General features: G+C 37.1%; 1 protein-coding gene across 1 annotated transcript; it reads left to right on the top strand.

Moving 5' to 3' along the window:
- The first annotated feature begins 4,052 nt into the window (after positions 1 to 4,052).
- Positions 4,053 to 41,803, top strand: LOC107187780 (GTPase-activating Rap/Ran-GAP domain-like protein 3). Its single transcript, XM_015575955.1, is given in 19 exon segments — positions 4,053 to 4,460; positions 16,856 to 16,922; positions 22,718 to 22,801; positions 26,737 to 26,818; positions 28,241 to 28,359; positions 28,441 to 28,505; positions 30,069 to 30,135; positions 30,781 to 30,883; positions 30,965 to 31,063; positions 31,696 to 31,908; positions 31,969 to 32,152; positions 32,154 to 32,205; positions 33,529 to 33,814; positions 34,588 to 35,033; positions 35,875 to 36,211; positions 36,299 to 36,385; positions 36,483 to 36,752; positions 38,875 to 39,183; positions 41,212 to 41,803. Coding segments are annotated over 18 exon segments (3,123 nt in total). The 5' UTR covers positions 4,053 to 4,152; the 3' UTR covers positions 39,129 to 39,183; positions 41,212 to 41,803.
- Positions 41,804 to 64,757: the final 22,954 nt, after the last annotated feature.

Below are 64,757 nucleotides of genomic sequence, written 5' to 3'. Positions count from 1 at the left end.
AAGAGTGGCAACGACTTTTGCTATTGCCCTCTCCCTCTTGTCAACTTCAACTCCTCTCATGGAGCGCGTAGTCTATTATACAGAGTGGACCACGAAACATGTTTAGCCTTTATTGCTAGCTGTTTAATCGAAAATTTTCTTAGCTAGTATAATATGATTCCAGAAGAGCTTTAAGATGAACGTACCAAAGTTTTTATAAACCCTTCTTTTCCAGAGTTTTCAAGGTCACCTTCAGTTTTTTATAAATAAATCTATAATTTTTTGCGCCATAACAAATATTGTGTTCCCTTCTAAACCAAAGAAACATTTCAAGAATATTATTTACTTTAATTACAACGATGTTCAAAATGTGGTCCATCAGCTGCTATACACTCGCGTAAACGTTTACAAAACGATTGCTTAGTTTTATTCATGACATCTACGCTGATGGTTGAGCATCCCAAAAAAATTTTGATCGATCAGCTAGCAGTAGAATAATCAAAGCTGATCACGTTTCGTGGTACACGTTGTATAATATATGCCTATATTTCCAATATGTCCGAAAGTAGCGTCCTCGCGCGTTTACAGTAATCGTCGATTAGCACCGCAGACAGTTCAAATTAATATTCAGCTTGATGATCGCGGTTGACCGACAATTATTCAAACATCGGTAATTCCATGCGGTTACGACCAAATGGAATGTCGTTTGTGGGCCTAACCGCTCTACCCAAATCCGATAACACAATTGAACACGAATTTTGAACTGCAATATCCACAGGGTGCCCCTTGTAAAGTTTCTCATCCGAAACTCGAACCCAGAAGCAGAAGTGTCATTACAGGGTGATACAGTAAATCCTCGATGTGTGCTCGAAGACTCTTTGGCATTGAACATTAATTATTTCATAAACATAGTCATATGCGACTGGAACAAATATTATTGGCTTCAAAATTCAGAGCTCTACCACTAAACCTCATTAAAAAGTCAACGTAACACCTGAGGGCTCTCGTTATCGGTGCCAAGGTGCCTTTAAACACTCATTGAGGATTTCTAATAAAGAGTGATAGATCAAGTCTGTTTCCGAATTCGTGTTTGGGACGAATAGAACCTACAAGAATCACACAATGGATATTGTAAATCAGGAAAAAAGTTTTAATTTTGTTGGACAGTGTACAGCAGATGATCTAAATAGTGGCTAGGGCCTAAATATGGGCTAGCCGCAAGTATAAGGTTATGTTAGAAGGGGAATAGTATGAAACTACGACTAAAGAAAACAAGAAGCTTATTTTAACTCTACGTCATAAAGCAAACATGTTTTAGATATATTAAAGTGTTATAGCGTAAAAGTCTTCCACAGGTTTGGCAATAAGTCTTCAAATAAAAGTAGCTATCCCATATACAGACCACCTCCTCTAATTGGCCCGGTTAAATCTCATCTCGCGAAAGCTATCCCTTCTCAATGAGTCAATTTTTCGAATTAACCATGTCCTATCCGGTGAACCATAGTCGTTTCTCGGTTGATCTGGTCCGTAGAAAAAAGGTTGAGGCCACGAAAAGCGATTCGCGTCTCGAAAGTACCCTCGGAGCAGCGACACCCAAAGAATGAAATCAGTACATTCCACGTGATACGACCTAACAGAATGTCGTTCAAGGGCCTAAACATTATCCAGGTCCAATAACACTGGTCTACAAAATTTTACGTTTTTTTTGTCACATAAGGTTCAATATGCGATTTTAATAGTACTTTTTATGCTGAATTCATACATGCAATTCGTTTGTTTCCATCATGCAGAATTTTTGGATGACCCTTATACACTGAGCGTCAAAATTAAGGAACCACTAAAATTTGCCGAAAATATGGTTCATTTTTAAATGACTATATCTCTGCGAAAAATAGTTATAAAAAATATTGTATACGACCATTTTGTAGCCTGAAGTTTCTAGTTTTTGAATAGGGAATTAAAAAATTATTTTCATGCCGTTTGTTCCTTTTTTTTTAAGATGAAACGCATCAAGCGAATGTTAAAAAATGTTGGTCAACTTTGAGAGAATGCGTGGGCCAAATAAAATTTTTTCTGGTAATCCCAATGGAATACTTTTAGAGAACAAACTTTTCTCCTTAATTTCGTTTGTTTAATTTTGTTGTACAATTTTTATTGGCTGAGTTATTCGTCATCATATGAGAAAAGGCACTTTCCACTTTGAGCTCCTGTAACTTGCGAACGCATGATCGTATAGAAAATTCCGAAAGAATTTTTGAAAGCAGTGAGATTTCTCTTTAAAGATCTTCAGTTGCCAATTTGTTGAAAGTTTCCTTCGTCCTATACGGTCCATTTCAAAATAACGTAAAATATTGCATAATTACCATTTTTCACAAAACACGATGCCATTTTAACCAAAATCGTGGAATCTTCCATGTGTCCACGTTTTTTTTAAGTTAAAAGTACACGTAATCCCTGTGCCAAAGGCCGAACTGATCACATTTGTTTTACCCTATTCCCTCGATAGTCAAACTTGCAATATGGTCTGAAAAATTGGTGAATGACTCTTTTGCGGTACATTTCCTCTTTAAAACGATTGCGCAGCGTTTTTTTTTTTTGCGCTGGCAGATGCCGGGGTACTCATCTCATTACACGGCGAGGAGATGCAATGGAAAGGAAGAAGTTTGGTGAAAAAAAAAGCAAATTAAGTTCAGTAAAAAAAAGAGTGCATCTATCACAATAACTAAGGAAGGGTAGGATGTACACACCATCTGCACTCTCTCATCACTTCGCATTGTGCACTTTTTGTCATTGCGAAAAGATTGGCTAGAAATGTGTTTGCTAAATTTCTGAAATCTCTCCTTTCTTCTCAAATAAAGTGAAACTAAAAAAAAAACGGATCATAACAGTTCAAACGCTGCGAAATCGTTTTAAAGAGAAAACGTACCGCAAAAGAGTTATTCACCAATTTTTCAGACCATATCGCAAGTTTCACTATCGAGGGCATAGGGTAAAAAAAATGTGATTAGTTCGGCCTTTGGCACAGGGGTTACGTGTACTTTTAACTTGAAAAAACGTGGACACATGGAAGATTCCACGATTTTGGTTAAAATGGCATCGTGTTTTGTGAAAAATGGTAATTATGCAATATTTTACGTTATTTTGAAATGGACTGTATACGACGAAGGAAAATTTCAACAAATTGGCAACTGAAGGCCTTTAAAGAGAAATCTCACAGCTTTCAAAAATTCTTTCGGAATTTTCTATACGATCATGCGTTCGCAAGTTACAGGTGCTCAAATTGGAAAGTGCCTTTTCTCATATGATGACGAATAACTCAGCCAATAAAAATTGTACAACAAAATTAAACAAACGAAATTAAGGAGAAAAGTTTGTTCTCTAAAAGTATTCCATTGGGATTACCAGAAAAAATTTTATTTGGCCCACGCATTCTCTGAAAGTTGACCAACATTTTTTAACATTCACTTGCTGCGCTTCATCTTTAAAAAAGAAGGAACAAACTACATGAAAATAATTTGTGAATTCCCTGTTCAAAAACTAGAAACTTCATGCTACAAAATGGTCGTATACAATATTTTTTATCACTATTTTTGGCAGAGATATAGTCATTTAAAAATGACCCATATTTTCGGCAAATTTTAGTGGTCCCTTAATTTTGACGCCTAGTATATTTAGGAGCTGTAGAATATTACCCAAAATGTGACACTTGTTGACTTTCTGAAATATTCTGTTTGCGGAACATCCCGTTTGAGTATTCGACCAGCATATTAGCACTCCATTTACCCTGGTATATATATTACAGGCACGAAATGTCCCGATGAAATCGCTCACCATGTACGACACTTACGGCACCCAGCTTTTCCAAATAATAGTACAGCAAGTGGATTTTTACGCGATTGCAGCTTCGAATTCAGCATCGAAAAATTATACATAAGAAGCAGCGTGAATGTTCTTCGTGACAAAAATCATATTGACCAGTGTAATTGACCAGGTCAGATAACATCACATTGAATGCTATCGTTTCTCAGGGGGCTAAAATTTTTCGATTTCGCCGTATCCTCTGCTCTGTGAATCATAGTCGTTTTTCGGCTAGTCCAATTTGCGACAAAGGGTTGAAGTGTCCAAAAACGATTCGTGTCGCGAAACAACCCGCGGAGTATAAACATCTTAGGGATGTTGTGCTTGGACATAAAGCTAGTCTCGCGGTTGCGTGGCGTCACGTTGACGGGCGGCTCATCCGCGAGCGTGCCACCGGTCCCCTCGTCGACGACCTCGACCCCATCGACGGCTACCACTCTGGAGAAGTGCAGACGCAGCAAAGGGAGACGGGAGAACGGCTCGGCGACGGAGAGCGAGAGCGAGGAGGAAACGTTGCCGGCCGGCCACGAGATGATACGCAGGAACAGGTCCAGATCGGTCTGCGTGTCCGCGCTGCCGTCCACGCAGCTCAGGCACCTCCATCGACGGGCCAGCCATCACGTGTACGTTCCATGACGGTATTTAAGGGGTCGTATACGTTTCTTAACTTAGAAGAATCAATTTTTTGGTAAATATTTACAATAAGGGAGCCATCTCTGATTTCGATGATTTTTTAAACTGTTGTCAAGATCATCCCCCTGAGTAGTGTTGGGAATGTTTTAATTGAGGGTCGCCGTTTGTAAAAAAAACATTGTAAAAAAAATGTTTAGGTAGATAACTATGTAGAAGTTTGGACTTCTCGCCGATTACGATGCGCTAAAGTAAAAAAAGTAATAACTTTTTTTAAAATTACTACCAAAAACAAAGTATCATCCCCCGAAGCAATACACGAGTTTCTCAGACTATATCAACAAATAGAAACTTGTCTATTGTTTTGGAGGAGTTAAGCCCCGCTTAACCGATTACCGGTAAAACGCGAAAAACACCTGCCATTTTTTTACCGGTAATTTTATAAATTATACATATTGCTATAGTACGTAGATCCATGCGTTTTATACTTGCGCCGCGCAAGTGATTCTAAGTGATTCCGATTCCAAAAATTCAGTAAGCTTAATCTTAATAACTTCTTTGACATTTGCTACGTTATTAATGAAAGAAAAACTTCAATTCCTAATAAAAACGAAAACACAAGTAACCCATGAAGAATCAACTCTAATCCGAAAGAAAATTGAAAATCTGAAACAAGTGGTCAAATAAGAATTAACATTCAAGAAGAAAAAGTAAAGGGCTAATAGTATATACAAATACCATATGATTTTCTAATGACTACCCGACCAACAAGTGTAGGATCTGAGAGAACTTTTTCCGCGGCTGAATTATTTTGTACAAAAATTAGTTCGCAATCGGGAAACTACATTTTAGACAAATTGTGGTTTTCGCGTGTTTATTTCTCAAGAAGGGTTGCTAAATAAAAAATATTTAATTATGTATGTAAATTAAGAGTCTTTTCATTATTTTCGTGATAAAAATCCATATGTAACAAGTATTGTCAATAGTTTACTAATAGACAGTGGGTGTCAAAAGTATGCGTACACCCTTTAAAACGAAACAATTTTTTTAAAATTGATCCAAATGACTTAAGTTCTTTTGTGAAGTTAGAGACATTAGTTTACTAAATGATGTGTAAAAAAATTTGAAAAAGTTGCAATGGGTCTGAATCGCGAAGAAAATAGAAAAGGTCGTTTGTTACAACTTTTTAATCTGAGGCTATAATGAAAATTTAATAAATACATATCGGAGATTTATGTTAGTTATATACATGTTGAAAATCTCATCAAAATCGGTTAACGTTCCAACGAGATACAAACGATTAAAAATGTTGAAAATCGCAGTTTTTTGTGATTTTTGTCCTACAACTGTAGTATATCTAAAGATTCTTACATCTTTCGATGCCTGTTACTCGTTTCTGTATTAACCGATTTCAATAAAAGTTTCAGTATGTATATAACTAACATAAATCTTCGGTACGTATTTATTAAATTTTCATTATAGCCTCAGATTGAAAAGTTGTAAAAAACGACCTTTACTGTTTTCTTCGCGATTCCAACCAATTGCAACAATTTCAATTTTTTTTTACACATCATTTAGTAAACTAATGTCTCTAACTTCCCAAAAGAACTCAAGTCATTTGGACCAATTTTAAAAAAGTTGTTCCGTTTTGAAGGGTGTACGAATACTTTTAACGCCCACTGTATGTATTTGGGTCATGTCATTTTATACTTTTCTGTTCAGAATAGTTTTCTTTGCATGTATTTTTTATAATGCTCGATTGGATTTCAATACCATGTTTTTTTAAATAATGCATACTCTTGTATTGTCAATACCTTAAAAAATACCGGTAAAGTACCGGTAAACCGGTTTCGATTGGAAATTTTACCGAATGACCGAATTTTTATACGATACGATAATTTAATTTGGTTACCAGTAACCAATACAAATGTCTGGAATTTTGTATGGTTACCAGTAACCGTTATCGATGACCCGAATTTTGTTTTGGTTACCGATAATCATTATTGACGGCAAAAAGTATTGATGGTTACCGCTAATTAATATCGACGGCATAAATTTGTTCTGGTTACATTCGACTACTGTCAATTGTTATTAACATTACTGATAATAATTAGTATTTATTGACAACATAAAAAAATTAATTATAAAGCGTATATATTTTATTGAGCAAGCAAACGGTATGAAAATATATGAAATAAAGAATAGAATAAAGGATATTGTAGTACAATATTTTTATTAATAGTTGTATATATCATACATATATCGATACTTAATATGTAAATTTTACATTTAATTTTACGAACAGAAACTTTTGTAAAGTGTGTGCAAATAATTTACATTGTTTGTCGTCTAGCATCAATTTAAGAGCTGAAAATGTTCTTTCATATTTTTTCTTCTTCCAATAGAAGACAGAAAATGAAAATAGGTAATAAAAATATTATACTACAATATATATTATTCTATTCTTTGTTTCACGTATTTTCATACCGTTTGTTTTCTCAATAAAATATGTAAGTTTCATAATTAACTATTTTTATGTAGTCAATGAATACTAATTATAACTAATGTTAATAATAATTGACAATAGATACTGGTTTGTCGGTAACAAAAAAAAATTCCGGCCATTTACAATATTGGTTACTGGTAATCAAATTAAATTTCTGTTATCAATAATGGTTATTCGTAACCTAAATAAAATTTTAATTTATAGAATACTTTTTGGCCATTTCATTTATTGAGAAATTTCTTTCCGATTTATTGAATAACTATTCTTTTAAACTCTATTTAAATAAAAGCTTCTATTTAAATAAAGATTAATTGTAACTCAATGACTTTTTTCCAAAATATGTGTAAAATCACTGTTATTTTGGATCTCCGCTTTAAACACGTTTTTCTCGAAACAGCATTTCTCAAAACCGTGGTCATGGTAACTGCCTCATCATTCATCCGATCGACTTCATCTTTCACACACATATTCTAAATAACATTCTTTATGGGTAAACGGAGGCCTTTTTCAATAAATTGAACCGTTTATGAATAATGAAATGAAATAGACAACTTTTTCATGCAAATTTTCGTCTTTTTTTTCTAAAACCCCCTCGTGCACCGAATACTGTAAGTCTAGAAAGTGTAAAAAAAAAATAGAATGTTTTGATTTCGGATGAGTCATATAAACTGAATCATGCCCGCTGTTTGAAGTGGTTCCAAAGAAACCGTTCTACGCCGTTGTACGTAGACGTTATATTTGTTATAATTTTTAATTTTTTTTGTCACTTTTCTACTGTATAAACATGTACTTTTACATTGCAAATGGAATTAATCCAATCAGCCTCGTACATATTGTACCCTCAATCACTCATAAAACATTGACCACTTTTTTGTGCTGAGAAATGTGTATGACCCCTTAACACCCCTTAACGCTTTTGCACCTGGTGATAGGTGGACCTTAAAATCTACAGCTGATTACCGTTGACGAAATTACTTTCAATTTCAAATGAGTGATTACAAGCATAATACAGTGGACTCTTGATATATGTATACAGTATGTTAATCTAACAAGGTCATTTATTGTCTTTCAAAACTTACCTTTGTCGAACGTCACCAAGAACTTTCTTACCGGAGGATTTCATCGATTCGGTCGTAAAGATCATTGTGTTGATCCTATGTATTACTTGTTTAAGTTTAGAACGGCAATAAATGACCTTGAGAGACCAACATATTTAGGCCAATGAATTCGTCACCGAATTAGCTACATGTCCACCTAAATGAAAATATATGTATACGTCCATTGAAAAAAAACAAAGGTCACCTTGAAATCTCTCAGGCACATTCACTTAGATATGGTTTATGACCATCGTAAGATGTCCCTCTCGAAACCAACTAAGTACTATTTGCAACATTTTTCGGAATAATGATTAGTTTGGGAGATAAATGCGTATTCAAATGGGATATCCTATTTATAAATGCAAATCCACACAAGTCTTTAGAAATGCAAGAACCTCGCAGTATTGTAGATTACTCCTGTTAAACAAATTTAAAAATCATATTAATCATGGAAATGATGTTTAATAGAAAAATTTGTATTTTTGGTAAAAATCGGACACTTTTACGAACACCAAAGAAAAACTAACGTAGCTACAATTATAATTATTATTTTAACTGATGCTATATGGACAGATTTTCAAAAGGTATGTTATCAAATGTTAAGTGAATCGGTTCATAACCCGACTTCAAGTTATCCGTAATGCCTGGTCGAAAAATGTGATTCTTAAAAAAAAAAACAAGTTTACAATTATAACGTAAGTTCTAATGTGAAAAATGTACACACATACCTTTAATCTGCTATTCCAGGTGTACACAGTAAATCTCTTCTTCTTCTTCACAAAAGAAATTTTTGGTACTGTGTCATGGAAAAAAGATTTTTCTACCTTGTTTTGAAACACGAGCAACCCCCTTCACACGTTCGCCGGTAGTATGAATAAGGGTTAATTGCACAACTTCTACATATAAGTAGCCAAGTAATTGGACACACCGAGTTCCTTTCTACTAATATGCCTACACAATATGTATACATACAATCCCCTTGAGTGGAAGTTTTTATACCGATGGAAAAGAAACCAACATAAGCTGTGGTTCCGTTCGGAGTAATCGGTAAGAATCGAACATTCACGAATGGCACCGCTCGGATCCGCCAGCAGCGAGTGTGTTAAGCGAGGCAAGAATTTTCGTATGTCGTTCGCTAGATGGAGAATACTATTTTACGATATAACGGTATATAAAATGTTATTAAATCTATATCCTACTATGCTTGGAAACGATATTAATGAAGACCTTTTTCGTCATAACAGAGTTACAGCATCATTTAGGTTCTTTATTTATTTATTTATTTATTTACTGACCTACGGGTCATTAAAAAAAAAGGTCATTAAAATAACAGAGTTACAGCATCATTTAGGTTCTTTATTTATTTATTTATTTATTTACTGACCTACGGGTATATAACCCTTTAGTATACAATTCAGTTATAATCAGTCAATTGTAGGTAACAATGTGTTGTATAATCTATGCCTAAAAGAGACTTGGGAACTAAAGAAGTCCAGCGATACACAGAATTTATTAACATTCATAATTATGCGGTTTATGCAATTATATTGTCCATAATTCATGCGGTGGATCTCTGGAAGTAGTAGGACATGATTTCTTCTGGATGACGCTGACGTAATTAACTTAAAGCGAGATAATGTATCAGGACACATGATGACGCCATTAAACACCTTATGCGCCAATAGTAAGTCAAACATAATACATCTGCGTTCCAGAGGCCATAATTTTAATTGATTATACATATAAGAGACATCATGGTCATAAATCGACATTGGACGACCCATTCGATGGACAGCTAAACGCAAAAACCGATGTTGTGTACTTTCAATAATATTCCAAGTGAGGACGGACACATGAACAATATAGAATTCTTAGTGTGTTAATATTCTTAAAATATCTAGAGGCTCTATTAAGGAAACCCAAAGTTTTGTATGCAATGCTAGTGATATTGATGATATGTCTAGTAAAGGAGAGGTTTGACGAGAATGTGACGCCAAGGTCGCGAATATCATTAACACTAGATAAAAAGCAGTTATTGAGAGTGTAATTAAACAGTGTATTGTGCTTCTTACGTGAGAAACGAATAATAGAGCATTTAGATAAATTGAGAGATAGCTTATGTTGCACGCACCACAATTCTAAGTTACGAAGGTCCGATTGTATAAGTAGGGTACTATCATGATTATCAATGGCATGAAATAGCATAACGTCGTCAGTAAACAACAAGAATTGACAGTATAGAAAGCACTCAGATATGTCATTAATGAATAAAATAAAAAGTAAGGGTCCAAGGTGAACATCCTGGGGAACACCGGAATTCACATTAATAATACTAGAAAAGGAGTTATTAAATCTAACAATTTGAGATCTGCCAGTGATGAAGCTGGACAGCCACAATAAAAGCTTGCCGGATATCGCGTAAGCACGTAATTTCGATAGGAGCATAGAATGACGCACTGAGTCAAATGCTTTGCAAAAATCAATGTAAATAGTAATGTAATAACATTAAATTCGTGCAAGTGGAGCGATCAGCCATAAAGCCATGCTGCTCCGGAATAATTATGTTCTTGCAGAGAAAGGTGAGTTTCTTTGCGACTGTTGTTCTTTATAACTGTTTGGAGAAGAATCGTTACATAACAGTTATTAACAGGTATTTCTGGAACCGTTTCAACCCCTGATACAGGTATTCCTAGAATTACGATGGGGCTCCGCTCGGGAAACTTCGTCGTAAGTCGATTTTCATATAGAATATGTTCATACATACGCACATATGTATACAGGGTGTCTCAGCTAACTTGATCACCTCGAATAATGACTTAACGGTGCGCTTTATGAAAATTTTGAGGCGTGGAACTTAAATGGCATCAAGCGGCACATCTTATAAGTCTTACATCTTATAGATCGATAGAGTATCAAGTTATGAGTAAAATTGTGTTGACCTTCATACGTCCTAAACTTAATAGTTAACCAGATATTTACAAAATAATCATTGTATTGAAATCGCTGTATTGAAGTTGAGGGGCATCAGTTCGAGCATCTATGTATAGCTTCCAGATAGTAAGCACGTATGAAAAATTATTTTGTAAATATCTCGTTAACTATTAGGTTTAGGACGTATGAAGGTCAATACATTTTTACTACAAATTTGGTACTCTATCGATCTATAGTATAAAAAAGGCCATTCCGTTAAAAAAGATCAAGGTGATCTTGAAATCTCTGCAATTCTTCCACTCAACGAATTAACTAATGAATTGCGAATGCTTTACGATATTATACAGTATTAAATAAACTCGCTGACTAGAAGACATACACTGGAATATTAACTTCAAAAGAATTAAAATTATTACACAATTATTTAACAAATGGCACTTATTTTCAGTTACGATACATACATATGTATACATGTATGTATGTATTTATTACATATTTATACGGGGCGCCATGTAACTGGTGGTACAACCGGGTAGTAGGTGATTCTACGTGAAAAAATAAGTCGAAAATATAGAATAACATTTTTTCACTTAACACCTTCGTCTTCGAGAATATCGACTTTGAAAATTAATCTGAAATGCGTATATTCTCACCATAGTAGTCAGTAGAAACGGACTGCAATAAATAGACATGTTAGAGAAGTTCTATTCAATTGCACGAGTATCCAACAGATTTTCAAAGTCGATTTCCTCGAAAAAAAGTTTCAAATGAAATTATTTTATTCTATACTTTCGACTTATTTTTTTCACGTAGAATCACCCCGTACCTGGTTGTACCACCAGTTACATGACAACCTATATATTACATTTAAATTAAAAATGTCTATTTTAATCATCGTTCCAAAAGAATTATCTTTTTACGGTCACAAGTGCAAAATGTAAATCGAGGAGGTCGTTATTCAAGGAATACCTGTATTATCAGTATATCTGGATATGCTTATATGTATAAGTACATCAATTCAGGCTGGGAGAGAGGGGAGTCGAGCGATGTTTTCTATACTTTTAAATATCTGAAATACATATCTAGTAACTCATACTATTGATGCTTTCCAGACTTGGGCAAATTTTATTTGAAATTAAAATAAGAAATAATTACTTGAAATAATTTATTTCGGAACTTTATTTTCAATGCTGTTATTAGAAAATAAAAATATTATCGATTCATTTGAAGTAATAGTTTGAATTCATTTGAAGTAATAATAAATCCACCCTTTTTGTCGAGACCACCCTTTTCGTTCATATGCAACTATAACTGTTGAATGTATGAAAATGTTTTTAATGAAAGATTTTATCGTCCTCAAAGACCATTGCTGACAACGAATTTTTAAAAGAATTATTTTCCACGAAAGTTTTATTCCCGTTCTTCCGCTAGGGCACACAGTGGAACAAATTGCTCATTTTTGGGTGAAAATCGTAGAACTTCTAATAGAAACAAGTTAGAGGTATGGACCTTTTATATTAAAAAATATAAAAGAAGTATGACAAACAAGTTTTAACCTTGGAATCTGTGTTAAACTTGAAATTTTCGAAGAAAATTGCGATTTTTCCGTTATAATGTGTGGTTGAATTTTCTCCTTGACTTGTTATACATCACTTTCCGTAATCTTTGACAGACGGAATTCAAATCTGGCCACAGAATTTATCTACCCATTTAAGACTTTAAGTAAAATGCAATTTATGTATATAATTTAATAGTGAACATTTTTAATATTCGTAATAACTTTACGTATAAAACACAAAATTAGTTACAAAGAACAATCCTTTACGATCAAAATCAAAGAAGAAGCAAGTAGTCTTTAATAGTTGCGGAGATACAAATTATTTTGTGGTGGTAGTTTTCGTAAAAATCGATCAAAATTGTCAACTTTAAGAATCTGTATTTTTTAAACAATTTCGAAACTAGCAAAATGTTGACTTAACCCCTCACTATTTTCATTTGTAATATTACATAGTTCAATTGGAGCAAAATCCCAGACATCGTGTGTGTATAAGACCCATACTTACCGTGGGTAATCAATAAATCATAGAGCCACAGTACGAACAATATGTTTTCTTTTGTGTTTATGTAGAAATAAAATCACAGTATCAAGTATTTTATACTAGATAATTATTAATTAAGGATTTTCTACTAAGAATAAACAAAAAAATTGAACTTAACTCAAGCAATTATAAAAAATAGAGTTAACATCGTAAAATCGTCAATTTATGCAGGTGATTCTAATAATTCGATCATCCATTGTACCAGTTTGATAAAGTTTAATGACGTTTTTATTCCATTCGGTACCTGATAGATCATTACATTAAGTAAATGAATTTCCGTTCCTTTGCAGTTCCTTAAAATTAGCTTACAAATATCTACAGTAGGTTTCTTTTAATTGGAAACGCAGATATATCTCGATGAAAAAAAATATTCTCACAAAAGTTGTTTGGCATCAGGTCTCGTTATTAAGGAGGGACGTATTTCGTAAAAAAAGCCTCGGAGAACTGTTTCGCTAAGAAACAAGTTATTTCAAATCGCCCCAGGAATCATGTGTGACTTGTGTTTAATACGATATTGGATGCGTGGTTGACACTGATTGGTGTGTGGTGGGATGTTGGGTATCCAGAAAACTACTTGTATACTGTTCATCGAACATAAGAAATGTAAACAAGAGACATGTATATAACACTTTATTAAACACAAATGCGGTCACTTTTGCACTACAAGGAGTGTATTTTAGGTGTCCGCCTCCGATTACTTTGATTTTCGGATATGTTTTAGAGGACCGAAAAAATCGGCCCGTTTTCATATTTATGGGGTGAAACCACCCCTCAAAGTTTCGACCCGGAAGTACTATCTCGAAAACCAGAGGAGATACATGAAAACTTTCAATTGGTGGCTTTTATGGTTTTTTTATGTACAATAAACTGGTGTTAACAAATTGTCAAAAATACAATTTGTTTATAACAAAAAAATATCATTTTGAGAACCTTTTTGGAGGAAACTACGTGTATATCTCACAAGGGAAGGCACGGAAGTGTCCCCCTTCGATTTTCATGAAACTTCGTATGTCTGTTAAGCAGTCAAAAATAAAGGACACGTATTTTTTTTATCGACTGAGACGCGACTTCAAGGGGTGAAACCACCACTCGAAATTTCTATCTGAAATTTTGTTGTTATAAACAAATTATATTTTGGACAATTTGTTAGCACCATATTATTCTACATAAAAAACCGCAGACCTCGTCCATTAGAAGTTTTCATGTATCTCCTCTGGTTTTCGAGATAGTACTTCCGGGTCGAAACTTTGAGGGGTGGTTTCACCCCCTAAATATGAAAACGGGCCGCTATAAAAAAATACGTATCTCTTATTTTTCGGTCCTCTAAAACATATCCGAAAACCAAAGCAATCGGAGGCGAACACCTAAAATACACTCCTTGTAAGTTATAGACCCAGATAGAAACAATCGACAGCCCTACTACTCGCCATTTAATGCCCCACCTATCTATGTACATACCTTGTCAGATGTTTCATAACCCGAAATTTTAATCTTCATTTTTAGGTTTTTTCGCCCGGTTTTCGCGTGACCGACCACTGTGTCTGTACTTAGAAACTATTTATACATTTTTGTTGCATTCATACATTCTCACTCGTTATTTCTATTTACATACATTCTCAGACCAATCATTCCCACGCCTTTTTTTATACAGTGGATTCCGGTTAATTGGGACGCCGGTTAATCGGGACCGTCGATTATTTAGGACAAATACTGAAGAACGGAAACAAACACTATTGTTTCCACTTAGCTTATATGGGACATACCGCCGTTTTATAGGGACAGTTAACACGTTGACCGCCACAGTGAAGAAGATCGTACGTAGCCAGATACGCTTTATTTCGTTTTTTAAGTCATAAATAGTCGAAAATGTATGCGTTTAGTTAATAGAGATAGATTGTCTTATTTTTAATTATACTGTGATATTAATTTTACAGAAAAGTATTGTAACAGTATTTAAATAATCCAGCCTCTTTGCAATGATTCAAGTACAAGTTATCTCGTAGTTGGCAGTCAACGTGTTAACGCTCGTACAATTTACGGTTGGAGATACAGTAAAGCTTGTTCTGAAATAGTGACACTGATTATAAGTATAGATACGGCTCGAACGTACGAAAGAACAGCATAAATGAAATAAAAAGTGGTCCGAAATTCTGAATCATATTAAAGTGGGATCAAGTTGACATACTCGAGTCGTGACACAATGACACAGGTGATGCGAGGAACGCTGCCTGACGTCCCCCGATCGCAGCTCTATCGATAGCTATTTGTTTATAACTTGTATAACTTTTTGTTAAAATTTGTACTTAACACCGAATATTACATACGTTTTTCAATAAATCGTTTTTGGATTTATTTTTTACCTTGTTCAAATTTCATCTGTTGAAATTCGCTTTATTGGGACAAAATAGTCTGGTCCCAATGTGTCCCAATTAACCGGAATCCACTGTATTACTTTTATCATACGTAAAAGTCCACGAGTAGATTACATATTAAAGCTTAAGTTAATAATTTGTTCATGGTATAACATTATTCAGCTTATATAATTGTTATGTAACAAGATCTATTGGATGTTTTCTTTTGAGTCTTGCGGTCTTGAGTCATCGATTCAACTTTTAGGCTTTGAGCTGTATTTTTGTACTTCACTAATAACAATATTAATATTTAAGAATTTTCTAATATCTTCGTTAGTGACATGCCATGGAGCTACTCTAATTAACCTTAAGACTTTGCCTGTTTTGTTTCAATTTTCTACACATTACATTTTGATGCTGTAGCCCAAAGTGATATTCCATACGTCCACAATGGTTTAATTAGTAAGATATAAGTTTGTCGTTTTAAGTTACTTTTCAGCCTCGAACTTCTTCAGATTAGCCAATACAAGGTCTTGGTTACTTATTTAATTTTGTTTTCATTTCTTTTAGATGCTTGCTTCAGGTAAACTTTCTATCCAATATTAACCCCAAATATTTTACGTCACCTTTTTGTGGTATTACTACATTATTAATTCTCATTTTTCTGGACCATTCTTTTTGTTTAACGTGAAATATATATTGCTACTTTTTTCGGTATTGATTTTAATGACTTTCCTGTCTATCCAGTTTTTGATTTTGATTAAATTTTCTTTCAATTTACCAGTCGTTTGTTGTATACATTCCCCAGTTTCCATTATAACTGTGTCAACGGCAAATGTGTAGATTTCTCCATGTCCAATATTTGGTGCATCAGTAGTGTATATTGAATATAATATTGGTCCATAGACACTCCCCTCTGGTACCCCTGTTTTTATAGTCTCAACTTCAGAGTAGGTTTTATTAAGTTTCATAAAAAAAGTGTTAAACAACTTTTGTAAAAATTGTTTTTCCTTTCAATACCTTCAGTTCCTTACGAGATATTCCACAGGGTCCAGTTGAAACGGACACACCTTGCGTATTCAACGAAACGGTTCATGTGACAGCAGGTGAAGAAAATCTGCTATCGATACGTCTGAAAGGGGAATGTACAAGGATAGCGTACCTGAGACCCATGATTTTTATCATAGTTTCGACCCAGCGTCTCTTGAATTTAGCTAAGCGACAGGGTTATAATTCACGTGATCCAGGGTCTTTCTTCGCAGACTGACCTCATTAACCTAGATACCAGGGTGGCGGGTGGGGGCAAGAAATGTGCCCAGGGATGCTGGGAAGAACGGTCGTGTATTCTCTTTTTCCTCGAGTGTAGCCCGGTATGCCAATCCTTGGACTTTGACTATGTTTCAGATCCACCACGGACGCGATCTCCAGGCGCGGAGTCCTCTCGAGGCGATATTACGGCAGCGTGGAGATGGTGAGGAAGGACGTTTGGAAAATGTGTCGGTGGTTTCGGAGTGGCTGCGTAGAGATGGCGAATCCCCGATACCGTGACAGCACATCTGGCAAATAGACGTTGAATTGTTCAATTTTGATTTAACATACGTGGAAATGCATGCATTGTCACCTGATCGGCTAAATCTACAGTAATGTCTCGATGAGTGCGACGTACACGAGTATGCTTCGGGGCATTCATAGCAAGATGGAAACGTTTACATTCCTTCATGAATTTGTTTTTAATCCGAAGCCGAACCTCTGCTTAGCTTCTCTTTACTTTGTTTTGATTGATTCCAGAGCCCCCCCCCCCCCAATGGTGAAAATATCACCGTTGCCGGTGTCGCATTCATCGACGAATCACTGTACCTGTTTCGTGAGTCACCGTTAGAATACGAAAATTGATGCGGATTCAGAATTTTATATACTCATATGTAAACATTGAAATTGGACAGAAGTTTAAATCCTACACCTGGGGGTTGCACTACAATAGCAGTAAGTGCAGTTACATAGTAATGATAACATTAAACTATAAAGTTTATCCCCTTAACCGTTATGTCAAGAAATATCGCAAAACCGCTTTGAATCCCCATTTTTTGGATAATTTTGCATTCATTTATATTTACAGAATAAAAATATACATAGAATCTTTTGGATATGAATGCTTCAAACGTGTTTGTACGTTTGTTGAATAACCCGATACGTAGGTACTCATATAACGAAAACTCTGGTTTAGTGGACTGTAGAACAGAAGGAATAGGAAAATTTGATCGGTAAATTATACGGAATACAACATGCTTGATTCGAATTTGTTTAATTATTAATTTATAGTATAATCCTTCAATATAGACTGAATTTTTCTTTCACTATCGCCACCTAGTGGAACATTTTGGTAGCTCTAATTTGAGTACTTTCAGTTGACAGTAAGTGGCACACTGTGTTATAATGGTAACGACAAATAATGTACAGTCGGCTGTTAAAAGTATTGTAAAGTACAGTAAGTCATGGATGAATGTACGGAGGCTTCTAAGCACTGGTGTTCAGACATCATTCCCACCACTGGGCGCTGGATTGGTTTTACGGGGGACCCGCCCCAATGGTGGGGATGACGTCTGAACACTCAGTGCCTAGGAGCCTTCGGACATTCATTCATGATTTACTGTAATTGTCAGATTATTCATATCTAATAAGGAAAAGCACGAAAGTGTTTTCCTCCGATTATGATGAAACTTCGTACGTTTGTTAAACTGGCAAAAATAAGGGATACGTGTTATTTTAACGGCTGAGATGAGACTTTAAGGGATGAAACCATCCCTCAAAGTTCCGACCCGGAAGTACTATCTCGCAAATCAGACGAGATACATAAAAAATTTCTAATGGACGAGTTTCATAATTTTTTATGTGCAATAATATGGTGCTAACAAATTCTCCAAGATACAATTTGTTTGTGACAAAAAAATGTGTTGTAACTTTATTTTACAACTTATTCGAATTTACATAACGAAAAAAAGGGATAAGAATGTCATTCCAAATACATTGGTATGTGTATTTAGAAAATTACCTCCTACAGTTTCGCAGATTTTTATTATTCATATCCTGTGCGCACGACCACTAATTGTAAATCACCAAGTGATACTAAATCAAATCATATCGGACGAATTAAATTCTCAGGCGACATAATTTATACGTGTTAGTAAAGAACAACTATTCTTGCAATATACAATAATAGCCAATTTCATTAAATTTATATTGCATGATATGAAACAGGTAAAAATGTACGTACTCCAGAGAAGATGGATTAAACTGATAATTTTAATACGTAACAAGTAGTTTGAATAACTTATAGAACATCGTCATAACAATAATGATAATCTTCGAAGAAACATTTCAAACATAGCAACGGCACCAAGCACAAGTAATGATAGCTACATCACTACGTAAGTGCATACCTGGTGGATTAGAACAACCATACAGAACGGGATTCTATAATAAAAAGGCGAAAAAGAAGAATAAAATTTTTCATACAAAACTTTGTTTTCGGGAAAACCACTTGTAAATAGCATTGTGTATGCGTGTATTCGTGGTAACGATAAGTAGAAATGGAATGTAATAAACAGGCGTATTAACCAAGTTTTATTCGATTGCATGCATATCCAGCATATTTTCAAATTCTATTTTCTCGGAAACAAACGATCATAGGAAAACATTTTATTGTTTATTTTTTATTTGTTTTTTTCCTGCAGAATTACCTTCTGCCTGGTTATACTACCTGATCTGAGACACCTTTATGTGGTCATGTAGCTACCTATTATTACAATACTTGTTTTTGGTATCGAATGCCGATATGTTTGAAACATATCTTCGAAGATTATCATTATTGCGATGACAATGTTCCTCAAGTTATGCAAATTACCCGTTACATATTCAAATTATCAGTTTAATCAGTCTTCCTTGGAGTAGGTATATTTTTAACTGATCCATATCATGCAATGAAAATGTAATAAAATTAACTATGATATGTCGCAAAAAAAAAATTGTTTTCCACTGACGCTAATAAAGAACTTTATCGACAACATTATCGACTGATAATGTAATATCGTTCGATACGATTCGATTTAATATCGCGCGGTGACTTAAGGCTAAATAAAAATAAAAATCTGCGACACTGTAGGAGGCAATTTCATAAATACACACCCCAATGTAATTGAAATGAAATGTTCATCACTTTTTGTCCTTTCATAAATTTGAATAAGTTGTAAAATGAAGTTATAAAATTTCTTTTGTTATAAACAAATGGTATCTTGGACAATTTGTTACCACCATATTATTGTACATAAGAGACTACAAAACTCGCCCATTAGAAGTTTTCATGTATCTCTTTTCGTTTTCAAGATAGTACTTCTCGAATCAAAACTTTGAGGGCTGCTTTCACCCCTTAAAATCGCAACTCATCCGATAAAAAAAACACGTGTCCCTTATTTTGTCCTGCTTAACAAACGTACGACGATTCATCAAAATGAGACAGAGACATTTCCGTGTCTTTCCTTGTGAGAGCAAATTGTTTGTAATTAAAGGTTAACGAGCATCTTTCATATCTTATAAATGTCCGTGTTCTTCACAAATTGGTCCCTTGTAGTTTTGCAACTCTTACGCATTTTCCTACATTGTTTAATTGGAACATCATTACGCACTACTTTCTTTCTCCCAATTGAATCTCGTTATGGGGCATTCTATGTCTAGAAACTGACAATAAGTGTGCAACAATTTCCTTGGGTGGTGTCCCCGTAATACTTTGTAGTGCTAATTCTACTCACAATGAGAAATATCTCACTATTGGCTTGTTTGAAGATCGATTTTCATAAACCAATAAACTGAAAATCCTACTAGGAAGATCTACTCTGAAGAATTTAAAGGGGACTCTAAACAATAGCGAAAAAATAACGTCTCTATCGTAAAAGGACTTCAGATTGTGAATGTATTTCGTCCTCTGTTGTTACTTGTTCATTCAAATCTCTTATAACAATATTGAGTATACTGTAAAACAATCAAAAGATAGTTGAAGGGAAGGTATGACAGCAAAATCGTTACTGCATGTTCAATTTACCCGGGCAGATAACACTTGGGGGTACCCGAGGTACCGGGTTACTGAAAAACGTAGAAAATTTTGGTCACTGACATAACGGTTAATGAAGGCATTAATACAATTTAATCAATATTTATATGTTAGCAGTAATACAATAATCACATCTGATACACAAAAAATAGAATATTAATTTTTTGTATATCAGACCCTGAAATTGTGAGTTTGCATATAGATCCTGTAACTAAATGTCTAAAAGGCAAAAAGTAACACTGATCCAACCATTCGTTTTGGGTGTTCAGTTGTTGAAGATACACATACGAGATGTCCCACCATGTATTCTGCAATTCTAGTCCATTTTTCTATCCTGGCTGTTGAACATCTACCACAATTTTTGTCTTTATAAATTTCATTTCTAAATATAAACAATTGAATTTCGGAGTAAATGTTAGCTTGGTACGTATTCCGCCCTCCTTAGCTTAATTGTCCTAACTGACATATTCAGACATCCGAGACAAATGAGGTTTTATCATTTTCGTTGTGTCGACCTTGTTTTTCATCGTAGGCCATTTTAATATAGGAAACGATTTAAATCGTATTTATTTTATTTTTTTACACGTGTTTAGAACATAAGTCATTGATGCATAAACATAAGTCATAACTTTCATTTAAAACCAGTTAGAATTACATTAAGATGTTTCTAGAGCCCTAAAGAGCTCACAGGGCATTCTGGCTTTAACTGAAAAGTGAAATGAATATCTGGACCTCAGAGCGTATTAAGGCAGGTACAGACACGTGCAATAGCGAGCACAAACACGCGCAACCAAAATCCTGTATAACTCGGGCCTTTCCTGCGCGTAGACCCATTAAAATCGATCCTTTTAAGAGTGTTCTGCAACGATCCATTGTTCCCGACCGTGGTCAGGCAGAGCACACGCGAACAAAGCGCATTGCAGAACACTCTTGAAAGGATCGATTTTAATGGATCTCCGCGCAAGGAAGGCCCTAGTTATACGGAATTTTGACTGGGCGTTTTCGTGTTCGCTGTTGCACGTGTCTGCGTCCAGCCTGCCTTTAGGTCCACTTTTTTAAAAAAAGGATATTTATATACTTCCTGTATCAAATATTTCAGTCTTTCCGATGGTAAAAATTATTCTGTTCTAAGTCGCCTAGGGTTTTAATATAGGTACATAAGAGTCTAAAAATGATATTACGTTCATATTTTTGAAAACAGTGTACAGTTCATCACATACGGGAATTAATGCAATGTTCACCATTTCTGCATATATGTAGAGACTTGTCTTAATTCCATTCAAGAGTTCGAAGGTTTTCGCACCTTAGATATGTTGTCCTCTAAAGTGTCAAAAGTGTAACTTAATACACTCTAGCTTTGGGGTCCAGATATGGCGCTACAAATATTTCGAAAAATCTTGAAACACAATAATTTGTTAGCTTGGACATTTTAAACAAGGAGGGCAGTTTTGTCCCGTTAGTCTCGAACAGGCCCGGATTAAGTGTTTTTGTGGCCCAGGGCTATCAAATTTTCGGGTGCCCCCTTGCTTGAAAAACGGGTGGAACTTTCTGTGATACAGCACAACAAAATACATAAATATTTAAAAATTGAAAATGATTTTGATTAAGGTTCCGAACGAGGCCCCCCTGGAACATGAGGCCCGGGGTTGCAACCCCTCTCTAGACCCCCTTGATCCGACACTGGTCTCGAACGGGTTAATCTAACGTCAATAATGTATACCTTGTAACTCGAATACCACAAGAAAAAGGTGCTTGTCCTATAACATTTTTGTCCAGTACCGTATGAAGTCGAGCAGCGTGATTTTCATCGCGGTCAATTCAGTTCGTTCGGTCGCGAGCACTTTTTCGCCAGATGTGTGGTGCCGCAAACGGCGCGGCGTGGCTCGGGGCTGGCCTGCGGCTTCCCGTTCGTCGAGTTCGCGGAGATTGTAGCGGACGGGACAAAGGTGGATGGAGCGGGTGGTGGTGATAGCGCGACCACAATAAAACGTAATTACAGAAGAACGGTAGAAAACGGGTCGCGGTGTGCGCCGTTCGTTTTTCCGGCACTCGACGCTCAGTAACGGAGCCACTCCGAAACTGGAACACGGTCTCTCGACAGACACAATTCGCACGGTGTGCTAATGTCGGCCCCATCCCCCTCCCCCTTGAAATCGCCCTTTTAGCTGCCGCAGATCGAGCAGGACGGGTCGGACAATGGCAGAAGATTTCGGGTCGAGAACGGCGATTCGCCCGGCGAGAAAGAGGAGGTAAGAGCAACAGCGGTACAGTGATTATGTCCCTTCCGTGTGACGTACATCCGTCCGCCATCTTCCTTACAGACTGTTCGCTGTCTGAGCCTTTCAGAAATGAATATGTATTCGGGCTTTGTGGAGTATTTACTAGTACATAACAAGGAAAGGATTCCAACTTCGGGTCAACGATCTTAACACTAACTGTACCGACCGTCGTTCAAATAACCGATTTTAAATACGGTACAAATAAACGCATAAAAGTCTCGGTACGGTTAGCGTTAATGAAACTTTTCGGGGATATGTAGGCTATGTAGATGTCTTAATTACTACCACCTTGAGATTGTAGCGTATCTTCGTTTGAGGGGTGATGCCACTGTGAAGCCCTAAAAAATTGTCATGATTATGGATTTTTTTTTCAACGAGCGATATGGTCCTCATAAATGAAGTGATCTCTATTTATTAATACGCTGATTGAAAGTATAAACACTTTTTTTTTAACTTTCAGTAATTTTTGTATTGAATATATGTACCTAGATCGCACTGATGTGAGCGCCTTGAAAAACTTATGTAGTGCTGGCGTAGGTGGTTGCAAAAAAAATTATTTGACCAGTCTGAAATTTGTACATACATGTTATTCTGCATATCAGAGGCTATCGCAGGGATCACGGAAACCATTTTGATCAACAATTTCATACTTTTTGCAATGCAGTGACTAAAAAAATTCATCGAATTTCCAAATTTGAATTTTAAACCTCTACCATTTCGTTTATGTTTTAACGGTCACAATAATTTTGACTCCGATGATAACGACACTCGTATTGATAAAAAAACAGTTTGAATTTTTTGATTCTGAAGCTTCGTTCTTCTGGAATCACCTACAGCAGTACTACATAATTTGTTCAAGGCGTTATTTCAGTGCGATATGTAAATAAAAAAAAACTATTAAAAGTGTCAAAAAATATTTTTTACACTCTCAACAAGTGTATTAACAAATGGGAAACACTTCTTTTATCTTAAACATTTCGTTCACTAAAAAACAATACAAAAAATTACAATTTTTCAGAGCTTCACAGTGGCAAGACCTCATAATGTACCTGCTGTTCAACCGAAAAATCATGTCGGTTTAGAACATAATATTATTAAACATCTCTTTCGTTAAAAAAAAATAGATTTATACAGTAAATATCTCCATATTTAGAATATTCATATTATACAGAATGAATTAATAATTATTTAAAATCTGCAAGCAATCCCAAATGCTTAGTTTACTACGTGTGGTTTCTTTTAAACATTTTCTAAAATTTAATATTAATTTGTAATGTTATAAACGATTTTGCAGCAAGTTTTTTTAAAACTGCCCACCGATCCAAGGGTGTAAATTCACCTCGTGAAGTCATCACAAGTAGCTTAAAAGTAAGAAAGAACTCGAAGAAATGATCAATCGTGTCTGGAATCACAAACCTGATAATGATTTTTTTTAAAACTGGTACACACGATACACAATAGATGCAAGGCATTTATCAAAGCCCGTGAAGGTTTTACAAAGTACTGAATCATCTCAGTATAGTATAGAAAAGTTAAAAATAACATTTACAACATTTAATAATGTTTAAAGTCGGAAAATATTCGTTTATTCTTGTATACATATATACGCAATCGAAATTTGTCCAAAGTGAACACAATTTACGAATTTAGTAAAAGTATATTTGTTTTGAACCATTTGTTAATTTATGGTAATAAATTGAGCTTTTTTTTAATGTAAATCGAATGTTCAATTTCCAATAACACAGACGGTTACCGTTCATGTAAATGTTAAACTGAAGACATTGATATTTTCTTTAAGGTGGTGTATTACTACATGAGTGTTTTAGTGTCAGGGTAACGACCATGATCTCTACTGTGACAACTAGAGTTTGAATATGTCCCTTCCAAAGATTTTTTGATGTATCTGGGAGTATTTGAACATTGGCCGTTACGATAGAAACCATGAACGTTGCGTTGACGCGACATCTGCAAACGATCGGTCGACATAACTTTCACTTAAATCACACGGAAAACTTCAAAAGCAAATAACTCTAACACTTTGGAGTATCAGATCCTATATGGAGGGGGGGGGTGATTTGTTAAAGTTACATTAAAATTAAAACCGACAATCCGAAGTTGAGCACTCTCTTTGTGAGACCGCAGTTAACGCTACCTCGATTAATTCGTTATAACCTAGATAGCACAGTATATCCAAAGGACGTCCCTTTCATGTCCAGTTTAAAACCGCATGTTCTACGTCCATTGTGGACATCCTTAGGATGTTCTTAAGACTTAAATTTCGGATGTTCTACGACTGTGCGTTTCTTAAGTTTTACGAATTTTCGTAAAATTTATATTTCGACTGGTTTTAGTTAGTAATTTTGGCTTAATGTCATTAGTGATGATATTCCATAAACATAGTGTCATTCTTTAGAGAATCAATAGAGAAGTGTAACGACACTACTGGTTTTGTGCGGATACCTCAGAAAATTTGAAAAAATATTTTTTTTTTAAATTGTCCATAACCAACACAGAATCAGTATTTTGCATTGAAAATAAAAATAAACACATTGTACACACAGATCATAACTCTCAGTCCTATATTTTCATTACAATTCTTATAGGAAATTTAACCTTTTATTTATCAACAGGAACTAACTTGATCTAATTTTCACTAAGTGCAGAAATCGCAGAAAAGTTAATCTTTTGTTTATTAAACACAAACCAACCTAACGTAACTTCTATCACCTTGCACAGAATTAAATTTAACCGTAACTTTAAACATTTTGGAAACTTTTCTTATACGCCTTTTAAGACATTACCATAGCGTTTTTAAAAACTCTTTAAACGTTCCCAAAAAGTACAAAGAATGTTACTTTTACACATTCGGAAAACGTTTTGAGAATGTTGACAAGGACGTCCTCAGGATGTTCCATCTTGTAAATAGAACCTTCCTAGGACATTTGAAGATCTTAACGAGGACATAGAGGGGACATGTGGACCTTTTCAGGACATCTTCCGAATATACCGAACATCCAGAACGTACATTGTCTGGACGTACACAATAACGTTTCTGTGCTATTTGGGAAGTAGGCTACGGATATTTGTGCAAATGTAAATTTTATAAATCAACTACGTACCTCTTTACTCTACTAAGGATTGCGTCAGACTCTAAATTAAAGAGAAAAAATTTGCTATGTACACTGCACCGAAAATTAAAGATTATTTTTCTTGATATTTCAAGTTGCTATTGGAGTCGCAAGTATTGGGTCAGTTCAAAACTTTTTATGAATTTTGCTATTAATGAGTAGATTAATAACATTTCTTTAATTATGATTCCACAATAATTTAATAAATTACGTAATAATTGTTTCATAACACGTATTTTCAATTCAAATTTTCTGAATGCTCTTATTATTACTAAATTTATGTAATAAAATTATTTTAATAAATTTACAGTATACCGCCCATTGGTATTTACACAACAGTTTCTCTAAATAGATCGCAAGTGTATTATTTACGGAATTTGCCATGTTTATACCTGTACAAAATTCGTATACGATTATGACGCTTAAAATAGAGCATATAAAAAATTCTACTCAGTTTTGCTTTACAACAGTAAAACGCATTCAGTCGTGTAAACGTTTGTTTTAAATAACTATATACATCCGCATTGGGATGTGTTCATAATGTGATCCATTAATAAGATTGTTATTATTTTTTATTTTATTTTTGGCAGAAAATCCATCAAAACTTTTGCACCGATCCAAAAAGTAGAAAATTCATCGTAATTTTAAAAGAATTTCAATTGGCTGGTGTTAAAAGGTCAAATTTTAGAAAAATGATCTCTAGCTGCCTTAAATTCTTCCTGATTTTTCTTGCCCTCCGTTTCGCTATCGATAAAACCAGATCATATCGCTGTACAGATGTTCGGTTCGCCCAGCACGCCGATATTGGAAAATCCCGAGTACCAAACGCGTTGGTACTTCAAGTACTTCCTCGGAAAATGTAAGTAAAAAAAAAGTTCCGCCAGTGATTTGCAGAATTTCTAGATAAGTACCGCCGTTAGATATCGAGACCGATGAGTCAGCTGTTCCTCATTCATTTCGATATCTCTCCTATTGGATCGCATGCATATACATATACAAGGTGAATCGCGAAGAACACAACACCTAAACATCTATGTTTAGAACTAAAGATAGGAAAAAATGATGAAGTTATACCATTCAAAGGGGGGCAATTCCACAGTTTGCCTGAAAAGTTTCCCAATTAAGGTTTCAAAACAATAATTTTGCCTATGACATTTAAGCTTGTTATCGACAATTATTAAAAGTAGTTTCCTTCTGAAGTGGTACATTGTCCATGATAATTATAAAAACACTAGAAATAACTGTGGTAATTGTTCTTCGATACGGCGCGGCGGAGAATGGAGTCATCGTAGCCCTGCGAATATCAAAATGATCGTAGTTTGTCGTTCGTTTGTCCTCGTTTCCAATTCAGGTAACAGGAATTAGTTTGGTGTAGCTGAATTACACGAACACGGTGGATAATCAAACTATGAAATATCTATTAAAACTATAATGTTGTGTAAACTCATCACTCGTGAAGCCAAAAATTTCGACTGTCGTCCTTTTCACCATATTGAAGTAGAATTATCAGAGCCATTTCCAGAGTTTCTATTATTATTGCAAACGGTGTATCTCTTTAAAAGAAAGCTATTTTTAAATATTTGATGATGAAGAGCATTATCATGTGAACGTTGCTTAATTTGACTTAGAATGGGATTGCTGTGTAGAAATTTGGATATGAAAATAATCAAATTTTTGAAATTTTGTTTGATGTCGTGTATGTATTTCGATACTATTCTAGATTGAGAGACTAGGTTATTTCCGTTTATTGTATTTTTCATAACTATTGACAGTAGTGTATCGGATATTGTTCAAGATTGTGTTGTTCATAAATATAGACAGTAGTATTAATCATTTATCACGCTGTATCATAATTAACATATGCTTTTACTTAGAAAATTATGCAAGTAAAGATTAATTTAAATAATGCTCGACTCTACAGTCTACGTTTATTTTAAGTAGAAACAACGATCAGTAGAGAGACATGATGAACGTTCAAATTTGATTTAGTCGAAAATGAGGCGGTATACGAAAGAACTTCTATTACTACATTTTTCAATTTGTCTCTGTACGTAGAAACACCTTTTCTTCAGTTACGTCGCAGGAAATTGTGTAGAATTTTCCAACAACACAATATCGTCCGAGGATAAAATCTATTACTTCGCACTATATTTTATCCACTACTGCTTGCTATTATTATTTATTATTTATTATCTATTACCCGTTGTCCGTTATTCGTTATTCGTTATCCATTGTCCATTATATATTACCTATTAGTTATTATATTATTATTTACCTGCAGTGCACCAAAACTACGTCGCCGCGGATCAAGAAAGGAACCCTCTGTTTCTGTCAGTCGTAACCAGCGAAGTCAACGACCAAAGCGTGCCTCATTACAGAGTCATTTTGTGGAGAAAGACCGTAAGTGAAATAGTAAATCGTGAAATGGCATCACGATGAAGGTTCAAAGAATTTCGGTGATCGAAGGAATAATAAATTTAGGGTGCCCAGAAGATATCGCTACCGTACTCCGCAAACAAGACGATGACGATCAGGCAAATCCTCAGGTAAATGCTATTATTATTACTATTACTATAAACGAACCAAATCTAATTGAACAACGTACAAAGAGATTATTCCTAAATGAAGCAATTAAGGGACGATTGACGTATACTTCCTGTACAATAATACGAAACTCGCTCAATGAGAATAGATCTCGTTCCTTTGGGAAATACAATCCAAGTAGTACATAGATACTCCTCGGTCAGGATTGATTTTCACCTTCGTAGGATTATTGTTTTACCTTGGGGAAAAATCTTCCAAGAAAGCGTCCATCATGCTGGATGTCTGTCTACAGTGTCTACTGACCATCACTCGATAAAAACTTGAAAACGCCAAGACAGTTACTTTCCAGTACCGCGTGCCGGTCCTTTTCCCGACATTCATACTTGTCGCTCATCGCTACAAGGTGTGACAACAAAGTTTCGAGAATAAAATTGTTTCCATTAAAGTAGCAACAATGAAAACAGCCACCCCCCACCCTCTAGTGTACGCCACATCGCCACTCTACCTGCATGCGAAATCCGAAACATTGTCAATCATTTTAGTTATTATACAGTCACAACCAAACTTGAGTTCCGCTAAGGGGAAAAGTGGCGTAGGAGACGGACTTCCTGCCACTTCGTAAATTTATTACATGTACGCCCAATTGAGTTTTTACACGATTTTGGTTTAACACGAATTAGAACAAAAATTTCATTCTCCTTTTACCCGATCTGTTTTGATTTGACACGATCGACCCAAATTCTAAGAAAGAATTTTTTATGAATGATCTTGAATGAAGTTCTTGTACTGGCCAGTAAATTGGGTAATCCTTTTGCCAAACATGATCCTAATGAGGAATAAATTGGGAAGTTCCAACGTGATGTGAAATGATTAATGATATCATGAATTGAATCATTTGAACTGATGAACATGAAGTCATTAAATACGATCAAATGACGTACACGTGGGTTAATAACTGAATTCGTTCTTAAAACCATTGAAACATCGACACCACAGGAGACTAGTGCTAATTTTGTTCAAAAGGACACAGAAAGAATTTCACCAATAAAGCAAGAAGACGATGACCAAGATATTTATTTTACTTTTCAAGTGATAATTTACATTAATATTCTTATACATATGTGCAATGTTTATAAAATAAGAAGTGCAAACACTTAAAAATGATAAGATTCTAACATGAATTTGCATATGTCTTATTGTATTACTTTTGCTGATTTTTTAAGTCTGAAATCAATCTTCTATTTCTCCATAAATATGGTATACTTTTTTACTCGAATTTTTTTTACACGCATTCTTCCGTAACGTATCTATCGTGTACAAATAGAATTGGGTGAATTGAAATAAATGTTGAATCCGATGTTATTTTGGTATACGTTTCAGTAACACCCAAAACCAAGTGTTGGAGGCCCTTCCTTTGTGCCGCTTTTTCCCTAATGCAAGACGAGTTGGTTCGTGAGTGTACATGGTTGCTTCGCATAGAGAAAGCTAATCTCCGAACTCTAAAAATAATATCCCAGTAGTCGAAAGGCGATCACCTGAGACGGATGATTGAATTGAAATTTCAGCAACTTCTTTGGACTGGAGAAGCTCGATAAAGCACCCCGCGAAATTTTCTCGCCGGACATACAGAAGGTGAGTCGATCGCGGTCCATTCATCGTTTACAAAGGGTTACCCTTACCTCACCGACACGATTTCATCGACACTGAATTTCCCCGACAATCATTTCACTGGCAATGTTTACTCATTGATGTCGACTTCTAGTGCATATAATGACTGTTATTTCTATTCAACCACTGACAATATGTGTATATCCATCTATACATATATCGCTACACGTCATCATTATCTCGATATTCGTTTCCTCGTATAAAATAATAATGACACAGTTCTTACTTTCAGTGTTAACCACGCACACAATATTACATCAAACACAAGTTTAGGTGTAAATATCTAAAAAAACAGGAAAAGGATTTCTTCGTCGAGCCCCAGAGCACATTGTGTGCGTGTGTGTGTGTGTGTGTGTTTGTCCTATGTTTGGTAGGATGTTGGGTGCGTGGTTAATACTGGGTGGTGTGTGGATCATTACACGCACTAGAAGTCGACATCAATAAATAAACATAGTCGATGAAATGGTTGTCGGTGATCTAAACGTGTCGGTGAGTTAATATTGTCGGCGAAATTCGGTGTCGATGAAATCGTGTCGGTGAGGTAAGAGTAACTCGTTTGCAAAACCCCCCGAGACCTGGGATAAGTTTACAAAAATTCCCGTGTCGCAGGACCTGCTCCTGCTAGAGGAGCAAGAGGGCTCGGTGAACTTCAAGTTCGGCGTGATATACGCGCGAAAGGGGCAGATCACCGACGACGAGATGCTGTCTAATGGTAAATCGATTCGGAGACGAAAACTTTAACGGTTAAATGGGGGTTGGATTTCGTCGTTCTAATACCGTGTTGCGTTTGCAGAGGAGGGTAGCCTGGAGTTCGAAAACTTCTTGGAGATTCTGGGCGAGAGGATACAGCTGAAGAACTGGGACAAGTACAGGGGCGGTTTGGATGTGAAAGGTGTGTCGGATACTTTTTCGTTACACCCACCGCTGTTTTGCCCCTGTTTTACGCGCTATATTTTCGTTTCCTTATTTAGACTTTCAGCGTATACATGAAAACGTAGACTAAAACTTCTGGCCCCCTTCAAAGTAGTCCTTATTGCGATATGACACAATTCACAAACCACTTCTGAAACACACTTTTCGATATAGCCTTCAGCTCGTTCAGCGATTTTGCCTTTATCTCCTCTATGGTCGCAGAACCTCGGTCCTTTCATGGTTCTCTTCATCTTTGGGAATAGGAAAGAGTCACAGAAGGCTGTGTCCAGCGAATACGGTGCTGAGGCATCACTAGAGTGTTGTTATCTGACTAAAATTCACGAACAAATAGAGCAGTTTAGTAAAACGACCATAGAGAAGATAAAGGCAAAATCGTTGGAAGATCTGATGTCTGAAAGGACAATATTGTACCGAAAAATGCATTTCAAGACTATTTTGAGGATTGGAAGAAACGATGGCATAAGTGTATTATATCCGATGGGGACTACTTTGAAGGGATTATATCGATGTTTCATGGACAGATAAACATTTTGCGAAATAAAATAAAAATTCCGGAAACTTTTTGAGCGCCGTAACGAGAGATACTTTCAGGCGACATGACCGGCAAAGAAAGCTATTACACTGTGTACGCGGGCCACGAAGTGATGTACCACGTGAGCACGATGCTGCCCTATTCAAAGGACAACCCGCAGCAGCTGGAGAGAAAGCGGCACATCGGCAACGACATCGTTAACATCGTTTACACGGACGATCCCGACGCCATAGACGCGTTCAACCCAAATTGCATCAGGAGCCAATTTACGCGTAAGTTGTTCCGCCCCCGTGTACCAGACGATGGTCGATGGTTTCCCTCTCTCGATGTAGACGTATTCGCGGTTGTGTCCACCGAAGGGAAAGGCAGAGGCTGGCGCGTGGCTATCTACTGCGATGAGAGCGTACCTTTGTTCGGACCCAGCCTGCCCTGTCCGCCCGTCTTCGAGGACCCGTACACACTACGGGAGTTTCTGCTCGTCAAGCTGATTAACGGCGAGAAGGCGACCTTCAACACTCGCTCTTCTGAGGGACATGTACCAAGAGCACACGCAGGAGAGCAAAAGTAACGTAAGTTGCTGCGTGTACGGTCACGATATTGTCCGTTTCAATGTAGGGGACAAAGAACGCGGCCGAGAACGTAAACCAAGATGGCTGCCGTGCTCCGTCGTATTTCTGAGAACTGTAGGAGAAAAAGAAATCGATCGATCCGGTACCAGCTCCGGAAATCGGATATGAAACTTTTACTTACCAGACGTCACAGTGGGGCATTTGCATCGAAAAAGCGGAAGAAAATATTTTTTTACGAAAAGCGTATATTTATCTTTTGTTTTTTCATTTCGTGTAGTTCGGACATATACAGAGTGTTTCATTTATCTTGTATTCCTTAATATCTTGTACACTGTACAGATAGACAAACGCTCGAAAAGACTGATTTGCTTTTGCATGAAAAATACTTCAATTCCTTCAAAGTTCAATGGCAAGCAAGTCGTTTTTGTAAAAAAAAAACGGTGTCTTGTACTCCCGTATCACCCCGATAACTACCGCAGTAACAGTTGATAGTAAATCATTTTTGCTTTATATTAATTCTGAGGCTTGGTCCTTTTAAATGCAACCAGAAAGAACACTAAACTCTATTGAAGTCATAATTAAAATTAAAAATGAAAATGGAAAATACTTTGTATCAAAACGCGCTTTGATACAATTCAAATACATAGATACGTGATATACTTCATTCCATAGCAATTCAATCAAGCAAACAACAAAGTTATGAATAATAATTTTAGTTCTCAAGAGTTTCGAGGTTGACTACTTCAAAACTGTGTACGCCGTTTGAAATTAATGAATATGAAAAAGAAATCATACCAAATTGGAGCTCAAATATTCAATTAACTATCTGCACTAACTGGTTTTCAGTATAGCGATACTTATGTAAAGAATTTTTTACTGCGTTTAGAACACTAGCCGGAACCGTCAACGAGTCTTCTTCTCCTAATTCTCATACGTATCATAATCAAAGGTGACAACCGATAACGTAAACCAAGATAGCTAGCAGTAACGTAAACAAATATGGCTGCCGTGCTCCCTCCTATTTCTGAAAACTGTTGGAAGAAAAGATATAGATCAATCCGATATCAACCTGGAAGTCGAATATAAGTCGTTTACTTACCAGACAGTTGATTCGACTAAACTCGCTACCCGGGGCCGTCGACGATTCTTCTCCTAATTCACGCGTCGTAAACAAAGATGGCCGTCACATTGATTATAGAAAATGCGTCGAATTCCGCAACGGTTATCATTGCGAATTGCGAGAGAGAAATTAATAGGCTTCACGCGCGCATTGGCTATGTCCCCTCACCCTCCTGGAAAAGAACACCGATCGAATTTTCACAGAGCATGTTAAACCGACGGGCTTTGTCGGATGTGGTGGAGGCTCCAGGTCGACGTCGCGAGGAAACGCGAGCGGTCGAGATGGTGCGTGTCGGCCAGGCTCTGAAACTGGAGGCGATCGTGCGAGGGCTGGCGCCGACTTCTCTGGCCACCGCTGGTCCATTGAAGCCCAGACCGTGGGAACCAAGGTGCATCTATCCAGACTTCCCTCACGAAGTTGTCTGCGGGGACGTATGGTTGGACAGCAAGGTGGTCCTGGGTACCGAGAGTGGGACCTTTTTAATAGAAGGTAATTTCAATGAATATTTCTCGTTTCTCACTACCATTGCCAGAACCGTCGTTATTTATACAATTACAAGGTAAGTGCACGCCTAATATCGCTTACCCAAACTCAAATCGTTCTCAATTGAAAGATGATCTATATTTTTATATCCAATTGTCAGATAAAAGAAATAGATAAAGAATAGAATTATTCGAATCTAAAGATTTTCAATCGCGATTGAAAAGAAACAACACAAGCAAAACTTAAGATAGCGAGAACGTGCACATAATATCGCAACTACCTGCGAAATATTGAGTAATTCATGGATTTATAAGCTTTTAAAATTATATATTTATATTTGTGTTTATTATTTTTAACCGTATGCATATTTGGGAAGCTCCTCCCCAGTCAGCCAAACCTGCATAGCCAAATTTTAGTTATGGCTACAAGTTTGATGCAAGATTTGCTATAAACAACTTGCGCGCACGTTGGCAGCAACATAGGTAGCAAATTGGCAGCAATTGGCTTGCGCAAACCTTGTTCCGGTTTTGCCCTCAATTTGACATAGGTCATGTTGCAAAACTTGCTGCCAATTTGCTTTACCATTTAGTCAGCTGGCGTGGCCTACAGAACTCAAGTCAAATGCGGAAACAGATGGCTATGGTTTTTAGACAACTTTTGACATTTATTGCTGGCAATTTGCTCGAAACTTGTACACAACTGGTTGTCAGGGTCGTTCCGTATTACCACCTTTTCCCCTATTATTCGACGGATGGTGATCCGTCCACTCGACATTTCAGACAGCCTGTCCCACAGACTGATCTTCGACGAGTCCGTGCAGATTAAGCAACTGGACGTGGTGGAACAGCACGGTATCCTATTGTTCCGTACCGGTGACAAGGGCAAGGAGAGCAACGTCTATGTCTTCCGTCTACGTGAATTCGAGAACACCGTGGCCAACAGATCCGGGGAGACGTTGAACGAACGGGAGGACAATCAGGAATTCGACGACAACGGGGACGAGGAGGACGCGGACGACGACGCGGACGAGAGCGAGGACAACGAGTACGACAGTTTCGCGCGTGCCACCGCGAGATTCAAACCAGTGATTCATCCACGGGGCCGTGTACGGGTGCGACCGTTGGCCGTCAGAGGGCGAGCGCATATAAAAGAGCGCAGACTACCGAGAACAAGGGGCTGCCATTTGTACACCACCACCATGCCCGGTGGTTCCCATCTGCGAATGGTATTCTCTCAACGTCACTTGAACCTCCTGCTCAGTGTTGCCAGATTAGACGATTTATCGCAGTTTGGTCGAACTTTGTACTAAAATTGCAAAGAATTTTTTTAAGTAATCACAAGTGGCAAATTGAGTGATTTCGAATTATATACCGGGTTAGTCAATAAGAACTACATACTATCTAAAATAACTCGTTATCTATTGGCTGTATCAAAAAACGTTTTAATGAAATATGTAGCATTTTAAGGGACGCATCGGATGGATACAGTTAGAATTTTTTTATATCTTATTTTTTTGAGATATCAAGGTGACCTTGTGTTTTTTCACGGTCAGGCCATCTTTTTTTTAATACCATCATGCTATAAGTCGCGGAATTCGTCCTTTCATCAACAACAACGTGGTATTAAAAAAAGATGGATTGACCCTGAAAAAACACAAGGTCACATTGATATCTCAAAAAAATAAGATATAAAAAAATCTAACTGTATCCATCCGATGCGTCCCTTTAAAAACTACATAATTTATTAAAACGGTTTCTGGTGCAACCAATAGATAACGAGTTATTTTAGACAGTAGTTCTTATTGATTCACCCTGTATATTACATATATTTTAATATGTATAACTCGTTATGTATGTCTATTTTTTTAATGTATCATACTAAAAAAAGGTACATTAATTTAAAAAGTCCCGCGTGACAGCACGTTCATGATTTTTCTGACAGCACTATTACGACTTTGGGCAATTTTGGGCAAATGTGAGTTGCGAAGAATCTCATAAAAAATCTGGCATCACTACCCCTGACTCTGTTTCTTCTTCCAACCCTCCTCCTAACGTCCTGGTGTTCAGTGTGTCGCGGTTGGTCGGCGGCTGACGGTTCTCCAATGGAAGCACAGCGCTGCTTGGACCGCTTGGTGTTCCGCGGCGGACACGGACACCGTCGACGGTTTCACGATGCTGAAGGAGTTCACCGCGAGCGAGACCCCGTCGCTGGTCACGATTATCGAGAGCACGGACTCGATCAACGAATGGACCCTCTGTTGCGGCGTACGGCATCACTTCGAGCTGATCTCCGCGACCGGTACCACCAGGGTCCTACACGTCGAGGGTATTCCGAAACCTCACCTGGTCGCTGCGTTAGACCTTTGCGAAGATGAGGAACCGGAATTGTTGCTCTGTTACAATAGTGCGTATACCACACAAGTCATCTTGTTATATAGTCACCCCGGTTCGCTTGAAATGGTACCATCTCATAGAATCGTGATGTTCGCAGACACGTGCCATTTTCAAAAGTTGCTGGAGGAGAGCACCGCGCCAACAGAGTTCGACTTCAATTGGAATTCCGTGCCAGCAGCCATAGGTAAAACTGTTTTGGTCCTTTCCGTAGCTTTTCTGGCGTCCCCGAGAATACCGTTTAGTTTTTGTATTCTAATCGAAAGACTCGTTTCCTTTTTCAGCCTGTGCCTTTCCGTACGTGATCGCCTTCACCAAGGACACCATGGAGATCCGTCTGATAATCAACGGGAATCTAGTTCACACGATGGCCATGCCAAGCTTGAATCTGATCACCTCCAAGCAGGACATATACTTCGCGACTACGGCCCCGGAGTTTCTGCCGGGGAAGTGCGAAAGAATTCGGCTGGACGCGAAGCCCTCGGACAAAGAGGAACCGGTTTCCAGTCCGCCTCCTTTCGCGCAGTCCTCGTCCTCTCGGTCTAACCCGCAAAGTATGTACACGCTCGTCCATGGGTGGGGGGCAGACAATCACAATTTTCCATTTATTTCTGTAACTCGCGGGCTGTTTCGCAATTCACGCAACGCTCGGGATCGAACGCAACGGGATTCTTCGAAACTAGCTGCGTGTTTCATAAGTCTAACACGGGTTTCGTAAACCTCGTCACACCCTCTTGAACCACGATGCTTCTTACCTTTTTTTTTTTGTTTTAATGGAAATAGACTTAAAAGGGTACACCAACTTGTAGAATTAAGAAAAAATAGGTTTAAAATTTGTTTGCTCAGGTAATTATTGATTAAAGTATTTTATTTTCGTACATTAGTTATTCTTTCAAATTACAAAATGGCGCTTTATATAAGAGTGTCTAACGTCATGTCTGGCAGGGCCTTGTCAGCTGACACCCAGAAAATCTGAGAAATTGAATTCGTCCGAATATTTCAGATTTGAACATGTTGGTTCATTGTAAAATTATCTACAGTCTAACGTACGATTTTGTAATAATTGTAAAAAAATAATATACCGGCAACTTTATAAAGGAAACAAATCATTGTATTCATATGACAAATATCAACTTAGAAAATTCATGAAAATTCAAGAAATTTCAATATCACAAAAATCATAGGCTAGATTGTACATTATTTTCTAAGGAAAAATGTGTATAAACTTGAAGTTGACCGGATAAATAGTTTCAGAGATCTTTTAGATGCCAGCTGACAAGGTCCTGCTAGACATGACGACAGAAAATGTTGTATAACACCGCCATTTTGTAAACTTAAATAATAACTAATGTATGACAATAAAGTTACAATATTGCCTAACATTCCTTAAAAAGATTCCAATATATTACTCCATAATCACCTGAGGAAAAAAGTGGTTAATTTGCCTACTTGGTTTTTAGGCCAGCAAGGGGGTGCATCCCCTTAAGGATATATCTCGTTAGACACTATATGTTTTCGTGATGGCACGCGGGTTGGGCTGATGTAAATATCAACTGTTAACATATTTGCCGCCAATATAATCGCCGGTGACCGACTCTGAGTTTACGCCTTGTCGATCACACGGGTTACCGACATTTTGCCATACAATATCAATTCATGTTCGCACAAACGAACGGAAGGTCTGGTGAAATATGTATGTCTTTTGATGAATGTGTTAGCGGTTTCAATAATGAACAGGGCATGACGAAAGAAAGAAAGAAATTAACTGTCGATAAATTAATCACTACAGAAGTTAATATCAGACAGATTCGGCTAGAGCACCAAATACGGAAGTACCTACGACCCTCCTGTATCAAGTACAAGAATGTCTAACATAGACGTCTATGCGACTAGCTAACATTTTTATTACGTACACAATTTTCATTGGTTGTCCTTTGTTTTATCCTGTTTACAGATCACGGTAAAAGTCTTGTTTGCTTTTAACAGACCCTTCGACTGCGCACAGCGCTTTTGGACGGGTTCGTCATTCGTTGCAACAAGAAATTTGGAATGTTTTCTTAAATTATATTCACAAAGAACATCGTAACATCTAACTCACCGAGCGTCCTGCTTTCGAGTGGAACGCAGGGGGGTTAAAACCAATATGACTTGGGCTCTAAAATTGATAATACTAAATCTAGTTCCAATGCTCCGAACGAGTTTGATATCCCATAATACTTCATGCGAGATATATGTACATACATTGAGTGCTCGAAATGTATAATGATTAGACATCGATTTTCATTATGGTAAAGCAGGACAGTGATATGATATACCATGCTCTCTAACGTTTGTATGGCGCGTTGTTCTTATTAAAGAGGTATATGTAAAATTGTAAAGTATACTTATATTTTGCTCTGTTATCACTATACATCAAATTATAAAAAAGGGAGAGATGCTCAATGAAAATTAATATAGTATTTATGTAATTTTCAACTTGATCAATTTCTTACATATGAAAATCTGCCCACTGCAAATAGGCGCTATACGCAAAAAAGACACCGCTCTTTAACGCGAGACCTCATTTTATTCGACCACGGCAGAATTGATTCCGTGACAGAAAGATACAACAATGATCTGCACGTGCCGAAAAGTGCAAGGCTTTACAAAATGATCTGATATCCTCCTCTTTCACAGACAGCCAGACCGATTGGAAGCCGATAAGGATCTATCAGATACCATTGCAAACGTTATCGAGAAGCACACTGTCGACCTGTAACCAGAGGCGTTGTCCCAGTCCCGCGGAACCGGAAGTGATTTCCGCGCCCCCAGCCACCGACAGAACATTCCTCACCGTGGAGCCTCACAGGGCGTTAAGTAGATCCTGCAGCAGCAGCCCGACCCCAACACCGACGAACCAGATGCCACCGCATTCCCCGATGAGAAAATAGGCAAAATCTTGAACAACGCTCGTAACGGTTCAAACGGATTAATGACCGATCGCAGGTAGTTGTAGGTTCAGGGACGGACTGTTTTGAAACATGTTTGGTCTTAAACATCTGACGAGGAGTTTAAGGCAAGGATTCATATGAAGTAGTTCACACTGGATGCAAATTTTAGAGACTTCTAGGCGGCACATTCCCGTTCGTTAAAGCCATAGACATAGAAATATAGACTGCACGTCAGGTTGAGTCGGCGTCCCAACTTGAAAAAGAGACGGGTTACTTTCGGAGGACTTGCCATCTCTTTCTAATATAGCTGAGTCAACCATTCAAAACGCAGATCCTCAGAACCTCATCCCCAGTACTTACATTTAAGAAGAGATACCAACTTCTCTGAAAGCTATCTACATCTTTCTAAACTTGTGACGCCTGTTTCAGAGAGATGCGCAGTCTATATTTTTCTATGTCTATGGTTAAAACAAACGCGCGGGTGCATCTTGACCCCGAACATAGCCGTATAATAACTAGACTAATCTCTTCTCTGAATCTCTTCTCTCTTGCCTAAGCAACTTCTTCATCGTACCACGCCTCGTTAGAAAAAAACAGATTAGTGACCGTACAGCAGCTAACTCTTTTTAATTTTTAACACGGTCTAACTATAGAAGATATTGAGAACGCTCGGTCTAGTTATTATACGCCTATAAACGCGAACGTTAAGAGAAAATTGACGACTGCTCGTATGAGGCTACATCCTAATTAAATGTCGTACAGCAACAAAACCATTGTCCTCCAACCAACCTAAGTTGGTCGTTCGTACGACAATGCGACAGACTTCATACATGGTTAGGCCGTCGAGTACTATTTGCAACCGACTAACGGTTAGTTTTATATTTTAGTAAAAAAGAAAATGACAATTAATAATTTATAATTTATAATTAATGAATTAATAATGTATCCATTTATTCCATAACACAGGCATTTTTTACACTTCAAAAATCAGTAACTCCGCGACATTATACATTGCTGTTATAGACGTCTTGCATGCGATGCGACAAAGAACAAATTGGTTTCAATCTCAAATCATGCGGTCGACAAATACGACGTTGCCGCATCGCACGCGTTGTCAATTTGGACCTGACCATAAAATAGGCTCTGTTTGATTATTGTTATGTTCGTCGAACGATCGAGCAACAACTATGTTGTCGCTGTGCAACATCTAATCAGGCGTAGCCTGAACCGGGCCGGTAAAGGTTCCAGCTGACTCAGATCACGGCAAGGGTGAACTTCGAACTGAAGATGACTTCGAAACAGTTGGATGGCGTTGCAAACACAAAATTCACGAGCTGCTGAGAACATGTCAAACAAAATAATGATGAATCATTCTAAATTTCAAGCCGCTCGAGCCAGCGAAAGAAATCGACCAAGCGACCCGAAATGGTGAGATATCAAAGGCTGCACAGCCCTCACATGATATAAATTGGATCGTTTGTAATTTATCAAAATGGTTATTTCCAAATATTGTGTTTAATCCCATTTTAATAAAACAAAAATCTCACCAATACCTTAATAAAATTTTCGTTAACAAAGAACCAGAAATAAAAGAGTATCATCCCAACATTAGTGTTGTCTCATCGATACACAAGCTTTTAACCTTCTTTTCTTTAGCTGACAATTTTAAGCCATTGGCGTGTTACATTACTGGATTGAGTAGTTTCAATAAGGACCCACCAAATAGTAGAGACGACGTACAAGTATTTCACATGTAGCCCTTGCGAGCATTTATCGATAATTTACTGTACTTATTGATAATATGTACATTCGCGACTCGAACTTCTGGAAGTTTGGAACATTTCAGCGCTTTTTGCAGCTTCTCAGCGACTCGAAAGTTTGGACTTTGCAATGTTATCAAGCAAGTTTTGAATTTGCAACGTTATTAGGCCGATTTGGAGTTCGAAACAACATCAGACTGGTTAGAAACGACCTTCAGATCGAACGCCTCGTCATGACAGATGTATGTCTTGAACTGGTTTCGACTCCTCGTCGGATGTTCAGACACGTCTGAACGGTTTGATTATCCACCCGCTAATTGCAGGTACCTGACGCTCGTGCCTCGGTAGGGCCCACAATGGGGGACAAAATGGCGGCCGGACTGGCGCGACGCATCCACGCCGCTCGGCGATACCATTGCGTTTATCGTAGTTAGATTTACTGCCGTTGCAACTAGAACCCGACGCGTTTCGCTATAGATGTAACCGTACGCGCAAGAAGTGCCCTTGCCGCTAAGTGGAAAAACTGTCGAGTTAATATACACGCCGGTGACGGTAAAACGCTATTAACAGCGGAATGGTTGTGACAGTAATCAAATTTATTAACTTGTTGGGAATATTGTTGAACGAATTGAACGTTACCGGTTAGCAACAGGTTGTGGAAGGGGGAGAGAGATCCAATTAACTGTTCAGAAATTTCATCTGTCCGGCTGTATCGTGGGCGCGTTATTTTTCAAAGAATTGTAACCACAGTGGTTTCGTCTATTTACAATACTCCGACTACCGGGTTACGTGCATACACGCAAATGTGACCACATGTACATACATAAGAATAATTAATAAAATGTACGCCATTCAGTGATCACGTTTCTGTTATAAAGCCACGCGCACGGTTCAACCGCCCGCGGGGTTCACTGTCTCCCGTTACGAATTGTTCCGAGTTTCTACGTTTGTGTATCTATTGGAAAATAAAAGAGGAACATTCCGATGCAAATACAACATGGTTAACCGCTATCGCGGTACAGGACAATTGAAAAATGGGAATTAACCCGTTATCCTATTGATCCCTACATAATGGACTGAAACTAACAGGTGCGCATCGCCTTTGTTTTTTTTTATATATATTTTTTCGATGTGTTTTTGGAATTTTTAACACTTCCACGAACCAAAAACTTTGTTACATTTTCAGTAACAGAAAATCGTGATCTCGGTCATTTCTTTTTTTTTCTACGTCGGTTTCCCACGGTGGCCGTTATTGTACGAAAAAATGCAATCGTAATTGTCCGAATCACGCGGCAAGAACGATCGAATCGATATGATCGTCACGGTGGAAAGGACTAGGCTCACGTTTCCTGAAACGCGTTCAAACGGGTTCGAATCAAACGCATTCCGCGACTTTTTTGCCGCGCCGTCGAGAATTATAGATGCCAATCGCTGTCAAGCGGAGCTAAAGCAAAATGCTTCGGCGACCCCGGTCAGTCTCGAGCATTGAACCATGATGATTTACGTTTACCTGACTTATGCCAGTATCAACCAAGCCCCGTGCCGCGATCGCGATCGATCGGTCGCATTCTCATTTAACTATGTATCTATTTTTCCCAAAAATTCACTGGTATCTCCTTATTCCTGTGAAATCGAGGAATTCATTATTACTACATTTACATAAAACTATAATACATAATGTACATCCCCATTCTCTAATCCTTTTCTACGACGTATGTATTTCGAAAGGGTGAAAACACTGAATGCCTACGAGCAAAGTTGTAGCCTGAGCATCCCTAAAGGTAAGAAACATTTAATTGTTAAATGTGTATTAATCTTACAATGATATTTTTCTTCATTTTTTTTTATTTTTCAACGATAATTTCGAATGTGTTTTGTTCGGCGTTGTTACAGCATTCGGTATATGCAAAAGTAACGACCATTCTCTGTTAAAAATCTTTATTAATTTTCACAATTGCTGTAGTATCACTTGCTCTGGTTCAAAGTCACTGTCTATCACGTTTTATCATTTTTCGTTCGAAAGCTGAATTCTATGTTGATAAAATAATATAAAACTGCAATACTTGAATGCAGCGGATATAATTTTTGCGTACACCTAATGGATAGAAATCCATAGTTTGAAATACCGTTCGTTTTTTAGATGAATGAAACTTTTCTACTACGTAAACATTTTTTGTAATGAAAAGAAATTACAGCATAGCTAAAAAATTTCGGACCATATGCAGTACATATAATTTATCGAAAAAATATAACGTGAAAGGTAATGTATTTTCTCGTGCGTTTCATTCGTAGAGTATTTTGTATATAAGAATCGATGAGAGATATGTATTTTACTATGTAAGTGTTCGTTAAATAAAAAATTATTAACTTTATATATCGAAGTTATTGTTTAACAGTGTTTGACTTATTTGCATATGCTACAAATGCATAAAATTTGTAATCTGGTTACAAGTATTAACTTAAAATATAAAAAATCCTTCAGTCCTTTCCCTTTTTCCGTTAAAAAATTCCATTTTTCGAACAGTAAGGTACTGAAATATGATTTACAACGAAAATTATACTGGTATCGTAAAAATTGCCTAGACAGTTTTTTAAATCTGCTGAAAAGTTCGAAATTATTTGTAATATCCACGGATTTACGAGTCAAAATAATACAAATAAAAACATGGCCTAGTCTTCCACGTGCCTCTAATTTTAAATAAACAGTAAAAGTTTACGTATTTCCCTTTGCAAACTGTTTTGCCAAACTAATAATCAAGTACAAATATATTGTCCCTTAAGGAATCCAATAAGTCTAAAATTTAACAAAAACTTTCCAATCTCTTGCCGAGTCTCCTGTTTCGCTGTGCTTGGCTCGTTTGCATGTATGTACATACCATAAACGACCTGAGCATTATGTACTTGAAAAAGTAAAAAGAAATCTCAAAATCATTTCTATATTATCATAAAGCAATCTAGACTTTAGAATAATAATATACTCGATTACGTACTTGAACGATAACTCCTTTGAAGTCTCAAACATTCCCGAGGAAAGGAAGTTTTTTTTAAAAGAGGGGAATGGTGTTCGAAACTTTTGAGCGTGATGTATATAGACAGAGGCGCGACAGCTTGGACCATCTGGTGGCGATGCACTGTACTAACGGCAGTGGCTCTGTGCACGAGCGTAGAAAGAGAAAAAGAGAGAAAGAGAGACACAGGTACGAGACGAGGTTGTGGTGTGAGGTAGCCACCAGTCAACAGCGGAGACGGAGACGGAGACAGAGAGTCCGAGGTAGCCCGTGCCTGTAGCTGCCCGTGGCTTGTAACTCGTTGTAACGTGACGCGAAGGTGTGCCAAGCTCTTTCGGGTGCCTGTTACTTCGTCCGAAGACGCCCGATCGCGAGTCTACCTAAGTGTCGCGTATTGAGTGTCGATAGTGTTGTGATCTATCGGCCTGTCTGGCTGGCTTCGTGTGCCAATGAAAAAACTCTATCACCGACGTACATCATCGTGGAAAACTGTCAAGTGTGTCCGTCGAGTCCCAGACGCTGCGTTTCAACGCTGAATCAGCGGATAAGTGTTGCCCACGAAACTCCAGTACTTCGAACACACGGAACATAAGGTAAGGATCACTGCACGCGGAAGTGTACAGTAAGAAACAAGAAGAATGTGGAAAAATCTCTGACCTAAAGTAGTCGAACATCGAGCGTACAGAGGTTATGTTTCCCGATGACCCCTCGACTCGCTCGCTCCTCCTTTTCCACGTTATCCCCCTTTCCTTCCATCCTTCTCTTCCTCTCTCCGTCGTTCCTCTACCACTCCCTTCCCTTTTCGCCTCTCCCTCATTTTTTGTTTCCACTCCTTTTTCTCCGAACGAATTTCTTCACCGATAGAAAACCGTTTCCCGTTTTTTTAATCGATTACCCACGATTCCCGATAGACCAATAGCCAGACCCGTCGAGGAATTTCGCGTCGCTACGGGGAACTCGATCGATCCACGATCAGCCGAATCTTTCTCAGCTTTCGGCGTCTCTCCCTTTTGTCTCTACATGTCCTTCTTCATCTTTCTCTTTCTCGACTGCGAGTCGCGGAGGGACTCGCGCACGCACGCTCTCCCGCACACCGACGTGTAGTCCGCTTCTTTCCCGCAAGACCGTGTCGTAGCCTTTCTCGTGGTAACGAGTTTCGTAACCTCCCCCGATAGCCAGAGTCACCGACTATCAGCTGTCAGCCTCCGTGCTTCTACCACCTGTCCGAAACTCTACCACCTTCTCTCTCTCTCTCTCTCTCACACACACACACACACACACACACACACACACACACACACACTCACTCACTCACTCACTCACTCACTCACTCTCTCACTTACTCTCTCACTCTCTGCTGGCTCTCTTTCTATTCGATTTTCGTGAATCTCCTTTCAATTCCTTCTGTCACCTCTTTCTATCCACTTTGCCTGTTCGCCGGTCAAAAATATCCTTGGAATTGCTCATAATTTCCTGAATCGCGACGTGGACGCGAGACAGACGAGAGGCAGACGCGCGCCTCGAAGAACGCGGAGAGGTAATCGGAGCAGCAAGCGGAGGCTAACCGAGTTGGACAGTCATGTTGATATTTCGGCGCGCAGGCTTTCTGGCCTGACAGCGTGACCGGCCTTGAGCCCCTCCGCGTCCTCCTCTTACACCCTTCACCTCCATCCCCACCGTCCCGGCTAGTACCACGATATACACTGCAGATCAGTGCTCCTCAACGCGAGATTCTTGCGTCCGGGGAATTTTCTTCGATCGCGCGCTCCGACTTCATTCTCTCCGAACAGGCTCCATATGGACGCTTCGCGTTCTAACAAGAGGATCGCGCAATCTGTTACGCACCGATTTTCATAAAACTTTGCGGAAACGTAGTGGACAGATAGATTATGAGTCATGTAGAGTCATAGATTGAGCCACTTTACATAGTAATTTACGAGATATTTAACAACAGATATCGTATTTGACCATGTAACGGATAAAGTCTCTTTATCTTCGCTGATCTCAAGAAAGACTGGGGCACAGTGGCAACGATAGTAGCTTCGTGCGTCAGCGGCTAGAGTTCGATTTCTATGGAGGGAAAAACTTTTGTCGTAAAATATGTTTTTATATAGAAAGTGACATGTCGAAGTGAATTATTTTACATTCAAATAAATATCTTTTAAATATTTATTTAATAATTTTTTAGTACGTACAACTAGACTGTGGATTTTATGTATTTAGGTGAAACTCAAATAAGTGAAACACAATGAATTAAACACGTTAGCAAAAATTAATGTGATTTTCTATTTTATTTTCGTCCGAATAACCGTAGAGTGTTTATATGCGTTGCAAACTGCTGTCTAATGACTATCACAGAATACTCCTTTTTTGGTCTTAATCTTGAAGCATACCACTTGTAAATATACGCGTAGAAAGCTAATGTTAACTTAAAGTGTGAAATAAACTATAAGCAGACTGTGGATGTTTACGTAAATTGACAATTCTAAACATTAATTTATAAACATGATAATTCGATGAATTCTTTCATTTTTTATACTTGAGATTTTCAAAAATTTTCATGTGACTACATTTTGCAAGTTACGAGATGCTATAAGTACATAAATATCCGTAGTCGAATTATTTAATGTTACCTTCTCTGTTTAAAAACAAGTTTTTAATGGAAGAAACTATCTACTACTATTTCACTGCGCAAGTATTTTTTTCAAAAGATCTGTAAAATAGAGGAGACTGTACCCATCATTTGGCCAAATGTTATTCTTATTGTAAATACCCCGTGAACAATTGATTATCTGTGTGTAAAACTTTACATGGCTTAAAGTTCATCTCTCTCCTACAGAAAGTTTCACGAAAATCGGTGCGTAACATATCGTGCGATCCGCTCGTAAGTGAATCCGTTAAGCTGCAAAGACGAGTTATCTCCTCTGTTCAAATACTGCCTCCGAGTACCTTCCATTCTTTCGACTGTCCTTCCAGCGTTCTTCACTGCAACGATTTGATCTTCAGAAATTTTAAGTTCGATGTTATTGACCTTGAAAAGATTAGCGTGTTATTTTCACATAGTATGTAACGTTCCGTGGGATGGTTCTACAGTTAAACGATAAACGATCATTCAAGTCCTCGTGCATTCTACAATCTTTTCCCGATACCCGCGCGAAAGTTTAGTCGTGACTGTTTAGTTTAGTTGTTGCAACGCTAAATGCATACTCATCCGAACGTTATCCTTGCGTTATCAAATCGAAGGTCGAACGCGGAATCTAGCACGTAGACGCGTTATCTTCGATCAAGGAACTTCAAACCGAACATAAAGTCCAGCGTGTTTTACGCACGGCGGGGTCTCGTATAAATTCATCAAAAGCCGGGACAATACCGACGAATCCAGCATAACCGTTTTATAATCGGGAAAAGAAAGCGCGAAAACTGCTCCAAGAGAGAGACGACTGTGCCTCGCCAACAAGGAAAATACAAAAGCACCGCGCCGCAGAGAGGGAGGAAAATAGAGTGAGGAGATGTGGGGCGCGAGAAAATCGCTTGCTCGAGGCTGACTGTTACAGAAAAAAGGAAACGGGATCGAATGGTTGGGGCGTTAGCCTTATAGCGGTATATACCGCGTCCACAACCAGTAACGACATTATTAACGCGACATTGAGACCCGATATGCTTCAGGAATACGAGTAACGACTGCAGCGGAATACATAACGAGAAAATGCACTAGCGGGCATTTTCAACGCGATGAAATTTCAGTTACCTTTGGTTGATAACGACCGGTCAGTGTCAACGATAGATTTCTTTACTTTGTTGACCGACACACGACCGGAAGTTATCTGCATCGATCCCAAATGTGTTTAACACGGGAACGTGAAATGAGTCGCGATATTTCCCGCCTATTGCCCTAAACTCTAAACTAAAACTTTCAAGTTAACAAGTATGTATGTATTTAGCTGCACTGGAAGCAACGCGCACATAAAAGCTGTCGGCGGCGGCGACGGGTCTGTCCGTCTCTCCACGACACTGCCTCTCGTGGTAATCGCTACTCGAGATTGCGCAAGCTCCTTCCCCGATCTTATCACGACCGCAGAATGTATACATTACACGTGCATAGACGGTCCCGACCGCGTGTACATGCAACGCAAACACGCGGCAGTCCCTGTATACGTAGACTGTAGATTGTAGACGAATGAATAAACGTTGTTTAAAGTATACAGGGTGTGTACAGAAATTGGCGCGAAGTTTGAAAACATCTTTTTGGACACGAGTCCGTAAGAAGGCCGGTACCTCTTCCAAACCATTCGAAGCATTTTATGCGCTACTCGGACATTAAGCGTTGTTGTTATCAGCTGATAGAAAGAAATATATGTATCAGGTCATTTCGAAAAATATAAACTAACGTTTCGTCTTCGGTATGACTTTAAAGATTATATAAGACTATTCATGTAACCAGTTAATAGAAAGGTGAGGTGTTCTAGACTTTGCCAGCAGCCAAGTCGATTGTGTTCAAAACTTCTGTTCTGAATGTCTGGCTTCAAATTTTGGCAAGAACCTATATTCCTAATTCTCTTTGTTTTGTCGCTTTCTTCATAATCTACTACTCCATTAGTAAAACGCTATGTGCTATTAAATACACCAAATCGAATAGATTAAACATAAACTTACATTATATTACTAGAATATGAGATTAACGCAAGCAATTGTTTATAATGATGGTAAAGCGTCAGTAGCTAATATTCGGAGCTTTGCTTATTATATGTACACCCGCGAGCAAACTCGGCTTCCACTAGGGGAAAAAGCAATGTAGGGGTTAGGGCCTCCTACTACTTGGTAAATTTATTTCAAATACTGAAATAAATGTTAAACCGAATGTTAATTTCGCATAGGTTTCAATAACTCCGAGACCAAGTGGTAGGAGGTCTTTCCCTTATATCACTTTTTCCCCTAGCGGTAGCCGAGTTTGCTCGTGAGGGTATATCACGCTTTACATTTTGCTGAATTCTTTGATTTAGTGAGTCGGAGACTATCAGAGGGTCGAGAAAAGAAACTCCGCCTAAAATTACATATTAAGGTTTTCATTCGGTACGCTGCAGCCAATAACACGGTGTAAACGTAAGTATGGAGAGAAGTCGTGGGCGTTCCCGATCGACCACGTGACTTCTTGCGCCATACGCTTCGCGATCTTAGCCTCGGTCGGTCAAACTATTGTAACAAGGAAGCACTCGCCAACAGAAGAATGCAAAAGTCACTTCGAAAGTAAACCACTATTGAACTGGTTAGCATCGGTCATTGACAGTAACTATGCGTGTAAAATGAACCTCGAAAGCGACACTGTGTATGAAACTATGTGTCGTCTCGATATTATGTCTGGCACAGTCGAGTGCACGGTTGCACTGGTGCACCCTGCGTCGTCGAACGCCGGTAAGAGGGAAAACAGTAACGCGATATGACAATGTGTGCGTAGAATGCAACGTAAATAACTAGGCGAGCACATGTGCGCATTGCGCGGGGAATTGCATATCCCCCGCGAATGTGTCTCTCTGGCCGTGCATATTCAGTCCCACACCCTGTACGTGAAAAGAAGAGAAAAAAGGTAGAGAGAGAGAATGAGACGGAGAGAAGGAGTGCGCGCTGGAAACTCCCTGGATCCTTGAGACACGGATAGGCTTAGCGCGACTTATGAATATTGATGAACCTTTCTCAACGTACTGTCCCGGCTGCACCTCGATCGTTCATTTGTTACTCAACGCCGATCTTCCTCTCTTCATCCTTCTGTCTTTCGACTTTTTCCAAACCCGATTTTTACTTCGATTCGCTTCAACCGTTTGGATCTGATCGAATCGTCCGAACCTGTTAACCCTTATCCTTGTTCGTTGTGTCAATTTGACTTTTCTCCCAAGATATGATGTTATTCTGTCATGTGTAGGTAAATTTAGCTTAGGTTCCGTGGGTTTTCTTTTAAAGAATTTGCAAATTTAACTACTTATCTCTGCATTGTATTAATTTTTTATCACTCTGTAAATTTGACATCGAGGGACAAATTAAGTTGGGATAACGAGGGGCGGATGAAGGTTAAAAAGGCCGTTCAGTGTGTGTGAATTCCTCTTGGTGTACAATTCCTTTACTACGAATGCCCGTATGAGCGAAGGTAAAAACGAGTGAAAGCAATGTAGAATTACTTATCCCGTGGTAAGCATAATGTCGGCTCGATTAATAATATCGTGGTACGATCGAACCCCCGGTTTCTTTAGGTATATAAATAAAGCGTCGAACGATTATATAAAATCATGTTTTCACACGTTTTTCCCGATTAAGAGGACTGAGGCACTTAAAATTAATCGGTAGAGTGTGGAACTTTATACAAGTGTAATAGGTTGTTGCATAATATATACCATTAGATTTTTAGTCAAAGTAACATCGATCTGAACGGTCACACGTTTGCATGTACAAGTTTGTTGGTCTCGATTTTGTAAAAATTAAGATGGCTGAAATATGAAACCCGCTGGGAAACGACAATTATTATTCAATAACATAATACTCACAGTTAGGCCTCAAAGAGAAGTTTGTTTTCTCTACTCAAGATTTCAATAAATTCAACTAAAATAAAGACCGTATTAACTTATTGCAAACTGTCGTTTCATTATGATTTAGAGACATTCAGTGTGCTGTAGATTTATAAATTCCGCATTTTACTGATATCAACCACGAATGTTACTTAAAGGGGTATTACCACTTGTAGGCATCCTTTTTAGGTGATTTTTGGAACTAATCATTAATGAACCAAGGAACTTGTAGTTTTTGATACATGGTTGTTCACATTTCAAGAAAACACAGTAAAATGATTGGGCAATTATCTATTACATTAAAAAAGTTATTACATGTTTTTTGCAGCGTATAGCTCTGAATGGTTGCTATGATTCACGTTGTTGTATTCATCGGGAAAAAAATCACAATTGATTTATAAACTACTATAAAACAGAAACACAAATTTTTAACAATATAGTAGTTCACAAAATAAAGAGTCGTTTATTTTATATGTACCTACGTCAAAGATGAAGTAGATTGGGTAAATCATTATTGAGATATCGTGGCAGCCAATTTGGAAAACATGCTTTCAAGAAAAACACATTTACTCATGCAGCCGGTACGCCGTGCTCGGGTGTATCGTTCTCTTGAAATCGTTGTAACTGCGCCATTTTAATGAATTGAAACATATCACTTTGGGAACACAATTTCAAGGTGTTATATTTTAAGAAAATACAATTATAAAAAATCGCCTTTTTTGACCCCTCCGAATACCCCTCCGTTCACACTGGATCAAATGGAACCAGAAGAATTTGACTTTGAAGTATAATATTTTTGAGGCATCATTGAAAATGGTACTACTGGTGCCATGTAATAGTAACTTCAGGTGTCTTACAAAAACTTTTTTCAGTATTTTTTTTTCAAGAATTTTTTTAAACTTGCCGAATCTTTTAATGTTAATTTTTAACCATGAAAATATTTTGTGACTTAATTTAACAAATAGTTTTAACAACAGCTGATTGAATATTGGCTTGGATCAAAATTGACCCAGTGTAACAACTACGTTTGAAAATGCTGTAACAACGAAGAGTTCAGATTGAATGCACTTAAGCGCTACATACTCGTAATAGTTGCTCACAAATGTATCCGATCCACCCCATGCAAGTAACATATTTTTATATATATAATTATTATTACTTAATCAATATTATTAAAATCAGAAATATATTTGCAGTGGCAACTTTGATTAATATTCTTTACATTAGGATATATTCAACTGAGAAATTACACATAGTTTACTCGAGAAAGTATAATGAACAGTGGAACTAGCAAAAAACGCACACAGAAGTCTTCCTCCAAAATAAAAATTCAGTTTATACAAAGGTATTCAAAATAAATTAATACCTTTACGGATATCCCTACGATTTTGCTGCGTGTCACGTTTAGATTGAACTCGTGCTTCTTTGTTAACATTTCTTTTTATTCCAATTTATTGTGAATAAACGTTCTCGTGTTGCTTTGCGAATAACAATGATTTTGTAAATAAACTACATGTCTGCTAGTATATAAATCAAGTTATTATACTAATATAAACTACAGTTGTTAATTCTGACTTTAACATTAATTAAATATGTAAAATATGTTATACACATGAAGTGAGCGGATATTTCTGTGAGTGACTGTATATGTTTTACAGTAGGTTAACTGTATCTAATATCACCAAGAACGTAATATTGCCACTCGTGCAGTATGAGTCGTAGTCTCTTGAAGAAAGTGCTAAAATCTTTTGATAATGAACTAAACTAGTGGCCAAGCATAAGTAGGAAGACATACACTACGACTGTAATGTCATATGAGCAATGTGTAGCAAATGGGAAGTGTTTCACTGAATGTTGATAATGTAACAATTTATTGAACCGTGACAATATTACGTCACATTGGAAAAAGGCAAGCTTAAATTCTACGAATACACGAATATTTACTGGGAGTATTTAATTAATGACATGCTTCAGTAATTTAATCGGTTCCAACTCTTTTGTCAACGAAAACTGTTTTTTTCGTGTCTTGCCCAGCATACACTCAATACCGTCTACCCTTCAGTCTAATGTTTGCTACAGATGGGAACACAAAACTTGTAAAATTACGGAGCTGAGCTGTGTTTGCTCAATACATACGTGATCGTCTAAAAAAAATAATATGTAGTAATATAAATATTTTGGTATTGCATCTCTTTAATTTCATAATAAAGGCAGTCTTTAAAATTTGACGAAAAGCCTTCAGAATACTCGTTCGGTTAAACATAAGAAACACACATATTTATATAAATATAACTTAAAAATCTCGTAAATACATGAATTACATAATCCATATTTTGCAGGTAAGCGATATTATGTATCTTTTTTCACGATCCTGATGTTTGCTTGTCTTGTATTTTCAAACTCGATTGAAAATCTTTAGATCGTAACTAAACAAAACATAAATAATACCTTTTTCATTCGAGATTAATTAGATACAAAAAAAATCAATTATACTTCAATTATGAACGATTTGAGTTTGAGTGGGCGATATTAGATCCATTTACCCTACTTATTACGAAGTAAATACATAATTAAACTATTTAATTTCAAACTGTCACGCCCGTATAGGCGGTCCGTTTGAACAGTAGAACTGTGTCGGCCCTGTGTCCGCGCAAGGTATCTACGGGTTTCGGGACTGTTGCGAACGTTTTGCGTAAAGAAAATGTATGCACGCTCCTAAACGACTCACCACTCGTGCATGCAACGCTGTACCCGTTGTAAAAGAAATGTCTTGCCGCTCGTTCTAACGCGTCGCTGGAAAACGGTTTGATTCAAGGCTCCGATTCAAACTACGCGAACGGGGAGTGTTCTAGAGGCCATCGAGTAGGAAAAGTCGACGATGAGTTGAGCAAAGTAATCGGGCACCGACTATCGTTCAATTTTAATGAAAGATAAAGAGAGAATCGAGTACTTGTCGACTGTTTCTACGGCCTATTTACAAGTTTAACCTTTTTGTTACTATAAGTAACAGTAGTCGCCCACCTTCGAACGCTCGCTGTGTATAAAAAATCACCCCTTTTTGGTCCCACGATTTTGGAACTGAATTTTCTGCCAAATGATACCTTGTGATGAGACATCAAGCACAACAAATTTTCAAGTTGAGCCAACAATTGGTTTCTGAGATATAGGAGGGTCAAAGAAGTAAAAATTTGTTAATACCGAAGCCTATATGCTTCGATGTACGGATTTTCATGTCAGCCCGATGATTTAAAAAACTGTTCCGAGGGTTATAGCCGAAACTAAAGTTATATTTATAATTTTAATAATAATTATTTTCGATTTTGTTAAAGTCAGACGAAAATGAATCACAGAATATTACTGTACATGTGAAAATCGTGCTCGAACTATTGACTATTCTAGCTACATTATGACAGTTGTATGGTTTTCCAGATATGAAATTCATATATCCAATTCTGATATATGTAATGTATCCATCACCATTTTCAAACATGAAAACCAAAAAAAATTAATGTCGGTGTAGTAGGTGCTTTTTAGATACATATATCGTTTACTATATTGAATTAGCCATTGTGAATTTTGAAAATCTAAGTTCAAATTCCTTGTTAGCAGTCAGCAAAATTCCTGGGAACAGTTTTAAAAAGTTATCGGACTGACATAAAAGTCCGTACATCGAAGTGTATAAGCTAACGCGTTAATGAATTTTTATTCTTTGACCAGATCTCCCAGAACCATATCTCAGAAACTAATGGTTCGCTCAATTTGAATATTTGTTGTGATTGATGTGTCATCATATGGGTACCATTTCGCAAAAAATTCGGTTCCAAAATTGTGGGATCAAAAATGGGCGAAAAGTTCTCTAATTTTTGGGGCAGTCTTTTGTTCGGGGCATTTATTTGGCCAGAATTTTATTTGGAAAATTAAGAAAAAAATATCACAAAATTATCATGAAAGTAAAGCTAATATTATTACGTAAGATATAGGTGACTATGTAGTCACCTACCTCTGACTGTTTTTATATCTTAAAAATGACTATGGTCATCTCTCAGAATTTGGCAGAAGTTAAGGACTCTGATTGAGCATAGCCAATTCAACTTTAAATTATTTAGGTACATTGTCAGAAACTAAAAAAAGAAAATTGTAATGTTATTGCTATATGAGGAGATAAAAATCCACTCATACATGTCCCTGTTCCGTTGTACCAGCAATACAACAAAACAGAAAAGTCCACTAAAAGAATGCGTCGTTTGTTTAAAAAAGAAACAATATACCAAGACAATCCCATTACTGCTATCAAATTTGTAATATAGGTCTATACTATACCAATATTTTTGTTTTGAAAGTTTCCACTGCAAACAATATTGTTCAACGATGTTAGCAATTGGATTTATCTGATGTGTGCTTGTTTCGAATTCTTTATAATATTCATTTAAAATAACTTTAATGAAAGAAAAAATATAATAATTTTCATAATGGAGCAAACAAGCATGCGTTACACTGTGGTCAAGCGTAAATTCGCGACTCAATTGTCCCGTGCAGTGGCAACTTTACTGGAGGCCAACACCGCCGTAACGAAAGGGTTAAATTCTACTCCTCATGGATGTACACGTGTCGATCGGTGCCCGCACAGTGGTCCTTTTGCTCGAAATGCTAGTCAAAATAAATTTTTTTGAAATAAGTGGCAACTTGTTGCTAGTATGACACATTTAATGTATACATATTAGTGTAACAAGTGTCGCTGGAAATTGTAAAATATAGTGGTCGGTTAGTGAGATATATGTAGGCCATCAAAGTTGAATGGCTTGAAAATGCTAGTATGTTTAATATGTCAGGTAAAATTTATTTTTGTAGTAATCATATGTAAACCATTTTATCATTAAAATACACGTTATAGACATAAACTTTGCATATAAACAATGCAAAATATCTTTGAATTTACTCTTGTATTTCTCTTCTGAAAATGTCATAAATCTTAGTTATACTTTGCTATAACGGAAGCAAAATAGTTATGTTATACACCGAACTTTACGCAGTGACTAGTTTCTTGACTCGAAGTTACATGTCAGGTATGATATCCAAATGAAATACTTGCTCATATTTGCACTTTTTTCAGATATCCGCATTTAAAGTGTCAATTAGTAACTATCTACACTCTGCCTAAACGAACCCTTTTAAGTATGCATTGTTTTGGTTTGTGCGAACAACTTTTTGTAATCCATTATTAATAATAGAAGCCTAACTAAACTCTATGTAAAATTTCAATATATCGACGGGTTTAGCCATACTAAATATTCCATAGACGCAACATCGGTCCGTAACTAGTATATGTACACACGGCTTTACGCATGAAATAAGTGCACTTTTTTATTTCAAGAAACATTTATAACTCTTACCTCGTTTATCATTATTTTCAACAATACATTTAAACTGCATACATGACCTGCAAAAGATAGAAATGTTGAATTTTTCATGAAAATCGAAAAAAATAACATTTGGTAAATTTTGCATTTTTGACAAGATATTCGCATTCAGCAACCCGAAAAACATTAGAATACTGGGTTTTATGAAAATCCAATGAAGTTATGAATTTTTGCCAGCTTTTCGGGAACTTTTAAGGAACTTGTAGTTTGTGACGCGACGGTCACTGGTGACTAAGGTTGAGGTTTCCTTTTCCGTTATTTGTACGTTTGATTTGGAGGTTGGAACTTTCTCGTGGATGTTAGTGTGGCGATCAATCGATTTTAAAGACCGTCAAAATTAATACTTTCACCGTAATGATGGTCGCCGGTGACCAGCACTGTACTCTCAGTATCCGCTGTGATGGTCATGAAAGACTAAAAGCTAATGCTCAGTTTATGCTGTAACGGGCATTAGTAGACTGCGGATCTTTAAGCAAAATGACATTTTCTAAAATAATTCATAAAGACAAGAACCGATATAGGGACCTCTTTCTTAAGTATCTTATTAGGTTCAGAATAAAATAGAGAACTCGTTCCATCTGATGATATTTTTGTCCTTTATTATTATACAGGGTCGTCTATGCAACTTGTTCACCCGGAATAACTTCTAAAATATGGACTCTATGAAAAAACTTTTTAAACAAAAATTTTATGGTTCGGAGGGATAAATTATGTAATGGATATATTTTTTTTGTAAGTGAAGGCGTTTCGGAGATTTGAAGGTCAACTTTATTTTTTTAAATGGAATGCTATTTTTTTATGCCAAAATATCGAAAAGCGTTAAATTTTGAGTAAAACAGTACTGACCTTTATTAGCCGTAAACCTAATAATTAATGAATAATTTCACTTTGTTTCTTGAAAATAGTCTATGCGTAATATCACGTTGGAGATTCAATACCAGCAAAGATTTCCGTAAGACCGCGGAGTTTACGTAAAAAAATATAGCATTTCATTTAAAAAACGAAGTTGACCTTCAAGCCTCCGAAACGCCTCCACTTACAAAAGAAATATGCATTACATAATGTATCCCTCCACACCATACAACTTTTCTATAAACAAATTTTGTCATACAATGCATACTTTAGAAGTTATTCAGGGTAAACGAGTTGCATGGAACAGCTCTAGAGGCTATAAGTATGTATACATATGTATAAAATCCGCAGTCTAGTCATCAGTGTCCGATGTTGAATACTCAGAGACCCTACTGTTACAACCAGAATGTAAAATGTGACGGTATAAGAGTTAATATCTTTGCTTGCACATAATCATTATCGATGACGAGAATTTTATTTTGGTTACCGATAACCATTAACCATTATTGATGGCAGACATTTCTTTGGTGACGCGGTAACCAATATCCATGACGAGAGTTTTATTTTGGTTACTTTCGGCTATCGTCAATTTTTATGAATGTTATTTTTATTAACGTATCTATATTTTAATTTAACATATATAAATTCTATAGTTCATTCTGCGTCACTAATGGATACGTTAATAAAAATTTACGATGGTCGAAAGTAACCTAAATAGAACTCTCGTCATGGATATTGGTTATTGCGTAACAGAAAAAAAATTCCTGTCATGAATAATGATTATCGATAACCAAAATAAAATTCTCGACATAGATAATGGTTACATGCAACCAAAAACAATTTCCGTCATTGATAATGGTTATTCGCAACCAAAACAAATTTTCGCGATCGATAATTATTATTGGTAACCAACAAACATTTTGATCATTTATAGTGTTTACTCGTAACCAGAATAGTTAAAAATCTATATTTTTTATTCACATCATTGTTTGAAAAATGTTTTCGCGATTTATTAACACTTTGCCGGCCGCGCATTTATCGAAGCGCCGTTACGGTACCGCCGGCGAGATTCACGCAAGTACTACTGCTCGCCAACGGTGATATTTACGCAACTTTTCGCAACATAAGTAGTTGGAATATTATCCGCGAAAAAAGATTTCAATAAAAGATAGTCGGGTGAATAGGGAGGGGAAAACAGTTGAAACCAATGTTCCCTGATCGTCAAATGTTGCTTTTCCATAATATGTCTACCTATACAAACGTCGATATGAAGCATCATTGTTGGCGAACATAAGTCACGCGTCCGTGACAGCGGCCGATAACCATTGGCGAGCAAAAGTCACGCCAGCGTGACAGCGGCCGGCAAAGTGTTAATATTTGGTTTCCATTTAAATAAAAATTACTTTTTACTCAATGACTTTTCCCAAAAAATATTTAATATAACTGTTATTTTTGGTCTCCGTAAATTCTTAGTGTCCGTTGGGCGGTCACCAATGATCAACGCTGAACTCTCAGTTTTTATACTGTGACGGTCATCGGTGACCCGGCACGGGAACCTTCCCGTTCACATCTCCCCGATCTACGAAATGTAAAGTAAGCTGAAATACGCCCGGCGATGAATGTATTGAAAAATCTGCAATAACGCGGACCAATATTGTTTCCGTGCGAATTTAAGGTTTCTAGAAGGAATTAAAGGGTCATTTATCACGTTGCATGTTTTGTTCGTGAATTATACATTTATAGCCACTAATTACGTCTATTGTTAGGGGAGAGGCAATTTAATGTCAGAGCACAGATTGCTCTATTAGTGCAGCTCAGTAATATTTGCGCTCTTGAAACCTTATTTATAATTAACAGCAAGTAGTCAGCACTTGACTCTCTCTTACACAAAGCAGTGTGTCAGTTACCAATAACTAATGATTTATAATACTCGTGTCTTCGAAGCTTTAAATCTCAGCCGTAAAGACAGTCTCTAAAGCTAATATCATATGAAGCTTGAGTTGTCGAAGCTCGAGGCTCTTATGTTTAACACGTTGACTGCCGAGTGTGTTTTACTGGTTTTGCCTTCAGCACCGAAGAGTGACTGCTTATATTAGAACCATATCACGATGAAATACTAGGTCGAAATACATGTGAATAACGAAAAAAATGGTCCAACTTTGTCTCTCAAATCAATTATGTGTATTTTGTAATAAAAGAAAGTTTTACGCCTTTGTAAAAAAATATATATTTAATCACACTATCATTAATAGTTTAATGGGGTTAGGTTGCCGCAGTAATAATTCACAAAAATGATGATTTTCTGGACGTTACTGTATTTTTCACCCTTAACCCCTTGCCCTACGATTTAAGTTCCGTTGGCGCGTGCCACAATCAACGCCTTGACGGTTACGCATCGAGCCAGTTCACGCTTCGAAATTGTGCCAATCGCACACGTCTTATAATGTAAATATATGTGTAAGGTAGAACTGGTTTAATTTTGTAAGATGTTTGATAAATAATCACGAACGATTCATCAGTGAACAAGAAATATTATCTTGACATTTTATTTTATTTATTCTTATGTTTGGCCCGATCGACGTACCACGGCTCGCACCCGTGATTCTCATGTTCGGCCCGATTGATATACCACAGCTCTCACACGATATTGTAGGCGAAGGAGTTAAAGCTTTAAAGCTTGAGTTTCGTGTAATATTAGAGTTCAAGACTGAAAACTCTTAGGTTAAGTTTTAGTTTCGAAAACTCGAGCTTTGTATCATACATCACTTCACTACATACAATTTATACGACTCGAAAGAAAAACTCGAAGCTCATTTTAGCAACACTACCAATAACCAATATCACATTCGTTAACGTCGATCGAGTGATATCTTAGAAGAGGAACCTTCTTGAGTGTCATGCATTCCATTCTTACAATTAATATAAAGTAACGTGGTTTCGGAGTCCCTGTCTCGTTTCAAGACAATACTTCGAAGTATGTAGACGCTATTTGTTGGTTTTAAATTGTTGATTTTACAGTTGTTTGAAATTTAGGGTCAACCTTTTTTCAATAAATCATAGCTATTGCACTAACAAACTGATCAAACTGAGCTTTGCGGGTACTTACAGTGGAGACATAAGAGTACCAAATAAAAATTATTTCAGTACAAAAGAAATATTTTTTAATCATTTATTTTGCAATTATTTTAAATAAATGTCTTGCTTTTATACCGGGGAACTATTTAAACTTTTGAAAAAAATGAGGATATAGCCCTACAATTTCCTTTATGGCGTCATTATTACTGTTTGTGTGTTATGTTGTTACGACCACTTTGTAAAAGGCAAGAAAGTAAATAAGCAAAAGCAAGTAATAATGTTTCACAAACATTTTATTATAGTTCTGTACATTTCTGAGACCTAGATATATGTATACTGGTGAATCCTCTAGGGTAAGCGTGGGTATTACTGCGGACTTTTAGGATAGGTTCACTTTAAAGTGCTCGATAAAGTGTTCAAATTAATGAAAGTCCCTTCTTGTTTTTAGGAAAGTTGGATGATATTAATTCCATAAAAAATAAGATCGGGGTATTTAATAGATGGATATAATAGAAATCAAAGAAATTAATGCCATATCTCATTGCAAGAATTACTGCAGACATGCATGCATTACTGTGTGCCAGTTACTAACGAAATACCGATTACTGCGTGTGTATTATTGCGGACTTGTCTTAAGCAAAATATTGGTATAAATATTTGTAAGAAAGATGTGATATAATATACTAGACAGAAAGTATTCATTTATTATATATTTTTAGTATTATATTAAGCCTTATTACAATATAAACAATAATAATAAAAAAAAATAAACTTTTCAAAAGAAACTAAAAATTGTTTTATTCTGTTTTTTTTTTTCAACAAAATTAATTCTGTAGCTTTATTTTCTAAGCGAGTAAATGCGGTCGAAAATAGGTTAGTTACGCAGTCACCTGTCCGCAGTAATAAACACACGTGATGTAAAGTACTGCACCTAATACTGCTGTGAGAAATAAAAATTAAAAATAAACTGTAGATGAATGATTAATTGTTTTTTGGAAAAAATAAGTCTTACTCTATGGAATAATAACGCTACATTACATTTATTACTTTTGATAACAAAAATATAAATGTTTTTTAAATAGGCGTTCAGAACCGTCATACATATTGGGAAATCGATCAAAGCTTCGTCTTGATGACTTTCAAACTACGATAAAAGAATTAATAACAACTTTGTTGTATATATTTACTAACAATTATTTGTAATAAAGTTTAAAATAATTTGATCATTAATCTTCAAGAGCTTATGTACTTTCCAACATTAAATATTATTTGTTTTATAAATCTCCGCAATAATCGCAGCATCCGCAGTAATACCCACACTTATTCTATGCCTGAGAATTAGTCGTTGAAGAGCTCTCGTTGTGTCCAGTACAAAATTCGAAGACATTGAAAATAGTCTGACGGTGGTGGTGTAATTCATTCCAACAACTCTCACATTCTCGTTTAAATCAAATTTTCCCTATATTCCTCAACGATCATTAGCGTGTGACCGTTCTCGAATGTTGATGTAATATGTCAATCGGCGTCAAGATCGAGAAAGAACATCATCTGAATACGGTATATTACCCGAATTAGCTATGTACGTACATCTTCGGCGGACACAACGCCTCGACAGGCAGGTCCATCGACTATTGTTAATCTTTAGTTTGAAAGTATTGATTGCTCCGAAAGTAACGGAAGGCGCGAAACGCAAAATAAAGGCTTAATAGATGTAATGAACACGTTAATGCCCGTGGTACGTCAGTCTCTATTATCCAGCCGTGTATTTCGATCGCGTAAAAAAGTAATATCGAAAATTCATAAATTTAGTGCTTTTGTTGAAGAACAGTTACTAACACATACATACAGACAGTCGATTTAACGATGCTGATAAGTAGACGCAGATATTTTGAAAGAATTGAAACATGAACTTAATCCTGATAATAAATTGAATCTTAGCCTTCTTGCCAGCTTCTATCCAACGACGTGTAAAACGATCGACTCATCACTCATCTCGGAAATTCACGTACACCTTTGCTTCCTGAAACACTTCGAACATAATCCCCCGTATGTACTATGGCTAAAAACGTGACGATGTCGACGGCTACCTTTTCAATAAACGGACAAATTATAAGCTGTACTGCGCACTTTCTGGCTTGTAGAAATTCATTTTCACTTTTGCACTTTTTGCAACTCACAAACGATGCAATTGTCGACAAAAAAAAACATAGAAAAAACCATCCGACAATGAGGGCCAAGCGAACTTTAGGTCGCACGCTGCAGGCTGTGCAGTTTTCTTTAAAACATCTAGGTATAATTTCTTTAATACTACGAATTCCGGCGAAGCCTTCAACAGACATACTTTCGAGAACCTATACTTTCAGATGATTGCAACAAAAAAATCGATTTTTTGAAAGGTCTAAACTAGAATACCCCCTTAACTCATTTGTACCGATAAGCAGAATATTCTACGCAGGCAGTTTGGTTCTTATAACGAGACCGGAATATTCCACGTAAATGAGACAAAAAAAAATCGAATCTTAAAAACTTCTGTTCAATTTTTCTACATTTCTCTGCGACAAAAAGGACAATATACGGTTAAATTATGCGATATGTTCGTGTTACGGACCACTTCTCATTCTGGAGGCCCTCGGTGTAAGTGGGTTAACGAGTCGCTCTGTAGGAAGACCGAAAAAATAGACACAGTCGTACCCTTTAAAACCCTCCTCGAATCCCATTTTTCGTTCGGCAATGCAAGATCGCGTGAGTTTCGCCCGGATCGAGATCCATGGGGCCGCGCGAGACTTCCAGCCCGATCCATCGATCGGAACAAGGTCCGCGCTTGAGGCAAGAATCGGCGGAAGGGGCGGGGAGGGGGGCTATTTTCCATCGGGAATGTTACTTTTATCCCGTGCGCCGAGCCAATCCCAACGCGATCTCGTTCGGGCAGGCGAAAACAAAACGCGGCAACGTGTGTATACGAGACGACGACGGTAGCCGGGGCCGTGTTGCAGCCGGTCCAGAACCGAACCGGTTCTCGGCGCTCCTCAAAAATGCCCCTCGACCGGCTATAATAATTTTAATTGACACCCAGACCGGACCGGGCGCGCTGAGTATCCACGATCGGCGGCGCGAGTACGTACGCGCGGTGATCGCCCCCCTGCCTCCAACCCTTCTATAAGCCCGTCGTGTCCGCCCCGATAAAAAATGAACATTCTTGCGGATTTTTACGTGACCATTAATAAACGCTCGACCGGTCGCCTGGTTCGTCTAAGTGTCGTTCCCATTCCTCGAGTCGAGCCATCGTGTATTACGTTAATACTATGGTAAAGGGGAACACTTTAACACGCTGAATATCACAGTTCCTTTGCTGTTGGCACAGTAGCACGATAAGATACATTTTGTTTAAGTCTTTGTTATTGACAATGTAAGTATTTACGGTTTGAGTTGGACACACTTGTTACTTGCGACATTACTCTGCTGCGAACTGTGTTTGGAAAATGTTGTATGTTTCTGTTTATAAAATTAAATGGCCGTCGGTCATCGGTGACCACCATGACGGTCAGCAATGTTAATATGTATGATACATAGTCGGAAATGGGACATTCAACATATCAAGTCTAAAGGTGTAGGGGAAGGTTGCCGAATTTGGACCACTAAAATATTTTTTACTCTAGGCTGATAAAATAATTATTTTTAATGTTTGAGAGGTGGCGGGCAAAAATTGTCGCTAGTTTTCTCTTCAAGATAATGTAATTCATTTCTTCCTAGATATAATCGAAGCAACTCGTTTCCTAGGTTGGGCTTCTGGTGTCCTAAGTTGGACCTCTGGTTTCCTAAGTTAGACCATTGGATTAAAATGTAAGAATTATTATATTTTCTTAAGAACAACTGTAAAAAAATTATTACGTAGATATCAGCATAATTTGTAAAATCACATAGTCAAGAACCATTGTTCCAATATTGTTTGCTCAATAAATTTTGCAATATGAGTAGCAGGGTCAATAAATTAAGCACTTCAACACAGTGTTTGAACCCAACTGCGATATTTTATGTAGGTGATGTACATGTATCTTCTTCCTTGGTTTCTACAAATAATCTACAAAACCACTTACAATTATATAGAATTCAATCTAGACAGCATTACTAAATAATTACAAATATTTCACTTAATCTTACTTGTAGGTAAGATACAATTTAAAATAAATACAGTAAAGTGTAGCTTAATTAATGTACTGCTTACTTTAAAACAACTGGAAAACTTTCAGTTTGATATTAAAATATTCAATTCTTAACTGTTATAGCTTACTGTCTTCGTTTACCTGAACGTCAGGTGGCACTGTATGATAGTGGTGATTGCATTAACTATTATAACTTACATTTAGTATATAAGCAACGCATATTGTCTATCATACGGCGCAAATTCCTTACATAAAGCAAGTTACAGTAGTGGTCTAACCTATGCAATGCTTCAAATTCGGCAACCTTGCCCTTAGCCCTTTCACCTTCTCACTCCCACTATAGCCATATGATTACGTATTATAAATTACGAAGTATAACATTAGTGTCATGTATTTTTTCTTATCTACGAGTACACTATTCTATAGTTTCTTGTAGCCTTGTCTAGACGGCAAATTGTGGTTATGCATTCAAAGTTCAAAGCTTATCGATAGAATAAGACATTATTGTTCTTTGATTCTTTCATTTATTGAAATTCAAGCGCTAAGCATCGTTAGCAATACAATAAAAACTTAATGAAACCTTAATATCTTTCAAATGGGTTTACTGATCAAAAGTAAGGAAAATGTTATAAGTTAAGTATAAAAATGTTATAAAATTATTATGTATAACAAAATTATTATGTATAATAACTTTATAATATAAATTATTATACGTAACTATGATAAAAGTAAAAAATTTGTGAAATGGCAACGAATGAAAAGTAACATTAAACGCTTTCAGAATGTCAAACTGCTCTCGTAAATAA

Source organism: Dufourea novaeangliae, unplaced genomic scaffold (assembly GCF_001272555.1).
Source record: "Dufourea novaeangliae isolate 0120121106 unplaced genomic scaffold, ASM127255v1 scaffold119, whole genome shotgun sequence".
Taxonomy (NCBI): domain Eukaryota; kingdom Metazoa; phylum Arthropoda; class Insecta; order Hymenoptera; family Halictidae; genus Dufourea; species Dufourea novaeangliae.
The sequence above is the reverse complement of the archived record's forward strand: the minus strand, read 5'-3'. Positions and strand labels throughout refer to the sequence as shown.